Raw genomic sequence first — 72089 nt, 5'->3', positions numbered from 1 at the left:
CTAGAGAGGTTTAGATCCAATTTGGGAGGCAGGACTTGTTAACCTTGGTTGCTCTGAGGCCCTCTCTGCACCACAGTCGTATGGTGTTCCACAGGGTTAAATTTTGGGGCCCCTGCTGTTTTTTTTGTTTTGTTTTTTTGTTATTTTATGTATGTCCCACTAAGCTAAAATACACTTTTTCCTTATGGTCACTTTTGTCCTGTCTGGAAAATATCAAAGACTGGATGGCACTGAACTTCTTGAATTTAAATGAAAAGACAGCAGAAGTTATGATATTTGGTCACAGTGGCCCTTGTATAACCCACCCTGATGACTTGGGCCCCCTGGCGCCTTATCTATTACCTTCCATATGCTATCCCACTAAATCTTGACTGTAAAAAGATTTCTTTAACCCATTAAGACGAGGTGCGTGCGAAGGCGTTTCTATTGTTAAAGCCGGGAGCACTCCTGCACTCTTCTCCCTTTAAAGCTGGGAGAGCGAATAAATCATTTTGTTTTGTTTTGACCAATTCTTGGCCTCTTAGCCGATGAAATGCATCAGAATATACACGAGAAGGTGATGTGGGCCTCGTAGCATGTCCTGGAATTTATTCGAGCATTTATGGCTGACGCAGATTCGTGGCAGTTATGAAATAAATGACGCGTTTGACGACGGTGCGGGAGATATTTGAATCAGTGTAACCAGTCGACAGTGGCATATTGTTAAGAAATATGTTTGTTGACAACGAGGATATTGAAAATGTCAACGGCTTTGTAAAGGAATGGACGACGAATAATTACCACTCGATTCCCGAGGTTATTACAACTATGCGCTCCAGTGTTGAAGGTAAACATACCCGCAGATGCGACATTTGTTTGCTGATTTAAAAAAAATAATTACGGTTTATGCTGAGGTTTTCTTTGGGAGTGACCAGGATGGATAGAATCAGGAATGAGTACATCAGAGGGACATCATATGTTTGAGGCTTTGAAGATAAAGTCAGAGAGGCCAGACTGAGATGGTTTGGACATGTCCAGAGGAGAGACAGTGAGTATATTGGCAGAACGATGCTGAGTTTCCAAATGCCAGAGGAAGACCAAAGAGGAGGTTTATGGATGTAGTTAAAGAGGACATGAAGGTAGTTGGTATGAGAGCAGAGGACAGGGTTAGATGGAGGCAACTGATTTGCTGTGGCGACCCCTGAAGGGAAAAGCCGAAAGGAAAAGAAGAAGAAGATTTTAAAGTCACTCATAGGTTTTAGAGACATGTTTTGCCAGGCGCTTTAGGTCTTAATGGGTTAATACGTGTTGCATAGTAAGTGGAACAGCACGTAGTGGATACTTATGAGCAAAATTCACTTATTTTTTTAAACATCTAACCAATTTTGACTTGGCAAGTAAACGTTAAAACAGACACGCCATTAGCCTTATATCTCTTTCGAAACAATCTACCTCGGTGTTGAAGCGGCCGTCATCAGCCACTGAGTTGTTCCTCTCAACCTATCATCGGCTGCCATTAATGTGCTGATAGACCACTGCTCTTACTCAAACATGCACATACTGCAAGCACTTCTTCAAGGTTAGGTATTAATGTTTAAAAATGTCCACAAAGTTCCTTTCATACACTGAACAGGTATATTGTAATTACTTTTTTGTGTTTGTGTTACAGAGACAGCCAACCTTTACCCGAAACCTAAAGCACACACCCAAATTGATTGCTATTTGTCATTGACCATGACCGGCCATTAGACGCATACAAATGTACCTCTCTGATATGGTATCTTCTCAAAAGGCGTTTGATGTAGACTGGAGGCTAATAAAGCCATCAGAGTATGGCGCGACAGCAAGACTTTTTGCTAGAATTCTATCTCATTCACACTAAACACACACATCCATCTGGCCATTGGTTTGACTTTGACAGCGACCTGGCCTGTTTTTTTTTGTTGGTTTTTTTAACTGGCGACGTTTTCAACTCAACTTTATGTTGAAGGTTGCTTTGAAAGTGTACCTTTCAAAGAAGATTATTATTGATGTCAATTGATCTCCAAATTGAGTTTATTTGTATTTTGGATCAAAATATACAGCATGTAATTTTTCTTGAAAAATAGAACTTACTGTATGTAGTATAGGTCAACAGTATATCATATATAAAAATTATATCAGCTTAGCTTTGTCAACTTGACACTGCTCTATTCGCTATTGACATCAATGACAAAAGCAGATATTCCAATGAACTATTTTTCCAATTAACTATTTTGGCCTTTCGCCACACGTCCTAAGTGAATAAAGGAGACCCTCTTACTACTGATGCACAAAATATGGTTCTCATAGTTTCCGTCTGTTCTATTATAAAGTTTAAAAAAAAAAGTGAGACATGCATACATTAATTAAATCAGCTTTTTGGCAACTCAAGATGATGTGAAAGACTCTCACAACCTCTGATGTTGTTGTGTGAATGTGTTGCTGTTTGCCTTGGGAGAAACCTGTAAAAGTATTCTGAGCCTTCAATGAAATCAAGCAGCTGGCTGTGAACTGACTAACTGTGTGGTGTTAGTGCCTAGTAAACACATGTCCACACATCAGTGATGAACTTGTACGTTCCAAGTGCAGCCCAGAGGTTAATTACAGGCGTGTACGAGTGCATATGTGCACTGTGTACATTGTACATGGGTGCTAACCCCTGAGCTTATCTGTCAATCTGTCGATGAGTCAAGGCAGCACAGGTTGAACGTTGTGCGATGCATTTGCTATCGGAAACTGTTAATTTGTTGACTTGTCCCTCAACATCAACAGAGGTGCGAGCAGCAGGTCGACGGGTCGATAAAAAGGAGGAAAGGAAGGTGAGGAATGTCGAGGCAATACTGCCTTGCATGGATGTCCATGCTAAAATGTGATTCTGTTCAGCCAAGTTTACATTCCACGTGTGATCTGGAACTTATTAGGCCAGCAAACCTTTTCTTGGTAGGCCCAGTAAATCCTCCAAACAAGCGTATCAAGATTTAAACAAGAATCGGACTCCATACAGCCTCCACCAACGATGGACCTTCCGTTTGGAAGCAAACAATTCCTTTCCTTTTGTATGGTTTGCAATCCAACTCAAATGTGCATTGCTACCAAGAACAGGACTTTCAACACTACTCAGTGTTTACCAGTGTAGATTTTTAACACTATACAATGTTGGCGTAACACTGGCTAAGTGTGAAAAAGTAACACAAGTATAAGATTTACACTCATTGGTGAGGACACATGTAAACACTTTTCTGGGTTTAGATTTAACACTCTCAGTGTTAATCTAACACTGGTGACTTTGCTGTGTATCCAGGTAATGGACCCCTTCTCTTCACTAAGGGTTTGATTTTCTAAAATCCTTGATAGTCTTTGCATGCTGTTTGTGGGCTTGTTGTGCGTAATCTACTAAGATTGTGAATTTGCGATCTTTTACAAACATCCCAAATAGCAGGCGGCAGGGCACTAAATTCACTCTATGAGATTGCACACACTGTAGACAACAGGCGTAAAAGAGGTGGCGACTGCTGTATGTGAAAATGATTTTTGCACTGGATGTTGCTCTGATTGTTTTCACCAAGCATTTAGAATAAACACACACAGAAATAAAGTTCAGACTGATGGAATCGGAAGTGTTAGTAGAAGACAAAAAAGCAATTACTGAGAGGAAATCTATTGCCTCGATAATTTAAAGGGATCCAGCAACCGCATAACAAAACTGCACTATGAGTGGCAGTAGCAGTCTTGAGCAAACGAACCAGTGAGTCGAGCTAATTATCTGGTGAGTGCTAAAGTCTGGGAGCATTTTTTCCAGGCTTGGTCCCCTGGGTAGTGCCAATGACACACGCAGGAAGGACAGCTCATCCGAGGCTTTTGTTTGTCGACATTAGCAGAGATTTGCCGGTCAATGGACAGGCCGGAGAGCATTGACAGTAAGGCAGTTGATTGTGTCAACTTCCAGGAAGAAGGACACATGGACAATACAGAGGAACAACTAATGATGCCATGTAGAGCTTCCTCATTCAGATTCATTGGACAAGTATGTACTTTTTGTCTAAACTTTGCCAACTACGTGATGTTGGCCTACAGGATTCCTTGAGGACAACATCAACAACAAGTGATTAAGAAAAATAAATAAAAATCAGTTTTTTAAGATACAGTTCTTTTTGCCAGCAGAATTGATTGAGCAGAATTGGTCATAGGCTGCCAAAATCATTCCAAAAAAAGGCACCAAATGATGGCTTCTTTATTATAAGATGGCGTTGACAGGTTGCTAGCTTGAGGCTCCGTGGAGACTGGCGAGAAACCAACTCTTTCAGGTACTAAAGGTCAGTATCATTGCACATTTCATCATTAGCCCCTCACACTGACGACAACGTGATGACTGCTTCTCTTCTCAAGAGTGACTATGAGCTAGATTAAGAACGGGCTTTAGCTGCAGGACTGTATATGTTTTGCAAGTCAGTGATTAGCATGCCAGATACATTTTAACACTACTTGTTTGTTTGCACCTGCTTGGATATCAAACATTTAGCGCCTCAGTAGCTTTTCCTGTGCTGCATTGGAATGCTACATCATGTTTAATCTGGATTTAGGCATTTACATGACTTTTTGTGTCAAATCGGCTTAACACGTTACATGCTTCTTTGTTTTTTTTTAGTTATGTAAAAAACAGAGGGAGGAAAGTTGACTTTTGTGTAAATTATGCAAGATGGTGGATTATTGCTTTCTTTGACTTTAATAACATAGCCTAATTAACATATTCCTAAAGTAATGCAAGTTTGTCACATGTCCCATTGTATTTTCTTCAGTCTGACTGGAACACCAAATGAATTAAGTCAATCCAAAAGCGCAATGACTTCAGTGATTTGATGGATCTACTATGAGTGTTTTTAGCAGCACATGCATCTATTTTATCAGTTTAATTTGCTGCATCTCAACCTTGTGAGTGACATTAGGGCGTTTCCCAAATTGTTAATAAAATAAATGGGAATTTGTGTGCTGTTATTGGCATTTCTGTTTGTTAAACTTCTCACATGCATCCAATGAAGTCAACGATGACATCTTCCAGGATGTTCTGCCTTCTGTCTATCATCCTTTAATCTACGATCCCTGCAAAAAGAGACACATATGCAGTCATGCATAGATAAACAAATGACAGCACCGATCAAGAAAAGAATAATAAATAAATAAAAATCCTTGGGGAAAGGGCAAAGAAAAGGTTGAGCGTATGTGGATAGAAAACGGATCTGACCAGAATGATTTGTGCTTGTCTTGGCCAGAAACCCAGATGGGAGAAAGACTAAATCTATTCCTTTCATCCACAATGGTTCAAAAATGCTTGCAAAATCATGTAAGGTCAGAATTTAATGTTTTACATCTGGCTCCATTTTGAAAGGTGAAGTTATTCTGCTATAATGACTGACATGTCAGACAGTCTAATGATTGCACGAGCTTGACACAAGCTGCAGTTACACTTTAGGCCAGAGGCGGCAGTCACGAGTAAAAAGTACCACAATGACAAGTACGTAATGACAAGACAAGTACCACAATGCACCTTTAAGTGTCTTGTTTGCATTTGTCAGGTTTTCAGGTTACACATACGCATATTGTACTCTACCAGAGGTGGGCATCGAGGGCCGGAGACCTGCAGGTTTTGCATGTTGCCCTTCTCCAACACAGCTGATATATGATCAGCTCATCAATAAGCTCTGCATAAACCTGATAATGATCCTGTTGATTAGAATCAGCTTATGTTGGAAGTGAGAAACCTCCAAAACCTGCAGGACTCCTGCCCTCGAGGACCGAGATTGCCCACCTCTGTACTATACAGAACAGTTGAATGGAATCTATACATGGTCCAGTTCAACCACAACGACCTGATCACATCACACGTTTTCGTATAAATTTCCATTGTGTTTTTCACTGACTTTCCATTTGTAAGAATATGCAGCTTGAGTATCATGAACTCCCTGATGATTTTCAAATCCCGCCACACTATTTTTAGATCCCAAAAAGTGGACGTGTCCAGGCAAATCTGGACGTCTGTTCACCCTGCTGTAATATAAAGCAGAATCATCGCTCCAACTTTGCAAAAGTTGGATCCACAACTGTTTGGCACTAGCTGTAATACATGTTGCAGATTTGTTTTCTTTTCAGCAGAATTGCTTGTTTTTGGAATTGTTGTTGTGTATGTGTTCCACTTAAAAAAAACAATAATCTACTGTACAGTATATCATGTGTTGCAAGATGCTTTAATTCTACTTAAACACCTGTTATTGCTCTCTGTCTCTGCAGTCAGTTTGTTGATTTCAATTTTGACATCCCGGGGGTGGCTCAACCTGACCCAGACCACACAGTCCTAACATCCCATGTTACAAAGCAAGACACGTTTTATGATTAAAGCTACCTCCAGTGAAAAAGACTTGGCCAAGATCGCAGCTATGCCAAACATGTGCTGCTTTTTTTTCAAACGTTGGATCGTGTATGACCATAAACAGTCCAAGCGGGATAAAGCGATCCAAAAGATTGCTGCTTGGACCCGGTCCTGGTATGGGGTTATTGTTTCGGGCAGCGGGAGAAAGTACAGACTGTTTTTTTGGTTGGTGAGTGATACGATGATTAATAGGATTGACGTTTTGCTGTCCATATTGGCACCAAGTACAAAGTCACCAGGGAGCAATAAGGGTCGAGATGCAAATGTGTGATAATTTATTGCTAAATGTGTTGCTTTCTTTCCAATATGTCATCAAATTTCATGCATCACTTTTACATCAATCATGTTTTCTGGCCAAATAACTAAACTCTAATCACCCCCATTGTTGCAGCAGCCACCTGGAAGGAGATATTGGAGTCCTGCAGTTGTAAAAGAGACGTGTTGCGTTATTTCAGTGGCTTTGTGCAATGGATGTCATGGGAGTTTGCACGTGCAAAGTTTAGCAGATGTTTGAGTATCAAGCAAAAAAGGAGTTAGTGATGATCAAACTGAAAGAAAAACTTTTATTGTAAAATAAAGGGTAAGAAAACAAATCATGCATTGCAGCTGGCCATCAAGAGTGTAGAAAAGGATTAAGACTTAAAAATGTGTTACTCAAGAGCCACTGGGGATTACACGGGTTTAAGGAGACGACTTGTTAAAAACTGACTTATAAAGATAATTACAATGAAAGTAATGGTGTGATTCAATGCCGCGTGTACAGTGCTGCAACAAGTAGGCTACTGCACTGCTTGAGTAAATTTGTTGAGTAATCTTGTGGGGATGCTGGATATTTTCAATGTCATTCCATTCAACAAGCAACTAATAAGTCCAATATTAGACTTATTAATATTATTACTCTGGGGAACAATTTGAAAACAATTATTTGTTGTTAGATTTTTTTATTTTGATTAAAAATAAAATTGGCATGCTGATTCCAAAATAGCAAACTTTTTTTTCTAGCACACTAAGTTTTTTCCCCCCTCCAAAGCTTACCCTACAGATAAGCAAAATTTCACTGATTAGCTGTAGTAAGACTGGAGTAAGAAGAGCTGATTATGATGGCACTCATCTCCAGCTCCGTGGCAACTTGTCTGTGCAATCACAATTGAGAGATGAGAGATATGTGTAGCTCCTAATAGGTTGGTACCATCAATATATGTAAACAGAGAGCTAGCATAGTAGGAATTAGTGCTAGCTTTTCTCTTAACCTTGTAACCATCGGCATACCATTGTACAAGATTAAGTTCTATTTTATTTTATGCTGTTTTTTGTTGCTTTCAAAGCTTGTAACTATTCCATCATAGAGAGTTTTATTTAGATGCATACACATTTATTCTGTATTTTTTAAGAAAACGGGGAACCTCTAGGTCAACATCATGTCAACATAGAGAAAAATTTAGATCAGTTTTGGATACTGCACCCAAAAATGTGTTCAAAACAGATGTCAGATTTAAAAAAACAAAACAACAACTGCTCCACAGTTTTATGCATACATGGTCTTGCGCACTTTGCAAAAGAAAAATGGCCTTCAAGAACATTCTCAAGCATATTTTAGTGCACACTTAATTCTCCCCCCCCTTATCGATTTTGAAATTAGGTCACAAAATGTTTTTGTTTTTTTTCCCCAGGAAAATATAGCCAAATACTTCTGGTTACCCTAACAACATCTTATCATAGCAAACAAAAATATAAGTGCACAGGCAGAGAAGAACCCTTCACAAATACTGAATTACTAGTAAATGTCAAGAATGAAAAAAAAAATTCCCAAGGCCAGAGGTTAGTAAATGAGCATGTTTCAGCAGCCTCGTTGCCTGCCTGACCTTCACCTTTGCAAAGGCGTATGTGTGACAAGGAAACAGATTTATTCATTGACCGATGCTTGTGTTTCCATCTTTGTACATCTGTCACAAACAAGAAACGCTTCTTTCCTCTTCTTTGCTCGTTGAGACCAGTTGTTTGTCATCGCATCCTGGCATGCGAATGAATGTTGTGGTGTTTCATTTCATAATGATGTGCAGCAGCAGCGTCTGTGTGTTTTCCATGCCGCTATAAATCTCCACACTGACATGTTGGTTCAGTGGGGAAACTGCAGGTTTGGGACTCACTGATGGCCTCCACAGATGCTTGCAGGACCCTTCCCATGGGATTCCCCTTACGCCATCTATTAATTTATCCATTTTCCACTGCAGACACACAGAGGCCAGTGTGATTGCTTCCGAAACTTCTGGTCCTAGGAGGGCAGCCTGGGTTTTTTTCTTGTCTTCTGTTGTCCCATTTCAGTCTTTCTCTTCTTCAGTGGTGGGACTCGGTATATGGTATGCTTCTGTTTGCCAAACCTCATCCTCCGATTGATGAGAAAAGACTATCACTCTGTCGTCATGTTTTAGTGGACTGATACAAACATGTGGACAAGTTGTCTAATAAGTTGTAATTGCGTACACAGTTTATACGGAGACAGTGGAGATTTTGTATTGATGAAATAATATTTCATTTTGGCTATTTAATTCTAAGAAGCATCTAATTTTGATTAAATGAACTTCAATGCTCGATGCAATAGTAATAAACACGTTGTTAAATGGGTATCACACTGATAGTACATTACTTTTGCATTGCTTCACACATATTGTATTTATCCACGTATTGATGTCATTAAAAATGAGTTTGTCACTAGGGAAAAAATGGCACTAGTGTGACTTTCTTAAAGATCTCTCAATTATGAACAGAGAATGTAAGTGGCTCACAGAGTGAGCCCAGACGTACCCCATCATTACAAGAGATAGACAAATACAGTGACCCCAATTTCATCATACCTTAGAGGAATGGCAGGATTATTATGATCGCAAACAGGTGCTGGAAAAAATGATGCATCACATCAAAAGATTCTCAGTAGGATTTAAAAAATAAAGACAAATGGTGTTGGACCTCTTTGAAAGAAATCTTTAATGAAGTGTAAATTCCATCGTTGAAAAGTTACATAATGATCAGGTTTCGGTGTTTGTTTCAGTGTATACTTTCCTTCTAATTATGTCACATGGATCATGGATACGTTTTCTTGAGTTCAAATATCTGATAGCTGAGCTCTTGCGAAGAGCCTAGTTCTAGAACTGCCATGGAAGTGTGCTCAATAGGTATCAGAGACTTTGCCATGTTAAAACTGCTTGCAAGATTTGAATGTAGCCTCACTTCACTATAGTTTAATGGCGAATTTAGGCAACTGATAAGAAAGCGCATACATCGGGCAGACTAAGGTCAAAGAATTACAGTATGTCCTCTATCCAAAGTTTGCCATCAAAACAAAGTTAGTGCGATCGGTGTTATGAAACATAGTTTCTTTAGTTGTATATAATTTTTTTTGTAACAGAACATGTCGGACAACATGGTTAATATCTATGAAAAGTCCAAATCATTGGACAGTGTCTATATGTGAAATTCAGCAAAATTGTCATGAAATGTCTTGTTTTCATCCTGTTGACTAATATTAAATGCTTGCTGACATTACTTTAAAGCTAGAAACACGTACACCAAACAGCAAAACTCTTGAGTAAAGCTACTTTACTGTGTGCATACCACATGTGGAAGTTAGTGTTGACTGCAGCATTTGAGAATGATTTCTCGACTACTTGTAAATATTGGCACTTACCTAATATACAGACACGACAATGTGTGACAGTATTTTGTCCATACAAGGCCACACTTCTTTTCCACACCAGACCTTCATGCAGACGAGGTGGTCCAGTGAACACAAACCATGCTGGCATACTGTCTAAATCACTTTTAAGGCTTCTCTGCTACGTTTGAGGAACATTGAAAGTAATAGTAATTATTTTGTCTTGGGAATGCCTCCTTCACATGAATCTTGGGTTTCATCCCCCCCAAAAAGGCACAGTTGCATCAATGAGTCATGAGTACATAGATGTACACACGAGTGTAATGTACGATTTTATTATACATTACTGTATGTGTGGCAGTTAAGATTAATGCATGCCAGTTTGCACAAAATGACAGCCAGACAGAAGACCTTTATTCGACTGTACTTATCTGCACACTGCAATAAAAACAGACAATGTGCTCTTTCTTCTGTTTGCAACATGGGTTCATATATACGATATATATAGGTTTGTGTGCGCTTTATATTTATATGAGCGCATACAGTATGCATTACAGTAGGCATGTGTGTGTAGACGTCACTCAGAAGTAGATTCACGTACCACAAAGCGGCTTCACGAGAGTTGGGTTACATAGGAAAATCCAAACCGTGTGTGTGTGCGCATGTGCGTGTGTTTGTGTGTGTGTGAGGTTGCTCTTCGACAGTATTTTTCTAACATTACACTTTGTTTATTTTATCAAATTAACATCTGTTTGAGTTAAAGTCTCACAGGTGGGAGGATTTATATCACATCATTGGGACAATTTTCTGGGTTTTTAGTATCATTGTGGGGACCAGGTGTCATTGTGGGGACAGTTTAGTGGTCCCCCTGAGTCCAAACCTCTTTTTGAGGGTCAAAACTTGGTTTTAGAGTTTAGGTCTGAATTGGGTTTCGGTTTCGGTTAGGGTAAGGGTTGGGGCAAGGCAGTCAGTTGTGATGGTTAAGGTTACGGTCTAGGAAATGCATTATGTCAATGAGATGTTCCCACTAGAAATGTAAACTCAACATGTGTGTGTGTGTGTGCGCGCGCATCAACTTTGTGTTGTCTCATTTATCTCGCCTTTTTTCTACCACCTGAGCTTCATTTAATCTTTTCTGCCCAGCTGCTGTTTTACCGATAGAGAACACTTTTATACAAAACAATTTTCAATTACTACTCATTGCTTATCATTGATCACTATTTGTGTTGTCAATCAATTTTGCAGGCTATGAAAAATCCTGTAAAGGTAGTGTTAGGTTTTGCTGTAACTTCTATTAGTTTGTATTGTACGAGAAACATTCAACCAGATGATATAATAAGTTTCCGCCAGCTGTAAAATTGAAGCTACTTTGCCTAGCAAAGCCTCCGGTGGCTAGCATGTGAGCTAACAGGCATCTGAGCTCCTGTGAGCCAGCAGATCGGTGGATCGGGCTGATGCATCAACCCACTTTAAATAACGACACCAAGCTGTTCTATAAATTGCATCATCCAGAAAATATGTATTTTCAGGGTGTATAAGCATACAGTAGCTAGCTAGCTAACCGCAAGCTGCATTGGTAGAAACAAGCCTCGTAATAACAATTAACTCGCAACTATGCTGGATAACCACTGATGCCAAAAAAAAGGGTGCTCAAGTTCTTAAATAGCGGAGGAGTGAGGACTAGTCACCTAAGCACATCACTGGGTGTCCATTCTAGTCGCACCTGAAAAGGAACTACCGCATAGTTCTGTCTTTTTATGTTTTCAGCTATTATCTTAAAAAACATGTGATGCTTTTAGAAACAAATCCTTGAATTCATTTTACAGATTCTCTAACTGTGATACAAATGTTTTCAATATTCTTCACAAGTGTAAAAATAAGTTAAATGCAATGAAAACAAATGTCTAAACACAACTGACTTTGCTGTTTGTCTTATTGTTGCTTTTGCCATATTAACTGAGCAGCAATCATCACTTGTGTATTTGTGCTACTATGTTTTTGTAATAAATTCAAGTTCAACACTTACATTTTCAGCCACTCAACACAGAAAAGCCAAAGAAACCGTATTATTGATATTGACTTAATCCTTCATATATTGGCTGATCTGAAGTTTCATTTTATGAGATCATCTAGAAGCACAAAACCCGAATTATCAGTGAAATAAAAACACCACATTAACAGTACATGTTCTTTAAAAAATTTCAAATATACTTTATTCATTTACATTTTGCAAAACAAAGGTGTATTTCAGTAACAGAACTACTTACAGGTTAATTGATTAAAAAAATATATTGGCATGGTTAAATTGAATGTTTTATTGTGACAAGAACAGTAAATTTAGACACTATGTTTGTTTGTAATATGTGTATAAATTTTGCTATCATACCACAAAAAATTGAAACACTTGAAGTACAAAAAACATTTGAGGAAAAAATCCCCCCCCCCCCCCCAAAAAAAAATTAAAAAAAAATAAAAAATAAAAAATAAAAGAACAATGAATACCAGTGACATAGTTGGCTCTGTCCAGAGTCTCTTTACTTGGCTTCTTCTAAGGAACTTTCTTTTCTTTCTTCCATTTCATAAAGGTGGAAGTTTCCATCTTTCAGGCCACATAGTCAATGGCAGGATCCTCCAGTCACTTTATCTCTCAGCGCGTCATCTTACTCCGTCCCTCGTCTTAATCCCCATTGGGGAGTAATGCTTTCCTAATCATCTATGCATGGCCTAATTCACACATAATTCAAATCATCAATGTGGGCTGTCTATATTTCTTCTTGCTAGCTTTGTGAGGCACAGTCCACATTTAGCAAATCACTCCTCTTCAATTAAAAAAAAAAGAAGCAACAAACTCCCTCATTCTCTCGATAGGCATTACATAACCAAACATGATTTCAGCTGGAATTCAGAATATCCCGGCTCCTATTTCCATGTCTACTGTCTAATTGCATAAACTGCTGTCAGATATTGTACATGTGATTGACTCGAATTGGCGTGTTCTCATGATGACTAAGTAAGAAGGAGCACAAAAATGCACTTAAATCAATGTAAAACCCCGCAGCAATGCATCACACAAAACGGTACTGGCAACAACAACAAAACACTTTAACTATGCTTGGTGAAAATCTATAACTGTAATAATAATAATAATAATAATAATAATAATAATAATAATAATAATAATAATAATAATAATAATAATAATAATAATAATAATAATGATTGCAGTGCATTACTTTTTGCGCAAAATCCTAATCAATTGTCATGAGAAGAGCCTCCTGAATTACTTGCCACAAAAAACAAAACAAAAAAATATGTAACTCCATTCCCATTTTATGTTAACATTGGGGAAATAAAAGCTTTACCCCACTATAAACATTATTTGGACCACATTTTCTGGGGTTGTGGAATCAAGGGTGGATTATGGAGAAGTAAATCAAGAGCATGTGGAGTTGTGTTGGACTCTGCGGGCGGGACGGCAAGTTGGTCATTGGAAGACGGTGTGGTAGGTCGGACACTGATGGGACTTCATGTACTTGATGGCGAACTTGAGCTCCTTGCTCTTCTTGTCCCATTTGTGGATGGACATGAGAAGCAGTTGCTGGTCCACTTTGCGGCCCATAATGAGGAAGTTGGTGCCCAGGCTGTCGAGCTGCGAGCACGGGCAGTTGGCCCCGTTCTTGATATACAAGACCAGCTTTTTCAGGTCCTTTTTCCGCAGCACGCCCTGCTTCAGCACTTTCTTCTTCTTCTGGGCTGCAATCAGCTTCTTGTCGCCTTTCTCCTTTTTCACCTCCTTGATTTTCATCTTGAGGACTGGGGAAAAATAACATGGAGATCACATTTTGGTGATCGCAGTTGGACAGTTGTGCACGAAATCAAAATCATCGCTAGCGTAACTAAGACCAGTGTTACCTTGCTATCGAAGAGTTGCTGTGCTTTCACCTGCTGTCAAGCTAATAGTATAGCATTTTAGCACGCATTCTATATTTAGACATGTTATCAAATTAAAGGGGAAGTCAAATTTAAACATTTCTTGACAGTAATATGTTATATGTGACCTCACTAAACATGACATTCTGACTAAAATTACATTTGTGGAATATGAGTTTTGAAGCAAAATCCAGCCATTGTTATCCATCTTAGCCATTTTGCCACTTGCTGTCAACTGAAGATGACATCAATGTTGCTCAGAGCTCAGGCAACGACCAATCACAGCTTACCTGTTTTCTGGTTTTCTGGTTTTTAACTAATCACAGCGCCTGACGTGGATAAAAAACAGCTGGATTTTGCTGCTTAACTCATTCCGCTAATGCAATATTAACAAGAATGCCATATTTAGACCAGTGGGGCTGCATAGAACATATTGTCATTTATTTTTTATTTATTTTTTTGGCAGGGGGTGACTTCCCCTTTAACAAGACAATATACGTCATGTAAAGTGGGGGATCCATTATATTTATGTAAATGTTACTACAAATAAAAATTCTACTCTCTTCACATTTTAATATGCTATGCCAGTGTCTATCAGCACCCAACTATGTTTTTGCATGTTGAAGGCCAAAGCATGAAGAATTTGGGTTACGTTTTGGTGACATTTGTATGCAGGTTAGAGTTTGAAAAGTAGAGTGGAATACTCTGGTCGCACTGTTTAAATAACAGAATGTAATGTCAAGTGCAGTTATGACAGATTCTCTGAGGGCAACGTTGGCCCACAATGAAAACCAGTTCCATACCACTCATTAGAGGATAAAAATAAAAAAAATCAGTGGGTAAATGTGCTACGAACTGGAAGAAGAAAATCGGAAGGAGGTTTTTGAGAGCCTTTGTACAAGGGAGGATTTGGAGCAGTTTTGCATTGCAAGTGTTCCACTGACTAAAACTGAAATATTGTATGTTGCTTGTTTGCAGGAGAGTATTATATTTGACTGGTCTCTTTGCATAGTTTTTCCATCTACAATTCCCTTTTAGGGCCTAATCTTTTCAAATCTGATCTAGATTTATTGTAAGTTTATCTTTTTATGCTTACAGTTATGCCTTTTGATGGAAAAATGCTTGCGCTAAGAATGCACAGGTCGGACCGAGGAGACTTGGCTCTATCGATCTAATGAAGTACTGACTGGTACTGACTGATGTTTAGAAGTGCAGAGCCCTACTTAAGAGAGACCAAAATGAAGCTGCCAACCACTCCAGACAGGAATCCTCTGGGCTCGCAGTCTGACAGCTGAAATTAATCACGGGCCGGGCAGAGGCACAGGCTCGGGGGTCGTTGAGAGGCATCACTGAGGATTGCTTGGAAGACGGCCATTTCACTCCTCGTCTGCCTGTCTACTGTTCCATAAACATTTCCTGATATGTGCGCACTGCATGTGAGGAGATAGCGTGTTACGAGGTGGAATGTGTGTGCTTGTGTGGCCTCATATGCGCAGTCTGACTCCCATCGTTTGCGTGCCTACAAGTCTGAGTGTCTCGGTATGTATGAAAGAATACATTCAGGTGTACAGTATCTCACAAAAGTGAGCACATCCCTCACATTTAGATATTTAACTACATCTTTTCAGTTGACAACACTTAAATGATACTTTGACATAATGAAAAGTAATGTACAGCATATATAACATGCAGAATATAGTACAGCCTTTAATAGCTAAGCACCTGTCAACAAAAGTGAGCACACCCCTAAGTGAAAATTTCCAAATTGAGTACAATTATGATGTAATGGAGTTTGCATCCTAGTGCATCCTAGTGATAAGCTGTGCCCTGTTTTTAGTCTTTGTAAGGGACAAATGATCAATTATGCGATATGACTGTTTAATTCCCACCAGCAGTGACAACTAAATGCGGTATATATGACAAATTGGTTGAAATAGATGGGAGAGGAACTCTTTTGGTGCCAGTACTTTTTTTTCAGCAAAGAATGTGGAGAAAGATATCAGATGAGAAAATTGTAACATGAACCAGACTTGACATGACTTCAAGGCACACAAGAGCAATATTGATCATGTGCGAGATCAAACCACAATCAGCTATTACAATAGCATCACAGAATCATCCTTGCCTTCATCTCGCTGCATGTACTCGTGGAATTCTCGCCTCATTTGTCAAACATGAATAGCCAGAGGAATGTCTTGCTCATGTTTCATTTAAATGGCCAAGAAGAATCCCTGCGATGCTTTCTGATCTTCAGTTGGACAGTGATTTGTAGCACTGCTTTCAATCAGCCAAACCATTTTTATTAGAGTGGATAGAGTCATGACGAAGACGCACTTTGTGGTGCTTGTTTGGATGTGTACAAATATGATTTACAGTGTGATGGCTCTTATTACCATTTTATAGGTGCGTGCGCTGTTGCCAGATGACATACTGGGGAACTTATTCAAATAGCCTTGTGAAAATGTGGTTTTCATCGCTGATCCGCTCACATTCTAATTACAGATTGTCCTTCAAAAAGTTTGATCATTTATGAGCCTCAATTTTAAGTATAGTGCTAAGACGCTTGGACTAGGGGCTGCAAAAGCAGAGATCAAGTATGAAATCTACTGCTGTGCATCAACAACTATAAACCTCAGTGAGGCGGAATAATGGATTTATTATTCGTTGGCTTCATGTGTAGGTCATTACAGTGAATATGTAAATGCAGTGATAAAAGTTTGGAAAATGGTGCTATGAGTGAGCCTTGGCGACTTTCATTGATACATCAGTTAGTAAGAAAGTTAGTTGAAACACAATTGCTTCAAATTGAAGTATAAACTCAACTTCTGGTGTGTTTATAGTTGCTTTAACAGTAGACTGTTTTGGATATTTGTGTTTAAGCCAACCATAGTTTAAAACACCTTATTGATGATTTTTTTTAAATTCCTTAAATATCTTGTTATTGTGTTTTGGATTGGGCCCTTGTGATGCTCTCAGTTGCTATGGTCCTGTATTTGTGCCTTATCAGTAGCTATGTAGTTGCTGTGGTCCTGTATTAGTCACCCTTATTTTGTCATATATGGCCCTGTATTTGTCCCTTATGATGTTTTCAGTTGCTAATGTCCTGTAGTAGCCCTTCTTATATTGTCTTTATGGGCCATGGTCAACCTTAGTTTGTCATGTTGGCTTTTATCCTGTCATATAGGACTGTGCATTGCACTATAGCTGCAGTTGCTCAGTGATACAGTTGTCAGTGTGTCAAAGTTTATTCGTCAAGTGTTTTCTTCACGGCCATCTGAATCCATCCCTGCTCTCTGTTGTTACTTTTTATTTTTGTCTTTGAAGACCTGTTTTTCAACTACTGTGTCTTGGGTGCTTTTGGGTCAAAATTCTGCGCCTCACGTAACGAAATATGTGTTTAACAGTATTTGGATTAACAAATAATGGAATAAAATGGAAAACATATCTTAAAAACAATTAAAACAATACATATATTTATCCTTTAAGTTTTGTTTGTAAATGTATGCCATCAGTCCATCGATGACCATTAACCAATTCTCAATTTTAAACATAGCTTCTGAATAACATAACAGATCACATATAACCTTGAAATTAGGGCAAAATCTACGGTTTCATTTTGTGACCACTATTACTGTTGAAATGATGTGAATTTCCACAATGTGGGACTATTAAAGTTTATCATCTTATCTTATCTCTTATCTTATCATGTCTGGCAAGATAATACATATAGGTAATATATAAGACACATAAGACAATCCATTCACAAACCCACTTCTTTTTTTTTAACTTTTGTTTTTTATGATTATGACTGTTGAGTAACGCTTGCTCCATATGTTTGACTTGTGCTGTGTTTTACTGACATGTTATTAGCACCACAAAGACAATAAAGGCCCTGCTTCTCTCTCTCTTTTTTGGCAGTGTGCCTGCTTCTGAATACAGAAGACAAAAATAAGCATTTTTCTTCCACTTTTGTTAACGGTGGCACTATGGCTGAGGTCTGTTGCTATTACTTACCAAAGTCGCTGGCACAGTAGTGCTCCATGATGTTGTCTGCTTTCAGCTCATTGTCACACGGGGGACACACCTTTGACACTGAGGGAAAAGAATGAAAAGCGATGCGTTAATGACTATTCCAGAGAGCACAATTACACATTTCATTAGGCACTCTGAAGGTCAAAATAGCTCAAATCTAAAGGCTGCGTCTGTAAGAAATCATTAGGCCCTGAGCCCTTCGGAGCAACGCCCCCCCCCCCCCCCCCTCCTTCTCTGTCAAAAGCGATTTGCTGTGCAAGCCTTACACACTCCAGCAGACTGAAGGATGTTTGCTCTGAAATGACGCTGCAGAAAAGGGGTTTAATTTGGGACTGTGCATATTTTGGTGGCCAAGGTGTGGTCTTGAAGGTAAACATTGTGCAGCAGAAGCTCAACATGCATACTGTGAAACAACAAGTGGCCTAAAACAACAAATTAAGTTACTTAGTTCAAACATTCAAACATTTTTACATTTAATCTCACAGCTTTTTTTTTAATTTGATTGACTGTAATTACCAAGTACCAACAAAGGAGGAGATACTTTTATATTTCCAGTTATGTTACAACTACTAACGAATCTTTAATGAGTTCTTTCTTTTGAAATCCCCACTGTAATATCCCGCATATTTCCCTTTTCTCCACGTCCAAGTCTTCCTGTCACACGTTTACAGACGCACATGTAAACACACACCAAGCTAGCATAGTGGGGTTAAAAGTCACAGTTCAAAGGTTATCACCCCAGCGCAAACCTCAGTGTCTGGCCAGATAATGAGAGGGGTCAAAGTGTAGCATGCCTCGCTGCTCGGGTCGCGGCGAGGAGAACCCCTAACCATTACATTGGAGGGAGGCTTGAATCGACTAACTGCCACTTTCTCCCCCACCCAGCCCCTCCCTGTGTGAAAAGAACCACTAGGTCTTATGGGGGCTTAGGATGCTGGTCTCTAATTGTCCACATTAGAAAATAATTGTTGGGGTCCAAACCACTTAGCAAGCAAAACAGTCCAAAATTGAATCCCCACCAAAGTGGTACTGGAATTTACATGACACTTCTCCAGATACCTCAAAAATATGGAGGACAAAAAAAGCTGCCAAAATTACAAATAAATAAAAGACTAAATAAATGAATGACTAAAAGTAGAAATAAAAATGAATAGAAAAAAAATAATTCAAAAAAAATAAAAAAATTAATTACAAAAAATAAATAGAAATGGAAATAAAAATAACTATATATATATATATATATATATATATATATATATATATATATATATATATATATATATATATATATATATATATACAAGTAAAAAAAAATGAAAATACGAGATTCCAAAAATAAAAATAAAAGTTGAAAAAAAATATATATATATATATAAATATCATTAAATATCAATAAATAAATAAAAACGCTCTGCCAGGATGAAATATTATTCTAATGAGGGGGCGGTCCTAAGCGTATCTTGGGTTGGAGTCCGCCGTTGCAAACTGCCCTTCATTGGTCGATTGAGAGGCACGGCGAACAAGGAGGTCTTGCCGTATGGTGTGTTAAATCTAAAATACGAAAAGAGCTAAATGAAAGAGAAATCCAGTCACCACTGATTATAACTAATGATGGCGATGGGCAAAAAAAAAAAAGCATGGAAACTCACACATACACACACAAATCAAGAAAGTCAACTTGTGTCTGTTTGGAATGAAGCAGTTACATCTCATTCTGGCTCTGCAGTAATTCAGAGTTCCCTTGAGGTTGGCGTGTTGGCGGGAAGCCCACTTGTGTCAGTTAAAGAGTTTGGATGGAATAGAAACGTTTGGATGCCTCCAATGTGGCGTCTGTCTGAGGCATCATGTCAGTTGTGCTGTGCATTCATGTGCGTGCCAGTGATTTGTGTGCCCGTTCCATGCAGTTTGTCATCAGTTATGGACAACCTAGACTTGTCATGTGCATAACTATTCCCATGCATAGCAATGGATGGTGTTTATTTTGGTTGAAAACTGGGAATCAGACAACAGACATGGTTAGATACTCACCATGACCGAAGAGCAGTCTCTAACAAACAAGTTTTCACAAGTTGTCTGGCATTCACTTAACAAACAAAAAGACAAATAAACACCTCACTCAAATACAGTAGATGCCTCTATTTTTTTTATCCAAAGAAAATAACAGGTATTAGCTGTTATACATGTAGACTAATGGCGCTTGCTGGTCATTCAGATGAGGGGAAGCTCTCTCTTTTTTTTCTTTTTCTTTTACGGCACAGACAGATCATCCAATCATCACACAGTAGCAGAATGAGCGTCCGATGGGCGGGAAAAAGCCCAGCATTTATCCAATGACCATCCAGTTTTGCGCAGTGGAAAACCCACTCTACGAAGCAGTGTCAGACTGTGTAATTAAATAAATAAAAGTGTCCTCACTTTATTTTTTTTTAGAGGGAAGGACATTTAGAAAGCTGAGCTTCCCTTGCAGTCTTGGAGCAATCGCCACTGATGTAGACACTGTCACCCATTAAAGCATAGGTGTCTAACTCTGGTCCTCAAAGGCCGGAGTCCTGCAGGTTTTGAATGTTTCCCTTCTCCAACACAGCTGATATATGATCAGCTCATCAGCAAACTCTGCATAAGCCTGATAATGATCCTGCTGAATGGAATCAACTTGTGTTGGAAGAAGGAAACCTCCAAAACATGCAGGACTGCGGCCCTCGAGGACCAGAGTTTGACACCTATGATGATTAAAGAGTTAATTGCATTTGAACTTGTTGCTAACCAAAACAGAAGCTGTCTCTCAGATGGATTTAACTGTGGAGTCATACCACATGTTGTAAATGACTTCCCTACATAATGCATTATAATGGGACGGAACTTCTAATGATGAATAGCGTTCCAGTAAACTGAGATGTGGTCTCACCGCGGTCTTGTGATTCTTACTATGCTGCATATCTCCATAATAATCCTTTTATTTTATTTACAACTATAGATTTACTTGGCATCAGTTATACTACTAAATACTAAAGTGGATGCACTCAATGTTTGTCATTTTGTAGATTGATTGCAAGTTTGATTGGTTCCACAAAATAGCCGTCATGATAAGTTTAGCGCAGTTGTGGTTTAAGTCCAAACTTCTATCGTTGTTTCATGAAAGCTGATAGATTACAATTACTTGAACATGCAGATGCACAGCCAAGATAATTAAATAAATAAATAAATAAAAGTGCAATAATGGACTGCCCACTATGTGTTATTTAAAAGGTATCTCTCTCTCATTTATATTCATTCTATTTATTTTCTATTCATTTCTTAAAGCTAAGGTCAAGTCACATTTTTTTTTACAACTACGTTCTGTTTTCTGAGTTTGGGCATATCACATTCGCAAGCCGAGCCATGATTAATCGGCTAAACATACCTCATCTTCTACTGCATCATCTAAGCCTCTTATTTGTTATCAAAACATAACAGAAATAGTATATAACATGCACTTCCATTGACCTTCCTCACTGAAGCTCAAACAAAAGATGAGCAGATCTCAAAACGTTGTCATAGAATCCCTTGACATGCCTTTTACCTCATCCCCTTGAGCCTGAGCCTCACATGATCTTTTCTGATCCATTGAAAATATTTGTGGCGCACTACCTCATTGGGACTCTTCAAGTTATGAGCAGCAATGCTTATGACATAAAAACGGAGCTGTAACGCAGTGTGTGATTTAAGTTGGAAGGCCTAACATCTGCTTAAATGTAGCATGCAAACAGACAGAACGGGGGGTGGAAGGGACTCCAATGTAGGCCCCCGGGGGAAGGCCCCTAAAACGCAGCACGCTTCTTGCATCTGCAGGAATTCTATACAGAGAGAGAAAATACATTTTCAAAAGGTGGTTTTCCAAGGATGGCGCGTTGGATCACATTTTCCCATTCAAAGCGCTGCGGCCAGGGCCACATGAGTAGCGTCCATTGTGCTGCCAGGGAACTGACAGTCTTACTCCAGCACGGTTGTAATTTATACTCGCCACATCACTGACAGGGCAGACAATATCTTTGACACCTTTGACACCAGGTTTGACTGGACAATGTGTGCACTGTCATTACTCTGCAGCACAGTTATGTATTCAAGCAGAACTTATACAGTACCTGTTGAATAGCTGATGTTGAACCACACCATGAATACTTTTATGTGACATTTTTTTTACATTATAAAATATTAAGGCAATATCTCTCTCAATTTAAATTAGAAGTCAACCTTAAACATTTCTTGACAATAATGTTGTATGTGACTTCACTAGTCTAAACATGACATTCTGATTAATATTACATTTGTGGAATATGAGTTATGAAGCAAAATCCAGCCGTTTTTATCCAGCTCAGGGGCAGCCATTTTGCCACTTGCTGTCGACTGAAGATGACATCACAGTTGCTCAGGCAAAGACCAATCACAGCCTGTTTTCTGAAGCTGTTCTGTGATTGGTTGTTACCTGAGACCTAAGCAACAATGATGTAATCTTCAGTCGACGGCAGGTAGACAAAAATGGCTGGATTTTGCTACTTAACTCATATTCCACAAATGGAATATTAATCAGAATGTCATGTTGAGACTAGTCAGGTCACAAATAACAAATGGCTTGTCTTCTGTATTCAGCAGCAGGCACACTGCCAATCTAAGCAATCCTAAAAATTTATTTAATAATCTTAAATTTGCCTTCCTCAAACTTGCAATTGACATATGTTGTATACATAATTATGATTATTTATTATGATTTTGTATGTATCCAAAATATAGAGCTGCAACAGTGATCATTGAAATCTGTCAGTATGATGCACTGCAGCTGCTCAACACTGTAAGCAACTGCAACCACAATAATAAACACATCGTTAAATGAATACCTCTCGGACAGCATCTGTTTTGTTTTCAGTCAAATGTAGCCATAATGCAATAGTGCCGAATTTGACTTGATGTTGTGTCATATGCTGGCGGACCACTAGGGGCAGTAGCACTGTTTAAACCACAAAGAGGTGTATTTAAAGTTGTAATATGTCACTTTTTTTCCAAAAATAACTTTACAATAAGCTTTTTATTTGACCATTTATGACTGAAATGCCTTCTAATTAGTAGATTAACACCTTAGCTGTTCACAAGGGCTACTCCTGCAAACCTCTGGCCAATAGTTTTCAGACTGGATTGGGTTAGAATTTCCTGCGCCCTGTCTGCGGATGTGACATAATATGCGTGGTGTGTATGTGAAGAACGGTATGTGCAGTTTCATTTTTGGTCAGCAGGTGTCAGTAGCGATTTGAAATGGAATATTCTACATTCAGTAGCTTTTAGAAGGAAGAAGAAGAACTCCAGGAAGTGGTTATGAAGAAGTACTTATGATTGTTGTTAAAAATAAAAATTAAAAAGATTGTTGTTTTGTACTTGATTGTGTTCATTTAAGAGATAACTCCTTAACTGTCGGTCAGAAGTGAGCATTATCTGGTGAAGGCAGAATGTTTGCTACAACTCTTGTATTGGATGCTATTAGATTGTGGGGAAGTGTACCTAATGAAGTGTCTGGTGAGTGGTAAGACTATGATTCGCTATGAGGATGGAACCACTCTTGACGTCCCACTTTATTTTTCTTTCTGAGAACAATTTGGTGAGAAAAAATCTTAGATGAGATCCTTTTACCGTCTTGACGTGTGTGTGTGTCCTGGGGATGGTCTCACATGCTCATCTAAGAATTTGTGTTTCTTCTCAAAGTGTCCCCTGAGCCTTCGGGCAGAAAGTGATATGGATTCAATCTGTTCCAAACACACGCACACACACACACACACACACACACACACACATCAAATAATTGTGATGCTAATATACAGTATGTACTATAGTTGTTTAACCATACAAGCCAATTTTGTGGTCGATATGATCTTTGCACATATTTGCACTGCCTCCTCCCAGTAATAGAGCACTGCACCTCTGATTGTTATTCAAGTAAAAGTCCTGGCTTGTTTTGTTTTTGGGGAACGTGGTAGAAAAAGGTTCCTCTGTGTTATAAGAATGGCTTACAACAGCCTCAAAGACATCATGTCACATAGTTGATTCCCATCCTATAAAAACAGCGTGACCATTTTCCCCTAATGGAATAAGTCAGCGCTGCATAAATTCACCGCAAAATCTTTTCCCACTGTTATTATGTGGGATTGCTGTCACTTGGCTGTGAACACTTTTGATTAAAAGCCAAGATAAGTCACACACAGTTGATTGACAGGACTAAAAATGACGTTTTGGCATTACTGGCTCTCATTTGCTGAATCCCTGAGCGTAGCGTAAAAGCTAATTTTACAGCTGTGTGAAAATCTCATGAACTTTAAACAGAGGCTTTTGTTCGTTTAAATAGAATCAACATAATGGAGGTGCACTAATTTAGCATAAAGCAGAAAGGAGATGCTAATAGGCACTTGAAGTCAATAAATGGAATGAGAACAATGAAACATTTGCCATGAGTGTGTCCTTATTTAAAACACTTTTTCCTCCTCTTCCGCTTCCTCCTCGACCTCTCTTTTACTCTCAGTCTCTTCGCCCGGACAATCGCTCTAATTCCCATGTTTCCCTTATCCCATCTTGTCGACTAATTACTGGGAGTGCAGTAATTGCCCCCCCACCAACACTGCTAATTGGCCTGCTGGCTGCCGGTCCGACAACGGCACAGTGGACTGAAACAAAGAGGAGGGGGGGGGACTCCCCAACTCCCCAACTCCTTCACTGTTGACAGACTCCCATCAGCTCCTTCACTCCCCCTCTCAGCACTCATCACTATTGTCAACAGGCTGCCCAAGTAGCCCGCTACACACACTCCATTGTATGTTTAGTTTCCTCTTTCTCAAAGGGTTTTTTCTCTGTTAGATTTATTACCTCTTTCAGGAGACTTTATCAATTTTTTTCTTACAAGAAAATCCTTCACCAATTTCCAAGGAATGTTGATACATGGGATAATTAAAACCCCCATTTAATGTAGGTATGATAAAGGCGTGGACATGGAAATGTTTTTACTAGTGATCTGCATAATAATCAATTTATGATTTTTTTTTATGTCCAATTGATTGTTATTCTGAGAGAATATAGTGAAAATATAGTGGACCCCGATTCCATTATTTGCAGGGAGAGGGACCGGGCCGGCTCACAAATAGCAAAAATCCACATGTAATTGACCCATTGAAATGCAGTGAGAAAAATATATATATTTATACAGGTATATGTATAAAAAAAAAATCACCCCTTATATATATATATATATATATACATATATATATATATATAGAGAGAGAGAGAGAGAGAGAGAGAGAGAGAGAGAGAGAGAATTGAAAAAAAAAATCTAATTCCACGGGTACCGAAATGTGTGTATGTGTTATTAAATATTTTCATAGTGAAAACAGATTACTGAGCCTGATGAGCATTTTGGGTTCCAGAGTCAATCACAGCATTAAACTATTTTATATATAGATTCAATTTTAGGTCAATTTAAATTTACAGATAAAAGTACATAGCCTACCATGAGTGTTCATTTTTGACAAATTCAAATGCCGTTGCGGACAACCGCATATCCATTTGACTGGGTTGGTTTAGAACCCTTCAACCTCACTTTTCTTTTTAACTTCTGTTTAAAAGAGCAAACATGCACTCAAAATGTTAAATCGTATGATGTATTACTGAATCTCTGTACCATGCTGCACTGTGATTACACAAAGCTCAAGCTGATACTAGCAGGGGCCATTCTGGTACTGGTACACAATGGTTCTGAAGGACCCAATACCAAATGGGTGAACTCACTGCCACATCCTTCTATCAGGTCAACTTTTAATGACCCAAAAATGGTCTGGTAACAACAGAAAGGTACACTACTCCATTCTTAAAGACAACAATTCAACTTTGATCAGATCTAACTGGCAAATGGGAAAAATTGCCAAACCAAACGGAGTTTATCAATAGTTCATCTACTGATTGCGACCCAGATAATGCAAAGTACAAGTGTGAACAGAACCTTTACAGTCTTCTACCATGGGTTGACATGAGGGGATCCTGTGATTGGCGCGACATTCTCTCCATCCCTTCACCTGTTGGCGTAATGGATTGCCTCTTGATGGACGACGACTGATAAAGCTGTGTCACCTTTTTAGTGAAGCTGTTCAACACAACAGTCCATTCGTCTTAACTCACTGATCAATCCGGCAGCTGGAGTCTTTCAGTCTGCGGCCCCACGTCTCAGTCTGTCTCAGTCCCGGCCTGAGGCATGTAGTGATCGTGGGGAGTCCGTCTTGAACACTTTTACGTAAGAACGCTGTCCTTGTAACCTTTCCCCGCTCCTGTCTTTCTCACTGACCTCCTCTGGATTTTCTCTCACTTAAAATGTCATCTGTCATCAATGGAGAGCAGGAAGCCAAAGCATTGCATTTTCAGAAATTATGCTTATTTATATTACTACTGTAAACTATAAAAAATTAAGAATGATATAACAGTAAGTACTTTACGTTAAAAAAAAATTATGCAAAATTCAACAATGAAAGCTACAAGTAGAGCTTTGACCTTCTCCGAGGCCAAACAATCTTGATTTGGATCAGCATCAAATTGAAGATCTTTGTAAACAAACTCATGTATCTATTCTGTGTTATGATTTATAATCCATATTTCCAACCAAATGTAACCGTTTCCTCCATCTCTCTACAAAGTTTTGGGAATAACAGTTAAGAGGTTTTTGTCTCCTTGGCGTAATAAGAAACATAGAATAGTTTTGCAGGTCAACTTTTACTGAAGATTTATGCACATTTGTCAAAATAAATATTAAAATAAATATTGGAGGGGCGGGAGGCTGCGAATTTTGAGTGAAAAATCCACATTTACTCAAAACGTAGAATGTTTCTTCTTTAGCTCATGCTATATTCCACAAAGAAAAATATCTTTACAAGGCACAAATTCTACATTTACTAATGTGCTGTTGTTTACTGATTTTACACCTTTATGTAGACTCAACAACAATAATGCACATTTTCAAAGTTTTAGATGGAATGTTATTAGAAAATTAATACAAAGTTCCTCATCTGACCCAAATTCTGACTTTCTGTAATTTTGAGTAAATACATTAAAAACATTTTTTTTAAATATTTCATTACAACAAGAAGTGATGTGAATCCAAAACATTAAAACTGAAGCAGCAACGTTAGACAAGATTTGAGTCACTGCCAAAACTTATCACAAATATACTTAATTTTGTCACTTTTCCCTCATACCATTAAAGTTGAGCAATTCCTTTATTAATAACCATTATTTATTCATTCTATTGCTGCTGAAGTACCATACTGAGGTATGCAGTCAATTTTTAATGTCCACTTAAGTTGTTCTACACCCTAAAAACAGATTGGTCAAATTGACCAAAAAAATTTTGACCAATCTAGCCGGTAGTTATGTGTCCGACAGATCATTTGGTTAAAACAACCACTCTGGAGTGGTAGGAGTTTTCAACCAATATATATTGGTGATTGGGCCAACTGATTCTGACCAAGATATTGGTTAATTTGTGTTAGAGACTGACAAAGGTAGGCTACCATGGATTGTCACAACTAAGCGGGGTGAAATTCATTTTCTGCATTTGACCCATCCTCTGAGCAGTGAGCAACAGCTCAGGAATCATTTGGTGATCAACCCTCCCAATTCCAAATCATATTGCTGAGTGTCAGGCAGGCAGGCAAATGGGTCCCATTTTTATAGTCTTTGGAATGAGGGATTGAACCCACAACCACTAAGTCTCAGGGTAGACACTCTACCACTAGGCCAATGAGCTAGCTGGTCATGTCTAGTGATCTATCTAGACACACATTTCCATTTTTAAACACTGTATTGTAATAATTAATGAATACATTTAGAATACAATAAATTGATACAATAAATATATTTCCAAGTGCTCTATGTAGACTTACTTTCTATTGTTACCAATTTCATTGGTTGTTTGGCTAACCAATAAAATTGGTATGACTGTAACCACCCGGAATGGTCAATGTCTGACCAATCTCTTGGTTAATCAAGCCAATATGAGCTTTTTTTAGTAGGTTTTTTTAACCAATCTATTTTTAGAGTGGACCTGGTGAAGGGTTAAAATGCACATTCTTCAAAATGCTTGAGATCAACTTTTCTCACTTTTCTAACTGTTGTGAGTAAACGCATCAATTGTACTTTTGACGTTTGTGTACCTGGCGGCTGGGTTGCATGGTTGGCGGTGAACTGCATGGGGATGCAGAGGTCGTTGTCAATGGGGAACTTATCGCAGGTCAGCATCTCCGGCCAGGGGAAGCCGTAGGTCTCCATGACTGGAGCGCAGCTGTCCCTCACGGCCTCGCACAGCGACCGGCACGGGTAGATGGGCCGGTCCAGGCAGACGGGCGCGAACAGCGAGCACAGGAAGACCTGGGTGTCGGCGTGGCAGCGCTTGGCCAGGAGGGGCACCCAGCTGCCCGCCTGCTGCTTGACCTCGGGCATGGTCTCGTGGTCCAGCAGGTTGGGCAGCCTCATCTTCTTGTAGCCCACGTTGTGGCACAGCCGCAGGTCGGCCGGGATGTCCACGCACTGCGGCTGCTTGGTGTAGAAGCGGCCGTTGTGGAAGTTGTCCGCCTGCCAGCTGTAGTAGTCGTACTCGTCTGCGGCCGACACGCTGAGGAGGAGGTGGAGGAGGGAGAGCAGCCACAGGCCCAGTGCCATATGGAAGGGGCGATGGGGTAATGCCAACCTGGAGCTATTTTGTCCCTGTGCCATACCTTTCTTTCTGAGCTTTGACCAACAACTCAGGAAGTTTGTATCCACAGTGTCCAGAAATTAATCCAAAAAGTTTGAATTCCTTCTCCGCTGCTAGAGAGTCAGCCTTACAAGCACACAGATGCACCTCTCTGTCAGTGTGAGTGTGTGTGACAGTTAACAAGTCAAGGGAGGGTGAGCGCACGCAGCTTCCTTGATAAGTTCTCCTGGTGCAACCGTCACTCTGTTCTCTCAGTATCACTCTGTGCTTCTAATGAAGAGTCCCAAGGCTTTAAGTCCTTAGGCGGCCAGCCCCCACCCCAAGCAGCCTTGCAGTCCACTCACCTTCTCACTGGCCTCCCCAGGTCTCACTCACACCCAGCCCAACCAATCACAGAACAGGAGGAGGTCCCCACTGGTTTTGGGAACGGCCCTCCTGACCCTGGTCCACAAGCAAACCCCTCCTCTAAAACAAGAGTGAGAACAAACCCTTTGCAAGATGCCCCAGTTGTGTTTCTGTTTTGAAATGCATTCCTCCAATAAGGGCATTCATTACACACACTTTCAACCTCTTAGTTTGAGTAGGTCTGTCATACATCTGCACCATTCCTGCTGTCATGCTATGTTTTTGTCAGAGGCTTGCACACTGTGGCATGTCGCTGCGCACATAACAAATCTGCTCACTTCATCAGCGCTCAGGAGTCTGGCATTGAAGGCCTCTCATATGCACACACCAATGAAGCTAAATGCACTAGCAAGTGTATTTAGCACTTTTTGTATGCAGATACTTTTTTTTTTTGGCAAGTGGCAAGACTTCCCATAACTCTGTTGTCAGCATTTGAATTTTTTTGGGCACATGTCTTTTGTATGATTTCACACTCTATTCACTGCCATTTATTTGATCATACACTTAACTAGCATGTATTAAGCAGGGTAGAGCATAAAGGAGGACTTCTGCCACAACGGCAAGGCGCCTGTCATGACGTCAGACAAGCGCCTTCGATTGGAAAGAAGCTGGCGGAGGAAATGAGTGTTATTTTGGCATATTTATTTACAAGTGCATGATTAAACTCTCCAAGTTCCTGCCAAGCCATTAGTTTTTCTCTGATGCTCGTGTCCTCCTCCTTCTTTTTAAAATGAGCAAAGTCTGGGCTTTCTTTTGCAACAATGACATTAACATCTTGTTGAGGTGGCATCTAAATCTCTCTTTTTACTTCCTGGTAGGTGGTTAATTATGTCAGCACTTCTGGGCACGCTGGCAACTGATCATTTCGCCTTGCCACACGACTGTCACATTGAGTGAGTGCAGTGCGAAATGGGTTTTATTATCAATCCGCTTCTCATTTGACTTTTGTCATATTGCCTAAAGTATCATTAACAGAACTAGAGTTGCCAAAGTTAATCGATTATTCGACAAGTAATCGATTATCAAACTGACGAGTATTTTAATAATCAAGTAATTATTTGGAGCCATTTTTTTATTTACATTTTGATAATAACAGTAATTGTTCACTGATTTATGTAGTCCTTCATGAAAGAAGACTGAGGGGGCTATCGGTGCCGGGGCACATGGCCTTTTGACACTGGTGCAGAAAAATAATAAAAGGCATTTGCTCTTACCTGAATCAAGCTAAATGTAATGTAAGACATTTTTTATGCTACTTGCACTATAGGAAAATTGTGTTATTTAATATGTAAACTTCATGTACATTTTACATAATTGTTTTTATTCATGTAAATTTGTTGTTCATAAATGATTCTTCATACACAAATGTCAAAAAGTTTTTATGGTTTTACGCACACACATATTTACATAGACACCCTCTAACAATTTGGATTAATCCCGATACAAATCTATAAATTGATTATTGCAAAAATATATATATATATTTTACTCAAATTTAGAAAAAACTAATCAGTAAACTTGTACATACACAACGTAAGATTTGTATGAAAATGTATTTATCTGAAACTTCAGGCTTATAAGCCACTGTATTTAACAGGTTGCAGTCTGTTTCATGTTTGAACAGCACTGAAATAAAATATTAAGGCTTAATGTTCCATTAATATAACATTCTTCCATGCTTAAAGTGTGAACCCTAACCCAAAGTAAGACAGTTTGTTAAATATTTCCATCAAAAAGTGATGTTTAAAAATCGATTCGGCCGCATATTGAATCGATTTGAGAATTGCGCACTGTAATATTGCGATATATTGCCGAATATTTTTTTTTTAACACTCCTAGTGAATAGTGCAGGCACGTTATGTGCCCCCCTTTTTTTTTTTTGGCTTTGAGCACCTGCCCCTCTAAAGGTCACTGCACGCCCCTGCTGGGCCATGTTGCAAGAAGCTGTTTTCACCACAGTTTTAAGCAGATTTGTGAATAATGTTGAAACTTAGTTATATTCTAATGCTAATTGCTGCAAAACGGAAACAGATAGAAATATGTTTTTTTTCCTGATACAAGAAAATACTCTAACCTTTATTTTGTTAGATTCCATGTTTTTATAGCAATACAACATTATATTCTGTGGGCCTTGCAAAATCAGTCAAACTCCAGTAAAACAGCTGGGAGCAAAGGGCGTTAAGAGCCAATTTTTGTCATTTAAAAAAATGTATTTTATAAAAGTTAATATCTGGGATAATTCCACTTTACTCGTAGGCCAAAGGTAAGGATGTCGTAAATTATGAAACCGCCGCTTGGTGACATTTCCCCAAGAAAGCATATTGTGAATTTGCCATCTGGGTCAAACTACTGCTGGAAATGAAACTAAATGGTTCTGCTGTAATGAGCCAGAATCAACACAAAGACCAAGGGGAGCATGTGTGAGCAAACACTTGGAGTTTGGATGAACTGATCTGAGCACATGATCAGGTGTTCATGTTGTTCTTTGCCCGTCGTGTAGGAGATAAAATGACTCCAAAGGAAAACAGCCAGTCCGTAGACTTTAATTCAATAAACTGTAGTGCAACACACCAAAACGTGAGAGAGTTCCTCATTCCAGTTGTATCTTTTATCATATCTTAAACAGACTTTCCTCAAATAATAGCCATCCTTCTAATACATGTCAGGCCTCAATTAGTCCCTTTCATTGGTTTAAGACAAATAAACACCGCCCTTTTCCCGTTAAGGCCCATTTGAACACGCTTGCTGACCAAAACAGCAGCACTGAAGCATGCAAGCATTCTGAGAGGTATTAATGGATGGAGGCTTAGCATATTGCCTCATTTTGTCAGCCTGTTTAATAACATTCCAAACACGAGTTATGTGAAGGTCTCCCCTGTCTGCAGTTGAGTAAATAAACCCCACTGCACTATTTGCAGAAGTACGGCATTCCCAAATTGATCATTGTTGAACAAGCTCATCCCGCCACGTCAGATCCCTTTCCTGATCACCACAGCACCCACAATCCGCCCCCCTCCTGTTGGAAATCAAACCTCCTATTCAGAGCGCTTCTCATAAGCTGCGCCGTGGAAAGACGATACAGTGAAGTCACCCCCGAGTGTCGTCACTATTAATGAAAGCATCGCTCTTTGCATATGAAAGTTGGCTTTAGATAAGTTCAGCCTAATTACACATGAGCCCCCACACCGTCCGGCCCAACCTTTTGCCTCCATCTTCATGTTCCCGCAAGACTGCTCTGTTAACCTTTGAACCACAACTAATCAATACTACTCACGGCTAATAATCTGTGGACCCTTGTCTCCCGTGAGGTGGTGGGATTGTCTCGTCACACGCCTCACTATCTCAGCCAAATATCTTTTTCTTTTTCCTTTTTGAATGGGAGGTGACCTATTTTGCGATTGCTCAAGCGTTTCCTCTTGATACAGGCACAGTGCAGCACTAACAAAAGTTTCTTTCATGGTTATCAATCAACAATGGCTGTCTTGGCCAATCAATTCCACTCTTCACTTTCCTGCTCTCTGATTGGATGAGGGCTTTAAGATGAGGTCTATTCTGTATTGTTGAGCCTAGAGGTTTAGCATGCTTTCAAAAGAGGGACTCTGCAATTGTTTGTGTGTGTGTGTGCATGTGTGTGTGTGTGTGTGTCATTCAGAAATGCCCTCCTCAAAAAAAACAATGTAAACCACACAAGAAGATGGAGGGTTTAATGCCTTTTTATTTAAACGGATTTTTACCAACAACTGTGCTTAATGTTTTCTTAACCCTAACCCTGTGACAATGACAATAAATATTCAAATATGAAAGTGTGCAGGCAAATCACATTTTAATCGCAATACAAAGAGAAGTTTATTTACCGGTAGGTTTATAAAAGTATGATCAAACAACAGTAAAATAAAACAACTATTTGTATTTTGTGGTCGCATGGTCATTTCCTAGCTTGTCGTTAGCCCTTTTGCTTTCAGCTATATTATTTATGTTTACCTCGGCCTGGTCAAATAATTTGTGTATTTAATTGATTAATCAAATGAATGGATTTAGCTATCACTTTCCTCATACTGTACTAAGCACCCAGACGTTGTCACTGTAAGTTCTATTTCTCGTTCTTTGGCCATCATCAATAAAGGTTCTTGGTCACATGAAAGCTGCCATTTACATCTGTTATTATTATTATTATTATTATTATTATTATTATTATTATTATTATTATTATTATTATTATTATTATTATTATTATTAGTGGTGGTAGTGGTAGTAGTTTCGAGGAGGTACATTTCAATGGTGGCATCACAAAATAGCCAAAGAAAAAGGAACACCTTAGTTAATTGTTCGCAGATGTGAGCCCGTCAATGATTTTTCAGCGTCCGTCATTCCTCACTCGACAACAGTCAAGCCACACTTCTGCCATCATCAATCCGTCAATGTGTCGAGCCGAACCAAATTGTGATCGTCAATCCATCATTTGTTATTCCTCAGCAAAATGTCCGTAAGTCAATGTTTCCGTCATTCATCAGCATCGACTCCACCTGACCGCGTTGCGATTTAAAATCTTTCTAACACACACGCACACAAACAACAGACACACGTGTACAGGGAACTTTCCGATTCTTCACCCTTGGTTAGAATCATGAGCATAACACACACATGCGTGTGGAAATACGATGAAATGATGTCGGAGGACTTTAACACCACACAGTCAGAAAGCGCTGAGACCATTGATGCCTGTCACAGTGCGCATCGGTGAGGAGATGTGCTGACAACTGTTTGCTTTCACTCGATGAGGATTTGTCAGCCGTTTGCCCCTTTTTGCTTTCGCAGACATCAGGGGTCACACTCATTTACAATTCCAACACGCCTTTTCTCCTCGTTCTCCTCTGCCATACGCGCACACGCACACTTCCCATCACAACAAGCCTTCCAAATGGCTTCAGCTCGCCTTTTCTAAAGGGTCTTTGAACACATCACCGTCATGGAAGCCAATGCATGGAGACAGAGAGGAGAAAGGCGAAAGCAAATTGGGAGTAGGAGTTGTGTGCGTGCGTGCGTGTGTGTGTGTGTGTGCGTGTGGGGGTGCGTGTGTGACAATGTATCCAAATACACACACACACACTTGTAAACCGAAGCTACAGCAGCACACCTCCAACGGAATGTTATTGTCACAGTGCCATAGATGATGGTTGTCGTCAGCCTTTTTGACTAAAATGTGCTACCAATGTGCTAGAATTCACACAGTTGGTGCTTGTGTGTACAGATACAGATGCACTTGGCTATTACTTTATATTCAGGAATATGGCTTTCCTCCAGGTTTTCTAGCAGGTAGATTTTACTTACATTACACACTTACATTTTGTAAGTTTCATTAACAATTTATTGTTATTTTTCGAAATCTACTACAACTCCACTAATAATGAATCTTTATTTTCTATAAAAACTAGATGTGTCAGGCTATTAAAAATGTTAATCGCAATTAATTGCATGACTTCAACACTTAATTCACGAATCAATTCATCACAAATTTTATATCTGTTCTAAATGGACAATAAAATATTTTTTCTTAGTTTTCATACTCTTGTTAACATAAAAGTAGAAAAAAAATGTTTAACAGAAATATGGCTGGATCATTTCATAATCAGTTATAAAAATGAGTTTTGAAATAAATAAATAAATAAAGTACTGTACTGTAAAAAACGAGTGAGATATTGATTTGTGTTGATGTCATTATCTGCCACTAGATGGCATAATTGCATTTGTAAGACGTTGGTCACAGCTCTGTGCATTTTTCTTTTCATATACAGAGCTATCTAATCGTGAACATGAAGTCACTTGTAAAATTCTGCACATTTTTAAAATTGTAAAATACAACTTGACCCCATTCTCCACAAATATATATATTCAATTTATTACTGCTGAATGTTGACGTGGACGACGTGTCTGCTGCTTTGCGACTGAAATTCCCCCAGTACATGAATTTCAAGTAAGAGGCGGTCATTAATCAAGCGTTAAAAAATTTGTGGCAGTAAAGAACTTTGAATTAACTCAAAATAATAAAAAAAAAAAGGTGGGGTGATGTGTTAACAGACGCTATTCATTAATAGAGTACTTGAACTATACAAATGCAATGTGGTTTAAAGCCTGGATGACCACTGACGACATAAAACAAATCTGATTACCATTTCTCATTAATTGCGTTTGTAATATACTGTTTGCAATAAGAAAGAGACTTTAGTGATCACCCTGTATAATAAATACAATAAATAAATATTATTATTAATATTTGGTTAATTTTAAGTAGAGGATGATCCTTAATTGACCTCGAACATTTTTCTATTGACTGTGGTTGACTCTCAGTGAACTTCCAAGTCAGTCATGTGAAGCCAAGGCTGAATGAGTTGTGCGGGATGATGTTTCGGTGATTTATGATCTGTACACTTCATTGTTAAGTCAACTTATCTGTGTGACGGACGAGCGCGTTGAGCAAGCCGCCTCATCGTCTCTTTGGGGATCATTCCAAATATGCCAATCAGGATAGGACAGCTATCTCTGAATCTTTATCCTGTGTGGATATCTATTTGTGTGTGTGAGTGTCCTTATGCCCTCACCGCTCGTTTCTGTAATGACCAAGGTCATCAGTTAAGTCACCTCTATTGAGAAAAAAAAGAGAGAGATAGGAGTGTTTTTCCCGTATCTCTGTGAAAGATTGTGAGATAACATTTTTGTCTAATGGGAGAAAAAGGTCCTGGCATTGAGGTCTTTACAAGTCATTATTTCAAATCTTTTACGAGGCGTTTGATCATTCTCAAGCTCACTAGTGCCAAACACTACATAGCTGCATGTCATAAAAATATATTTGGGGATTATCAGAATACCTTTATTCTACAAGAATGCTCAAAAGGGTTGAAAACATCATGTGACCGCTTTTGATAAGACAAATCTCACTTAAGAAAGTCAACATGCTTCCCTAAAGTAAGGTAGACTAACTTATTAAATGTGATTTAAATCGTTATGTGGGGAATGATGTCAATAATGCCAAAATAATCTTAAAAATATCGTTGTTTTTTTGTTTTGTTTTGATTTTTTTCAACTATTTCTTGTAATCACTACTGATTCAAAAATAATCACAAAAAAAGTTCTCTATGGATTGGGGCAGTTGATTATATATTAAGTTGTTGTTTTGTGTTAATTTGTCTGTGTTGTTATTGTACATCACACTGTTTACACTGTTTACAAAAAAAGAAAATATAAACAAAATATATAATCGGGAAAAAAAAAGAAGTTCTCTATGCTTTGTGAAAATTAAAATGCCTCATTACTAATACTTGTTGACCGATAAACAAGCAAACTGCTAATTTATGTAATGGCTGGTAGCCTACATACTGTATGTTGACCAACCATTGTCTTTATAGAGTTTAAATGTCCAGATACTGAACAAGAAGACAGGACCTAAAGATATAATCTCAGTGCAGACTGCAAAAAAAAAAAAAAAAAAGCTTCAGGTGCTATTGAACGTTTCATTTTAATTTCTAGAATATACAATATTTTCAGTGTGGTCCTTTAGACTACTTAAAAAAGTAGACTTAATAAAATCAAAATTAAAATAACTTTATTCATGGTGACATTGCAATGAAAATCATGTATGTAGTTTGCCCATGCAGTTTCTACTTCTCGTGCAGGATGTCAATTACATGAAGTTGAAAAAAAAAACATTTGCATATGCGGGATTCTACTGCTCAAATTGAGTTTGTTTGAGGTACTCTTTGACTAGGATGTGTATAGACATACAAGTCCAAGGCACACCATTTAAATTACTCTGGCATGGCTATAATAAAAATACTGAGGGAAAATGTTGCTTTCTTGGCATGTAGCCTTCATCAGAGCTTGAAATAAGATTTACTTGGAAGGGAAAAAGTGAGGTGGTTTCCAACAACTTTCAACCACGGCATTTTTATCTCTTGATCAAAATTTAATGTTTAAATATTTTATTTATGTCTGTAAAACTTCATTTCACCCCCGGCATGCATGCCTGCTTAAAATCAACTTCTTACATAATCAATAGTTTTGTCTCATGTATGATTTATGACCACTTGTCTTTTCATGTTATTTTTTAACCTGTGTCCCTGTGTACAACCTTAATGAGATTTAATACCAATGCTGTTATTAGAAAGAGCTCTGAAATTCTTGTAAATTGTCTGTTTCAAAACAAAACTATATATATATATATATACATATATTATTAAACATGATGATTCCTGAGGGCCTTCACACCACCTGATATTGAGTCCTAAACTGACTACCGGTAAATGTACAGCATTATTTTTTATAAAATAGAATTATGTGATCTGTTGTGATGGGTTGCTATAAACAAACTGGTTATATAACTTAATTAGGATATTTATGTAACAATGGTACATCGGAGTTTGAACGAAATTCATTCCGGTAAAGTGCTCAAAGTCCGATTTGTTCAACCTCTAAAATATGTTTTCCCATAGCAAATAATGTAAATTCAATGAATCTGTTCCCAAGCTCCAAAAACAGAACATTTCTATTTTAATTCATTTCTAAATTAATTTCTATTTATGTAAAATAGAAAATAAAATAGAATATAAATAAATTGAAAATAAAATGTTAATATTTGCTTTAGTTCAGTGTTATGTTCGTGTATTTTACATTGGGCATATTGCTAGACTACTAAGGGGTCCTTGCGTGCTGAGGGGTGGGGGATGTCCTCGCACCAGTATTTATTTATTGTGGTTCCTTCTATTTTTCTTTGCTGCCACTAGCAATAGTCAGGTTTCCATCCAATTGTTTACAAAAAAATGCGCAAAACGGACATGTGACTTATGCCTGTTTCCATCTGTTCTTCTTTTGCAAATATTAAGAGGAGACTCCGCCGCTGTAAGTGGCGGTATACACCATAAAGACGTGATCCATCAGTAATTTAAAAGAAGAAGAAGACCAGGAAGCGACTGCGCCATGCGATGACTTCGTATGAGTTTGCTTTTGTAATTCTTGATAAACGTAGCGTTTCTTTGTTGTTTTCCATCTAAAATAGCATTAATATTCGCTTCTTTAATTATTTCCAAAAATATTTTTTTCGTCATCCCCCCAAACATACCTCACTTTATCGTCCAACATTGCTATGGGACTACACTCGTACGTGTAATATGATATGATATCAAAATGTGAGACGTGTATCCGGTCTCGCCAGCGGTTATTCACAAAACCTGTTTCCACAGCCAAAATTGGCATTTTATGTTTTTCAATACGCTTAAAAATCCACCCCCTCCAAGCGTTAAAACGTTTTTGCGGATTTTGGGCCTTTTTTCGAATTTCTAGTCTTTCCATTCAGTTTTATTTTTGCATTTCTTGAAAATTCGAATAAAAATGGGTGGATGGAAATCCACTGATTGTTTTCTTTTTTTGGGCCATGGCGAAGAAAATTTTCGTGGAAAAATCAAAATGCACTTACGAATGTCAGAGCACCTTTGGGAGTGTTCACGCTCTGAATCGAAATGAGCTGCGCCTCGTCTAGGCTACTGTGATGTGTGCATTCAGCATTAGGTTAAACCCCGAGACATTTTTTTCTCAGATTTTTTTGGTCAAAGTCCGATTTGTACAAGTTTCGAGACATTTGAACTCCGAGGTTCCACTATATACTGTATACGGTCCACAATCTATTAGAAGAAGAAGAAATGACTTTCAGTTATTATTAAATATATTCAATGAGTGCCTTCATAAAGGGTTCAGATGTTATACTTGACTAAAATGATTCTCATAAATGTTCCGCCTGCTGAACAAACCACTACATAAAGTACAATTCAGACTAAGTCAATGGTTAAGTACAATGGTGCTTTTCACCATTCCAGTGGTCAGACGCGCTACTGTACAATGTTGGCAAAAGAAGAAGAGAGCTCTGACATTGGCGGCGACGTTGCTGCGTTCCAAACCAACCTTTGCTACTATTGGACAACACCGACCTGGGAATGAGCAAGTCATAATAATTCTCTCGTCCTTCTCACTTTCTGCATGTCTGCCACACAGATGAAAACTGTCAAGCGCAAGACCGCCTGGCTTGTGCATGCCTCGTCTGAGGAAAATCTTCCCAGTCTTCATCAATGAGGTGCAGTGTGCTGAGGGTATGCGCACCCACTCACATATCGCAGTCATTAGTCAGGTATGTGTTTGGCAGGCTCTGAACTTTCATTTAGGGTAATCCACACCAACACGACCAATCTTACAGGTGTAAATCGTGTAACAAGGAGAAGCTGAAACATTATTGTGTTATTCAGATGATCCTTGGTTGGGTTTAAGAGTGTGGAAAGGTATTTTGTGTTGAGTACGCATTATGAAACTCATCAAAGACTCCTTTCACCCATGCATGCATCCACTCTTGCCCTGACTGCACCTGGCCGAATCGTCTGGTATCTACTTACCTCTAACTAATTTACACATTATCATCATGGAGTGCTAGTCTAATGGGCCTCCTCACTTACAGTAGCACCTTGGCAGGCTTCTTGATGGACCTGCAAAGGAGTTCTGTGGCTCCGTTAGTCTTTCTGTAGACCTCCCGCGCAGTCCCACCTACATGGTTGACCTCCACGTGGTTCTGTCCATCTGTTCCGCCTCCTGTCACCCTGCTCAACAGATGATTCGTCTACAGGATAAGCTCACTGGTTGTCCTCCTGTTTCACTCACTCTGGACAACAGAGGTTTCAAGGAGGGCCCAGGTCCATTCCCGACAAGGCCATTATACCTCTTTTTTTGTTCCCTGAAGAATTGTGGTCTTTTCCCCTTAATTTCACCCAGAACACAAGAGAAATTGATTAAAATGCAAGCTGATGTAAACATCCAAATCCTAGTGTGCTGTGTGTGTGGTCTAGATTTACTTGTTCAACAAACCATCAACTATTTGCTTTGACATGGAGGTTGGATTGTTAGCATTTTCCAGACAACAGTATCGGCATTCATGTCAATGACGGTGTAGAGGTTTACTCGCATGACTTCCGTTCAGGCAGTGTGGGTTAAATTCCCATTCAGTGACTGTGAGTGACTGTGATTGGTTGACTGTCTCTCTATGTGCCCTGTGATTGGCTGGTGACCAGTCCAGGCTGTAGTTTGCCTTTAAAGCAACACTTTTGGTTTATGTTGATTATGGTGGCAGAGCTGAAGGAAGACCACATTTCTATGAAGACAAGTGCATTGCGTCGTTTTTTAGCTCACGCCTACCAGTGAAAGCCTGGCTAATGTTGATCCTTGACTGTTCCTTAATCTGGGTAGCTTCCCTTTTCTTTTTAGTCAAAAAATTTCAGTTGTTTTGCAGCTTCTGCCAGGAAAGCAGTAATCGTGGGTCGACATTCAAATTGACTTCCGTCTTTGTTACGAATGAGGAAAGGGAGAAGTGACGTATGCCATAAAGCTGTCAGTAGATTTGTAGTTTTTTTGTGTGGCAGTGTTCCTACCATCCTCCCAAAAAGTTGCTTAGTGCCAGTAAAAATGATACAGACCCCCTCAAGCCATGGCAAAAGTGCCATTCAACTAATTTTAAGTTGATGTTTCATCAGAAGAGTTATGAAAATATTTTATTAAGGTTGAAAAGTTCCTCAGTGCTACTTTAAACTAAAATCAGCGAGAATACTGCTCCAACTCCCCATGGCCCTGAACAAGATACTTGGTATAGAAAACCGAAAGATGGATGGAAGTTTCAAAATTCCGATCATACAGTGCGGGCTGCAAAAAGGGCAAAGGGGGCACATGATGCAGTTCATCTAAGGTAGTATATCTGACTTCCTGTTTCTGAAAGCCCTGTGTTCAGGGGGCAACACTGTTATCACCTAAACATTCAAATAGTTTAATGCGTGCTTTCCCTTAGTTCATGTGGATTGTTTATTCAGGTAGAATGCATAAGGCTCAGGTTTCCAAGTCTCCAGCCACTGCTTTGAGTCATTTCCAGGCCAAGATAATCCCTTGTCTGCTCCAAGGCCTCTTACCAGTTAGACATAAAGTAAGGGGACTACCGTAATACAGTAGATGCCCAAGCCGCATGTGCAGGCAATATGGGCAAAAAATAAAATCTATGTTTTTTTCTTCATTTTATTATTATGATTTATTTTAATCTAACAAACCCAAAACACAAGTATAACCCATAGCATAATTGCCATGGATATTATTTGTAATGTACAGTCAGAGGTGGGATTTGAACCTGCGACCTTCTGGTTACTGGACAATGCATTCCAAAGACATGCATGGCAGGTTAATTGAAAACTCCAAATGTGGATGGTTGTTTGTCTGTGTGTGCCCTGGGATTGGCTGGCAACCAGTTCAGGATGTGCCCCGCCTACTGCTCGAAGCCAGCTAGGATAGGCTCCAGCGCCTCCCGCGACCCTTGTGAGGACCAGCGGTTAAGAAAATTGATGGATGGATGGATGGAAACCCATTCTGCTTCGCTAATGGGTAAGACCCCAAGATAATTGAACTCCCCTACCAGAGGTAGGAAATTCATCACTCGCAACCCGGAAGTCTCAAATTCACACTTCTCCGACTAAGAACCATTGGCCTCCAATTTAGATGGGATTTTTGTGAACCATCCCAGCAGATGACTTTTATTTTTTTTATAATTTCAAATTGCATTAATGAATTATTCCTTCGGAAGAGTTACACTTTGACATGTTATCCTCTCTGGTAGCAGAGTTTAATCAAACTCCACAATCCAGCTGTTCACCTTCCTCTCTCTATTCAAAAGTAAATTGTAGGTTTTCTTTCCGTCTTTTATCTGCTGTTAAAAACACTCCTCAATTGCCATTAATCTATTTGCCATGTGTTGGTTATAACTGCACCAAAAATGTATCTCCCATTCCTTCATTCCTGTACCAGTTGCTGACATTCCGCACAAATGGGAAGAACTAGTTGTTCCCAACATGCAGCTTTGAATACACACAATCTCGAGGGTCTTTAAAATTTCAGCAAGTTTGGAACAAATTTACCAATGTACAAATTCCAGTACAGCCTGCACCTGGAAATTTGGGTCAATGTTCGTGTTTGACACATGCTCAGGTTTTGACGAGTGTCTGGAACACTTCATCAATGCAGATGAATCATTACTGCTGGAAGCGGATCCGTAGTAATTTGAAGAGAATCTTGGCAGAGTGTGGCGCATCGCTGCAGGATCTCTTTCAATAATCTTTTCATACTCCCCCTCAAATGTTTGTGTCTTCTTCCAAGAGGTAACCTTGCCAGCAAAATGAATTCTCGCGGTATTTGTGAGTTCGTAAACTCCGGAGAATACATCTTGTACCGCTCCCGCTGAAATGTTTGCAGCCGAACTTTTTTCGATTGGACCAATCAGGCGTTGTTTAGGCAGGACAAAACCGATAAGCGCCGATGGCGTGGGGAAACAAACAAACCTAAAAGATAAATGGATGCTGCAATTAATTATGTTCTCGCAGAATTACTCACCGTTTCCTTGTTGAATTTGAACAGCGAGAAGAGTTTTGTGCATTTTTATCTGGTAAAGACGTTCGTGATGAGTCAGAGAACAAGCAAAGGTGCAATTACCTGAGTTGAAGACCCAGGTGGGCTCTAAAAATAAGCGAGTCTCACACATTAACTTTGGAAAATAGCCGATTGAAGGTTAGCCAGGCCAAGAAGTTTTCTGACCTGGTCTACATTCACCCTGCGTAGCTCAGTGGCAGACTAAGGTGCTGGCGCGGGATCGGTGGATGGATCAAAATAAGAGAAACACCACACAAAAAGATCTCCAATGTTGTTATGCAAGGAATACACCTGAACAATCTGAAGAAATCCAAAACAATTAGTTGGATAAAAAAAAGTAAATAAAGATTAAAAAATGCTAATGTTAAAGTGCATGTTTGTCTCTCCCGGTCCCATTCAACAACATGCAAGAGACACTGGAGTGAAGACGCGTGCTGATAAAAATAAAGATTTGTGTGTGTTTCCAAGCAGTTACAACAATACACACTGTAAGGTGATGTCCAGTTGTGTGAGATTTGCCCGGAATTCACCATTGGAGGGCGATAGCATCAGCTGAATGTTCATTATGTTTTTATCATCAAAGATGATAATCATAATATGCTATAATCGGGGTTTATATTTACTTCCTGTGTCTTCTCAGGAGGAGGTGACCCAGACATTATACCAAACATTAAGCTGCCAATTACACACTTGTACATAAGTACTTTGATATACTTAAATGCATGTTATGACTGTTAAACATCTATGCTGTGGTGAAAACATCAAATTTATCGTGTGATTTCAACAGATGGTTGTAATGCAATAATCAAAAACAAAACAAGCCAAGTAGATATCTCAAATTCCTTCTGCCATTTGCCAAGATCAACAAAAAACAGAGAAAGAATTACAGATCCCATAATAACCCTGGGATTTGATTTATTTCCAAATAAAATAATTTCAAGCAAATACTCAACCCACCAAGGTCTAAATATTAGTGATGCCACGATTAGATAAAGCCCTTCTAATTGTGGCTGTCCACTAGAGCGCGCTATAGACATCTTTGCCTTTAGGATGTTGACCTGTACTGGTCTATCCATCCTTCTTTGTGAAAATGACCCTGATAGCACCTAATTTGACTCAGCTCATGAGTATTAAAATGATACCACTCAGGAAGAAGCATGTAACTATTACTGGTAAGTGATGCGGAAAGGGAGCACTGTATACCAACGGAGGGTCGGATTACAGCATACTGCAGCGTGGACCCACAGGACTTCACCATCTGTTGTGACATCTGAAGGCAGGCAGGAAGCTGCCCTGCTTTGTCTTACCATCTCTGTCGGTTCTACCAGTTCTGCGCATTTGTCACAAATAGAAATCTGATTCTGTACGGTCTTGTCACCATGGTCGTATTTAGACTATATGGGGGGCTACTCAACCTCAACCACCCCCAAATTACCAATAGTAATGTTAGTCAACATGTTTCTTTAACCTGGCCAGCTTGTATATAAAACACACATAAGTCAGGTTTCCATCCAATTGTTTAGAATTTTTTAAGCGAATTTACTGAAAATTTGCAAAACGGACATGCGACTTATGCCCGTTTCCATCTGTTCTTCTTTTGAGAACATTGAAAGGAGACTCTTTCGCATTAGGTGGTGGTATACACCATAAAGATCCACCAATAATTTAAAAGAAGAAAAAGACCAGGAAGCGAATGCGCCGCGCGATGACGTTGTATGAGTTTACTTTTGTAATTCTTGATAAACCGTAGCGTTTCTTTGATGTTTTCCATCTAAAATAGCATTAATGTTCGCTTCTTTAATTAATTCCCCCAAAAAATCAGTTTTGTCGTCCCCCCAAACATACCTTACTTTATCATCCGACATTGCTATGGAACTACAAATGTACGTGTGACGTAATATCTGGTCAAAACGTGTGACATGTATCCGATCTTGCCAACGGTTATTTGCAAAACCTTTCCATAGCCAAAATTAGCATTTTCCTTTTTCTGATACAATTCAAAATTCACCCCCTCTAAGTGTAAACATGTTTTTTTGCTAATTTTAGGCCCGTTTTTGAATTTCTAACGTTTCATTCAGTTTTATTTTCGCATTTCTTGAAAATTCGAGAGAAAAATGGGTGGATGGAAACCCAACTATAGATAATACTGCAAGTTCCACAATGCTTGGGAGGTAGGGACCGATCTAAAAAATAAATAAATAAAAGTTTATTAATTACCACGAACTATCATTCCAAAACACTTGGGAAAGTGCTCCATTTTGAGCGTCTCATTAATTGGATACGCTGATATTTGCCATCAAGGTGAATAGTTGCAGTCTGAGACTTGGTACAACCCAGGTCAGTGGCGTAGTGGTAGAGTGTCCCACCTGAGACTGGGAGGTCGTGGGTTTAATCCCCGGCTGGGTCATGCCAAAGACTATGAAAGTGGGACCCATTTGCCTCCCTGCTTGACACTCAGCATTATGGGTTGGCATTGGGGGGTTAGATCACCAAAATGATCCCCGAGCGTAAGTCCCACCGCTCCCTCAGTGTATGGGTCAAATGCAGAAACAAATTTCACCCCACTTAGATGGCTGTGACAATCAGTGGTCCTTTAACCTAATTATAAATTCCGTTTAGATGTGAGCATCGGTGACACACAATCATACTTTAACCACCTTGTAAGCATGATTTGTTGCACCAAAATACATTACTGAAGTGTTTTATGTGACGTTAATTGTTGCTAAATAATCTACTTCTGCTGTTGGAAGTTGTGCGCTTTTGTCTTTCAGAATAAGAGCATAATACAGGAAGTGCCATGTTTACTGTGTAATTGTTGCTGATTTAACAGCATTTTTAATAGATATCATTTTGTAAGTGCACTCATTTAATTATGGTTACTAGTTATTAGGGCTGTGACGATCTACTTCTGTCACGATCCAATCCGGATCCCAATACCTTGGTGGCAATCCGATAGGTATTGTGATACTTTTTTTTGGGGGGGGGGACTATTTTTTGGGTAGGGTGGGGCTACTTAAATATTAAAGTTATTAACCTTAAAATGTGTATTTAAAAAAGGGATCATCCTGCCAGGATGGCCTATTTTTCACTCAAACTTATTGTTTGTTTGTTTTTTATTCAGGATAGTAATATTAGCATGCATTTTCAATTTCATCTGCAGCCATGCTTTATACATTGTTTTTTTTTTTTTTTTTTTGTAACTGCACCTACTTTGTGTGGGGCATTCCAGGGAATCACATATTACAGGGGGTGGGAGGGAATCAGTTTGTGTTTTTGATTTTCGTTGTGTTTGTTGTCTTTCTTTCTTTATTTTATGTGAAGCACCTTGTGTTGCTTTCAAAGTATGAAAGGTGCTATAGAAATAACGATTTGATTGATTGATTGATTGATTGATTGATTGATTGATTGATTGATTGATTGATTGATTGATTGATTGATTGATTGATTGATTGATTCATTGATTCATTGATTCATTGATTCATTGATTCATTGATTCATTGATTCAGCTGTTTTGGAAATTCAGGGGGGGGGGGGATAAATGTGAATGGCATTACACTTTAATTATCGACATTTGGAAGTTGTAACACACCTGTCTTGTTTTGAGCCTCGCTTTCCCATTGATCGAGAGCGGGGCGCCCCGCCGTTGGGCGCCAGCCCCCCGCAGTTGGGGCTGTCGCAGCCCGCTTTGACCTCCTTTCCTCCAAACGCAGAACGAGCGCTGGCTCGGCCCGTCCAGCACCCATCGGATGCCGGTGGACAGGACCCGTTCCCACGCGTGCAGCCCGCGTCGCGTCTGCTGAGGCGGCCACCTCGAAGCCTCCCGCACTGAGTTTAAACATATAACTAAAAAGCGGGGAGCCAGTGGAGGACGATATATTCCCCGCGCATAGCCTGCAGACCAAGTCGCAGCCGCCGGGCTTGGCCGAAGGGGCCACCTTGAAACCTGGACGAGGAGGCAGCGGATCTCTGACCTCTGACCTGAGATCAGATGAGACGACCTGCTGAAAGCACATTACTAAAAGGAGATGAAAATAAACTAACCGGTAGCGGCGAGTGAAGAGGGTAAATGCCGTTTGTCTTTGGTTGTTCCTGGTCCAAGGCGAACATTTTAGCTAATAACTAGTAGGCTACACTCTTGCTCATCTCTTTTTCTTTTTTTTTTTGTTGCCTCTAAACTGCGGTGGCGCAATACTACTCCCCCACTGGGATTGGCAGATTAACATATGGCTGGCTACTTGTAATGCAGCCGGCGATGCACGGCGGGCGCTCTGCACGGCAATGTAAGGTATCAATTAAGTATCGCGATACCACTTAATGGATCGATAGTGCGGATCATGTGAACAAGTATCGCGATGTATTGCCAACCGATATTTTGTCCCAGCCCTACTATTTATCCTGTTTGTGTCAATTAGAAATCTGTCTTTATTTATTATTTTTCTCTCTTAGAAAAAAAGCATGCATACACACATGCACACGTGCACAGGCACATGCTCAAACTGTGAAGCACCAATATGTATTTTCTTCTTCCTTATGGTTCTTTGTGTTTAAAATAATAATAATAATAATAATAATAATAATAATAATAATAATAATAATAATAATAATAATAATAATAATAATAATAATAATAATAATAATAATAATAATAATTAGCTCCCTCCTTATATATTTGTTTTTTTATTCATGGTAAGGGTTTATAATTTGGTTACAAATTATGTCATATGTTTTGTTGTTTTGAATATACTATGTATACTATTTGAACTGAGATATTTTCGGACAATTCTTTGCATCCAGATTTGTGGGAACAGTTTGGGGGAACCTCTACTCTAGTGCACAAAGCAAGGTCAGTGAAGTTGTGCTTGGATGGGGTAGGTGTGAAAGAAGCCCATCAAATATCTATGAGATGAACTAGAACAAATATGATGAGCCAGACCATTTTTAGGCTGCACAGTCTACAGCCAAAATGAACTTCCAACATTCGAGGAAGGGGATTTTCTTCCACTCCATCTTTTAGTCTTGACAGGCTCATTTTTCCTCTCTTTCCGTTGGGAGAACACTGCTGGTGGTATCCTAATATCCACACAGGGATCAGTATAGCAGCTTGTGATGTTGTCAGGATAGGACTTTGCAAAAGCTATGAAGCTCATAAAAGTCCACTTTTCATACTGAATGTCACACAGGACTCTGAAATCATAAAGTGCTTATGGGCCAGAAAAAATACTGTTGTTTTACTACTGGTGTCTCCTGTTTTCAAAGATGGAAAGGACACAAGAGCCTCATCAGTCCAATCCACTTTTTTAACTTCGCTGGGAATTGGGTATAATGTGCGTTTGTGTGCCAGGTATTCATACATGTGTTTATCTTCCATAACATGAATCTGTCACATGTGGAGTCACCACCCGCAATGCAATGGAAAGGTAGGCCCCATCTGGTGTTAAAACTTAAATTTGCTTTAAAGTCGGCATAGTTATAATAATAACTAACAAACAAAAACGGCTATGTTTATGTTAAGATTGTTAAATGCTATACAAGGGTAAAAAGTGTGCACAACACTCATCACAGAACACCACTGAACTCCAAAAATGTTGAACGTCAGGGATTTTGTTTTTATTCCCAAAAACACGCAAAATTGGGAGTTGTTCAGACTTTATTTCCCCTTTTTGTGGTGCCATTTGAAATAAAAAATACAGAAAAAACAACAAAACAGATCAGCTCACTGAAGTGCAAGGATCCAGTGAAAAAGGTCAGCTCCAATAACCCAAAAATCTGGACTCAAAGCTGCTTTCATATTGCCCTGTGAGTCGCAAGTGTTGCCACACGTTCTCCGATGGCCATGTTCACCTAACTGGCTATGGTTGAAAAGTGTTGAGTTGAAGCCAATCTTGATCTGGCTGTCTCTTGAAAAAAAAAAAAGAGAGAGAGAGAAAAAATAAAAAATAAAGTTCTGCGCTAACAAACAGTGCCGGCTGGTGCACTTTCACCACTAAATGGCTTCTTCTGAGCAGGGTGTGAAAACTTTTACATTAAAACCAATCTAAAGTAGGCCAAAGTACAAAGTACATTAGGCAGCTAAATGTATGCATGTTCTTCATTCAACTTTTTCAATGTAGGCCAAATGTAGGACATTTTTCATCTCATTTTTAGAGTATGCCACAGCTCAATAAAAACAAAACAAACAAGCTGTGGTAGCAAATAGCAATGTATGAATTAAGACGTGCCTCTAGACCCCTGAACATATAATTTATTTATTTATTTTAATAACAAGAAACAATTTTGGCACACGTTTACAATCTGTGAGCTGCATTTTGGTATAAGACTTACAAAATATTATTCTTAAAATATAAGACAACCAAATTTTTGTTCATTTAAATTCTATTTAAAGACAGTTTAAAATGTTAGATTTAGATTTGTTTTGTAATATTAGGAAAATATTGTTAATTTATTGATTCCTCCTAGGGAAATTCAGCCGGGGAAACCCCTCAAACTTGAAATTGTCTGCACTTTTTATATATTTTGGAGAGAGCAAAAATAGTGTGAAACCATGGCAACAAAGCAAACATATACACAACACAGACAAGTGGGGTCTTTTCGCAAAACTACAGGGGCTGAGCATGTCAACTATTTGGAGCTATTTTCTGGATAAAGCTCTGCGGTCGAATAAATAACTCCTAATCTGTGCACTGAGACCAAAGTGGGCATGAAATTGGGGCCTAAAAAAAGACTGGAGCCTGTGGAATTTGGGGTTTTACTGTACTGTGTGTCTGCTTTACAATCATCACCATCATCATCATTTTGTAAAGTTTAAAGAATACCACTAGATCCACATTAACACTGGATAACACTGGCTGTACTGTGCATGTGTTTGTATTTGCGAGCCCCTTTAAATCGTTCTCATCTCTTCCTTCTTGCAAAGGATAAACTGGATATGTATTCTAAACATCACGGTGTTACCTTGAAGTTCAAAGGTCCGAAATTGCCGTCATTGCTTTTTCTGCAAGCCTGTTGCGCCATATTAGTTAACATGGAATAAACTCGAACCATGTCTCTTAAAGAAGATATTGTTTTCTTGGAAGCTTTTTCTGTCTCACTATTTGGCTGTTTTTCTTCTCAAAGAAGCTCCATAAAGATGTTTGTTTGTTTCTTTTGCATCCATCCACAGCCCAGTAGTTGAGGACCCCTGATGTAAGGTAAGGTGATGTTTAGCACGCTTACCTGTTTGACTTGCTAGTACTCTCAGGTGGAGATGACGTGAAGCAGCCTTTAGGGAATAAAATACTTAGTTTTTAATATTCTATGACTGGTGGTGTGCATTTTTTATGCTGTTTGACACAAAGGAGCACTACATGAACTTTAACAGGGGTTCAACTGGATTTTTTTAAGATGCAAAAAGAAGCATTGTTTAAGTCGGGTGCAGTCATTCTATTGGAGCTCATTTGTCATTTCTGTGTCAGTGTCGGGTAGAAAAGATGCTGCAGTGCAGTGATGCAAACACACAGCATAAAATAGGATTTTTTTTTTCTTGACAAATAAATGGAGATGCCATTTTCACTGCTTTTCCATTTATTTCTACATTATTAACATAATGTCACTGTCTCCTGAAGCCTACAAACCGGTTGGGGGATTTCATGTGTTGTGTTTTTATATCGTCCTTGACACAAAATTTGCAATATTGTTGCCCGCTATAGGGATTGCAAGCAGGGAAATCACATTCTTGCTGCTCTTCTGCATTTTTGCCTGTTCAACCCTTTTCTTCTTCCCCCCACTGGAGCTAAATCCATCTGATATCGCTTCCTTGATCTGAAGCGTACTGAGAGAAAATCTGTTTTTGCCTCCAGCGTGTCACTCCAGCTGTCTTATTCAATTGTATTGTTCTATTTTTAGCTACAATGCTTTGTTATTGATGTTTTCATGTATATTTCAATGGGTTTGTTTGTGTGTGCCTATGGGTCATGTGTAGGGGAGACCGAACTAGTTGTATCACTTTTTATACTTGTATCTATTTCTTGGAATAAATATCTCACAAACAAACAAAATGTACACCAGATGAAAGACCAAAATCTTAACTCTTAAGTATACTTTTTTTGGAGTTATAAGCCATCAAATAGTGGGAGTGAACATGTGACATGTTGCCCCACCAATGGGTAAGTTGTCACACTATATGGGGTAAGATGTCACACTGGATTTTGCAACTAATAAAACAAGAACAAAGTTATCCTTGTTCTCCTATTTATTGTTTGCCTTATTGATCTTGAAAATTTACTCTAGTTAGTCAGTAAGCGAACTTTAACCTAAAATATTTTCCTTAGGGACTCCTAGCATGTAGGTCATAGCTCTCAGCCTCAAATGCCTGTTTTGCTTCCCTTAAACTGGAAATTTGAGATTAAATTGGATTTCCAAAAAATAAAGCACTTCGGTAATGTATGGTTAATCATGAAACTTAAACCAATCCTGACATGTGGGCATACTGTAGTTCCAACAACAACTGGAAAATATATTTTTAAATAATGAAACAAAACCTAGCAAACTAATTGTGTCACTCTTCAGACTCAATTCTGCCATACGTAAACCGAGTTGCCAGAGGTGCATTTTTGATAGCCCATTCTTTGCATATGTGACAACACACCCCAAAATGACTTAGACAAGTTGCCCCAAACTACCATGTTGGCTAAAACTTGCTCTAGTTTAAAGTTAGCTTAAAACAGAGCAGTGACTGAGGCATGACAAGATGCCTGAATATCTCCTCTAACGAGTCCACACGATTTGTTGCTAGAATTTGTCTATGTACGACACCTGTTTCAAAATATATGAAGTCGAAAAATTTTACGTTGGGTAATGTAAAACAGATAACTGGCACTCATCTCAGCTCACAATATCCTATTTATCTTCTCGAACTATACACAACCCCTGACCATTTATATGAAGAAAGTTCGCAATTTGGATTTTCATCAACATTTTTACGGAAAATGTATAGATGAATCTGTGGTTAAGTAATTACACTCCCTCTACAGTATATGTTCCACTTTCTTTCAATGATTTAATCATCAGGTTCCACTTGTGTGCAGCTAGAAGTATATAGTCGGACTCTATTCATACTCAAGTGCTACTTGCTTCTATTCAGACTGTCCCCCTCCTACCATTGCTTTGTTTCTGTCTTGCAGCTTACCTTGTCGCTTTCATTGCTCATCATCAAACACATGTAGCCCTGTAACCTGCAGGACACTGTAAAAGGCTTGCCATATGAGGTATGTGCTCAAAAGTATTGGGACAGCTGGTCAAAACAGCTACAAGAAGGAAGGAAAGAAAAATGTTGAGTTAGTCACACATTTGTTACTATGTCGCGCAATAAAAAATTGATATTTTAATGGATTTATAAAAAAACAAAAAAAAACAAAGGATGACCAGACAGGATGTAAAAAGTGTCGGTCACCTACTCTATATTAGCGTTCTGTCTACTTCACAGTTCTGAGTTACTATGTTTCTAATCTCTGCTCTGGCCTTTTCAGTGCCGAATAAGGACTATACAAAATGGATGGACATGCTTTGCTTTGAAAACTGACCAAACAATCAGCATCATGGAACAAATCATGGTCGAGGCACCACTGTACTAGAATGTTGACTCCACATTTTTTGCACATAGCCTTATAGCTAGTATGTGTCTGTTGTGTGCAGATAAAGTGTCCTTACGCTGCTAATTAAGCAGCCTGACGGGCTGACAGTGATAAATGCTTATAGTGAAGCTGCATTGACTGTCTTCAAACTGAGCCAAAAATCCAATTTTCCCAGCCATCGCTGATATCAGAACATGAGAACATCTGCTGGTTCTGAAATCCCAAAAATGTTCAAGTCATGTAAGATTTGCCAGCAGGAAGGACAAATCAACATTTCCCACAGAAGTCACGACAAGGGAGTCATTTGTGTGTTGAAATGTAGAAGCAGACTGCCAATCATGCAGCTTGTACTTGCGTAGGATGGAACGTGTTTAAGTGTTCAAAGTGAAGCTTCACCGGAGTCCAGTTTATTTTGACTTGACTTGTCCAAGCATTTTAGTAGATGTTTATTAGCTTTGAACGCTTCCAAGTTAATATGTTTTTTTGGTTTGTGAGTTCTCATTTCCTGTCACGCCGGGACGTCTTTTGGATGTGCTCCACTGTCAGAATGTGTGTATTTGTGCACGGGAGACAAATCCACAACTTGTGGTTAAGTCAATAGGAGGACTGTTTGCTGTGGCACGAGGCCCAGAAGACTTGCAAACATGCAGTAAGTGAGGCTCCAACAGACTGCGCTGTCTTGTGCATGTCTGCTCTTACAGTACTGTATGCTCAGGTTGGACTGAATACGGACACACATGTAAACCGACAATCACTAAACAAGCAAACCACTAAACACAGGAGGACAATGAACTCAACATGGCTCAGGTAGGCATAAAACTTTCCAAAAAGGAGTAAAGACAACAAAAAAGGCAACTCAAGTTGGTAAATATATATTTTAGTGACTGAAGTAGCAGTCCATAAAGTTTTAACTATTAACACTTATTTATTTATTTATTTGCTACTTATTAATTACCTTTATTGTGAAAACGCACAAAAAAAAAGTTTATTCTTGGTGCAACATCGGATTTTGTCATTAAAACACAACAATTAATCAATATAAACAACGAGCCTTGCAAATTGGAGTGTTCAGCAGTTTCTGTGATCAACGTCATATGTCACAAAAATGTGGTAGTAAGAGGAAATGAATGGCCTTATTTTTTTTTGCTGATTTAGTCCAGCGTCAAATTGTAATTTCAGTCCAAACAACAAGCCTAACGTAGTTTATTACTCAGATTAATGAGGATGATATAAGATCACGGGACCATGATTTTTTTTTCTGGCGCAAACAGAACACTTTAAAAAAAAAAGACTTATTTATATTTGTATTAAATCACAAAATCAGTTTCTGTAATCATTAGCGTGCGCTCTGACATGAACAAGGTAGTAGGACGCAAGATCTGGCACTGGTGCTAGACGTTTTGTCAAGAGGGTTCAAATAGTCCGTTTCAGTCACAACATACTGTGACAGTGCGAGTAATTTGACAGTTTAACACAATACTTACCACAAAACCTTTAAGGACGTGTTGCAAGTTTGAAGACGTGCAAACCGAGCTCCTTTTTTTCCCTCGCCGTCATTTTACAGCACACACATCTAATAGAAGGTGTCGGTTTGGAGTGAGGAGGAAACCAAGATTGTTTTACTGGAATATAAATCACGTAGAGTATGAAACATGAACAACTATTGGCCTCTTGTGCACTGTTATAATACTTGAAGGCTGCAGTAAAGCTCTTATTTTCTGCTGAGGTGCAATTTCAGACGCGCCAATTGTAAATACATCAAAACTGTGAACATGCTTATATTTCTCCCAAAAACAACAACATTGTAATATCAAGTTTATGCCAGGAAAAAAAATTATGTCGAAGCAATTCTATGACTCTATGGGAGTTAAAAAAAATAAGGTTGTGCATGGAACTTCTTTTTTGGTGCCTTGCAACAATAAATGAATTATAGGCAGACTATTTAACTATTTTACAGTACTTTGTCCTCTAATATGTTACAAACAAACTATAATTACAGTGAAAATGTTCTTTTTTTTTTTTTTTAACCTAATACAATATAGCAAACACACTTCTAAAAACAATTAAAACCAACTGAATTTGAAAGACAAATGTCAAAACAAACTTAAACTAAAGCTCATTTAAAAAAAATCCAGAACTATTATAACCTATCCATAATGCAGAGTGTATGAATTATTTCCTGCACAAGTAGTATTTCTCTATGGGTGGGCTATAATTTTTTTTCTCCACACTCTTGTGATCTGCTCTCACAAATAGTCGGCAGGCTCTGCTCCCCGGTCATCATGGTAACTAAATCCCGACTTGCCATTCGCTCAGTGGTATACAGTTGCTCGCTTACATGAAACAAAAAATGGGTTTTGTAGTGTGACCTATAATTCTTGATTATTTATTTAATTTAAATTGTGTATTAAAAAAAAAGGGGGAAAAAAGCATATGATTACTTTAAAGGCAAATGTGTTTCCATGCTGCTTCCTCTGAGGAATATGTGCATGTATGTAATTGGCATCTTTCCTAGCAAAATGGAGTAAGGAGAAGGATTCTGGCTCTTCCATCCTTTTCGTCTTCTGTTTTCATTCATTCATGACTTGTGCTGTATTTGTGGATATGTGAGTGCGTTTGTGTGCAACTCAAACAGTGTCTTTGCCAAGAATGTGATTTAGCATATCCTCGGGAGAGTGGGAGGAAATGCAGAGCTAGATAGCGAGAGCATCTAATTTCACTCCCTGTCATGAGTCATGATGTTAAACAAGTGCAGAAAAATGCAGTTTCACCTAAAAATAGCCCTAACAATGTGAAATCACTCTCAATCTTCTAAAACCTTCTTATCTTACCTACAATACTTTCCAGTCAAATAAAAGAGATTTATTGTCAGTGGTGGACCTTGCGGTTCATTAACTTAAAGGAAGTTGCTTCCTGTGAAAGTAGACCAAATGGTGCCCAGATGAATGTTTAATGGGATGACTTCCTAACGGCACAGTAAATAGTGGATGCGGGCTCGTGCAGCACTGCCGCATGAGCGCCACATGAAAGCACGATGCCATTCAGTCAATAAGAAGCCTGCCGTCCAAGCTACAAAATGTACTTTTAAGTGCAGCAAATACCGAATAATCAATCCTGCCGTACTGTGCTTTTACTCAACATCGCACAGTGGTGCCTTGATATATTCCATGTGTTTAATTTATTCTGTGACCACCTTCATAAATCACAACAATCATATCTCAAATCAACTTTCCCCATTGAAATGAATGGAAAGGCCATTAATCCGTTCCAGCCTACCCAAAAAGTCCCCAAACATATTTGTCATGTGTGCTTTTTTAACTAAGGAAAAAAGCTCTATATAATTTTGACTTCATATATTAACAACATAGTTAAATAGAGTGTAAAGAATGTAATGTGTTTGTGCATCAAGATTCATTTGTTGCCATTATTTCTGGTGTGTACAACTTGGTCTTGAAGACACAATGTTTCACAAAAATTTAAATTAATTCAGTAGAGTGCAGTAATATTACTTGTTTTTCACAGCAGACAAATACAATCAACCTGTAAATATTCTTACATTTTCAGTGTACATGTATGTGGTAATGATGTGTGTGCTCAAGTAACCATTGTTTAAAGGGTTGTAGCACCATGACTATCGATGCTAATCCTTATCGTTTTAGATTCTAGTTTAGCACTAAGATAGCAGAAGCAAAACATGTGGTTGCTTTAAGTAGACAATGTGTTTTCCCTTTGTTTTAAGTTTAATTCGACAATAAACTTCAACTGGGACTAGCACGTGACAATTTGTGCCATCCAAGTGATGTAGTTTAACGTCCCATAGGACTTCTGTCGACAGCAAACTAGTTGCGGTTGAATCAACAGCGCCTCTGCTGGTAGCAGCCAAGTAGTGCACTCCATGTTGCCTCAATCACGCAAGATGGCATTAGGCTATACAAAATTGATTGATCATAACAATCAGTTCATTGGTTAATCGATTGCATTATTAGCATATTAATGTGAGTGTGAAAGAAATAGAAACAAATAACCTACCTAATAGAGTAAGCGTAGAATGCATAAAATGTTCATATAAATCTTAATTTTATGACTGAAACTGTGGAATGCAAACACACACACACACACACACACACAAATATCCCCACACGCGCATCCCCACACACGCACACACACTCTCGTGCCTGCTGTATTCTCGCCAGCCTGCATGAGAGCGTCGTTGTAGCGCGCAACAACACAGACGCGTGCCATCCACTTCCACGCGGGAAACATCCGTCCACATCCACGCGTACTGCACATTGCTACAACATGGCGACAGAGGTTAGACATGTTTTTTCTTCTCCCCCTCCTCCTGCTCGTGGTGCCTTGAGCCCAGGTTGATAAATGTCAGTCTTCGTCTTACTGATGCATGTTGAAATAATCGTGCCTTTATTTTCCTTATTTGAATGTATTTTCACCTGCAGCTATAACTGTTTATTTTTGCTTTAGTTAAACTGTTAGGATCTAATTAAGATCACTGATGAGGCAAGGACTGTCAGCACCATGGACAGGGGTGGACTTGTTGTTCTCCCCTATTAAACATTAATGGCCCACATTGAAACACTTTGTTGTCATGTGTTCTTCATTGAATGAATTCCCATGCGTCACTATGCGTATGCAGATTGCACATGACAGAGTGGCTGTACTATATGCTCACTCGGCACAACATTAGGTACACCTACACAATGCAAGAAAAGAAACATCCTTTACATAAGATTAACAATTATTATTAATATATTAGTATTGCTAATGTTGTGGCTCTCTCGTGTGAATAAATAGGATTAAAGTAAAGCATTACCCCAATAATAAATATGACATGAAAAACGTTCTTACCTAAAACTGTATTGCGAACATGTACCTAATATATTGATTGTCCTGTGAGCGTATAACGCATGGGTTTTCACACGTTTTCCATACGGGCTGAGGGCCATTTGCATTCCGCTTTCCACTTTGCAGCATTCCACAACATATACTCAAAATAACATTTGGCCTGGCCTGCATCACTATTTTATTTTATTTTATTTTATTGTATTTATTTATTTATTTATTTATTTATTTATTTATGTATTTATGTATTTATGTATTTATGTATTTATGTATTTATGTATTTATTTATTTATTTATTTATTTATTTATTTATTTAAAACTAAAATAGTGACAACATTTCTCTTCATTATATCAATAGTCTAAAATGTTGTCCACCGCTTTCTGCTCCCTGTCTAGTTCCAATTAATTATCCTAAAAAATATATATTTACGACAGCTTTCTCTTGTTTTGGCCCTCATTTTGGAGATCAACCTAATCCAGGGGCGGATCTTTTCTCTTTGGTCACAGGGCTGCTGACCACCCCAAAATGTGCTTGTCACCTCTTAACAAAAAGCTGGGATGTAGTTGTTTTCTTTTAATAGCTACAATTTATAAATAATGTGAAATTGCTTGGATGATTGGTTTTACCATTTAAAAAAAAAATGGCTCTTACATCCTTCTATTTTTCTGTATGCAGCCCTTGGAGGAATACGTTTGGACACTCCTGGTATGGAGCATCACCAGTGCTTTAAGCCAATGTGCATCCAACCCATATGTGTCCTTGATGATGTCACTTTTAAGCTGAAAGCGTAGCCGCTTCAGTTATCATCATAATGACTTCACCGGGGGAGGCATGTGGTTAGTTGGGGCATAATTTCACCTTGAAGCTCCCTTCTACTGTTAGTAGGTTGTAATGTAGATAGCGGCAAGTTGTACACTGAGCATGCTAAATGAGCAATGCAGTGAATGTGATACAAAGGTATGCTGCTGCTTGCCAAATATGGGGACTTCCATGGCTCAATCCAACACTTGCATAGAAATGCACATCGATGTGGAAGCAGCTTGGAATGGAAATGCTTTAACCTATGAATTATCCATGGCAGACTGCAGCTGTTCATGTCCGTCAGTGATCAGGGCTCCTGTCAACCACTTTACTTCCTGTCCATCATTGTCTTTGCCACTTATTCTTCTCCTATTTTACCTACATCATAAATATTACATCTCCACTCTTGCCTAAGACTGTGCTACAGTCCGCCATTCAGATAATCACCCAAATACCCAAAAATGTTTGCTTTCAATGTATGAATCAAGTTTTCATTCTTGAAATAAAAGTAACATTTTAATATATTTTTAAACGTGCATATAGTTAACAATCATACACATACTATTCGTAATCAAAGGATTAGGAGGGATTGAGTTAATTTAACTGTCTTTCACTCGTTTGATACATTTGTCAAAATGTCGTACAAAAAAACTGCTGAATGAGCTCGACTGTTTTTTTTCCAGTGATAAATGATGCCAATGTTTGCCACTGTGTTGTTAATTTTGTCTATTAATAGACCAATTTGCTCATTATGACGAGCAGCAGGCTTAGTAGTGTACAGGCAGGAGGGGGGTGATATAAAGGATATTTAAAGCACAGTGCAGACAGAGCAATCTCATGGCTGTGTTTTTGGGCTGTGAAGAAGACTAAAATAGCGGTGTGGATGTTTTTCCTGGTTGTCAGTGAAACAACACATTTTCCAGTCTTCTTGGCCTTCTTATATACTCTGTGAATGGCTCCACACAGTTATCATACCTACTGTACAGACAGTACAAAATTAGTTTTATGTATGTAAAATGTTGCTATCTTTGGATGTAAATGAGCCGCTGAGATCTGGAGTGGTCAAACTCCATTTTGTTTTTGTCATTTTGCATGGGAGTTTTAGGCTAACTAAAAGTTTAGTGCAAAAGTGGTCCAAAATCTGTCAGTATTTCCTTTTAGTCATAAAACATAAATGTGTAAATGTGGACTGAAACAAACACATCTTTTGATCATTTCAGGGTTGTTGTTTTTTTTTAAGTATGGTTGCTTTTTGTCTTTATCATGCATTTCCCATTAAATTACATTAGGCCTCTGTCAAAGTCCCAGTTAATTTTTTCTTCCGGCAGGTGTAACGGCAACGTGTCCAAATACTTTTGTTCATTTATGAATCACCCCTTTTTTTCCCACATCCCTCTCCACTTACTATCCTCTGGAGTGGAGTAATTGAGATCAACACAGAGTGAGTTTACAGTGTCCCACTTACTCGCTGTTGCCGATCCTCTCTGAGAAAACGTCAGTTTGGGTGTAAACCACTCAACATGCTTTTAAAGCGAAGTAGCAGCAATTGGGCCAAGTGATGCGCTGAGAGGGTTGACGATGTATCTCTGACTCAAAACTGACGGGCAACAAGATGTAACGCGGCCCTGAGTTTATCTTGTCGTGTGCAGTTTCACAGCCTCCAGGAGATGAGGCGCAGTGCTTCCCTGGTGATGAAGGTGTTCGTACAGAGGGACTACAGCGAGGGGACCATCTGCCGCTTCCAGACCAAATTTCCCCCCGAATTGGACAACAGGGTCAGTAGCTGACATCTGTGAGGACATAATATCGCCAACATTAGGGTTAACTCTTTTGCTCGGATTAGCTACAACAGCAGTTTTTTTTTAATTACCTAACTTTTTCTCTGACCATCTGTTACAATTATAAGAGTATTACAGCCCTGCCAAGTACAGTAATTATCATTGGGAGAACATCCCACCTTCACACTATAGTAAACATCTGCATCACTTCACATAAACGTACTCTGGCAGATGCTCACAGGCTTTTTTTCATATTGCGTACAGAGGAGGACTTCTAATTTGCTGCTGAGTTGCTCTTGAGTCCAAGCAACACTTTTTGACTGTGATGACATGTGCATATTTGTGCTTCGCAAGTAGATTGAGCGGAACTTGCTGGAGGAAACAGTGAAGACCCTGAACTCGTACTACATGGAAGCTGAAAAAATCGGAGGCCAGTCGTACCTGGAAGGATGTCTGGCTTGCGCGACGGCCTACATCATCTTCCTCTGCATGGAGACGCGCTACGAAAAGGTAAATGAGAGCGCCACAAACCAATCAGGTGATACAGGCTGAAAGAAGGTGTGTGATAGTCTATAGATTATCATTCCATTGTAATTGGTGTCAAAATGTAGAAAGGATGATGCAGCACATTCCAAAGTTCCGCAGGACTCTCAAGTTCATCCACAGCAAACTCGTGGATGAGGTTGCCAGATCCCCTCTATAGTTGATTAAAAAAAAATAATTTGCTACAGTATACTGTATGAAGAAATACAATCTGGCCAAAAAACGAAATGAAAAAAATAACAATAAAATTCAAAAAACAATTTTGTTAACAAAATAAAATAAAAATGAAAATAATATTTAAATAAAAAACTGAAACTACATTTTATGTTTACAAAACTAACTATAATTATAGTGAAAATATCCTTCGTTTTAGTTTTTGATAATTAATTTAATACATGAGTCTTTGGGGAATAAGGATGTTTGAAAGTGTGTCATACAGAATTGACGTCATCTAGCAGCGACCAATAGAAAAGCACCTTCAGATGATGTCGCTCCTCGGCGACAATTTTGCGTGTTTGACTTTTTGCTCCATTGGCTCAGCTCACCTGCTTTATCATTTAACTCAGCCGAAATGCAACAATAGGTAAGAAATTAGTTACTTTTTTTCATTTTACCATGGTGTTTATTAAATATGGCACACAAGTAATACACTTTTTTCAACAACAAAAAACTAATACTGAAACTAAAACTATGCATTTTTTTTAATAACTAAAACGAATTAAAAACTAACAGAACCACCCTGAAAACTAAATAAAACAAATATTTTAACGAAATAAATAACTAAAATGAAAATTCCAAAACTATAACCCTGGTATGGCCTATGATGTTTCTGCTGTGTATTTATAAAATATGGAGACATCAACCAGTCCTCAATGAGTCACAGGTGACTTTGGGTGAGAGGCAGGGTATACCTTGGTTTGGATGAAGTGAAGTGGTATTGCTTCACAGTATCGGAGCATTTTTATGGTTTTGACTACATTTACAGTACCGGCATAGAATGTACATTCTTCTTATTATTTTTTTTAGCATTGTTGTTACATTTTTAATCAATAATAATGATGATAATGATAATAATGGTGGCTCAATTTATTTAAAAAAATGGTTTGGTAACAAAAACTCATTGCAATCTCACAAGGTTATTAAAAGGAAACTTGAAATAGATGCACGGTATTTACTCTTGCGGGCCACATAAAATAATGAGCGGGCCTCCAATTTGACACCCATTGAATTTGATTAATAGATCAATTTCCTATTACTTTTGTCTTCATTGGGGTCATAGGTGAGCTGCAGCTTAGTGGGGTACAACCTGAACTGACTTGACATTCTTCAATGAACCTAATGTGGACCGAATTTCAGTACAGTCACTGACCGGCCACAGACCGAATTGAGTGCAACAGTTCCTCTTTTCACTGAATTGCGTGCTTGAATGCACTCCCGCACATTGAGGTCCCAGTTGTTTGCACCCGCATGAGCCAAAGACACAGCAGATACAATCTGATCACGCAATAGCTTAATAGACCTCGCACACACCTGCGTGCAGGTGGGCGAAGCACGGCATGGCACGCCACTCGTACAGTTTGTATCACAAACGTCCGTCCTGACAAAGGCCGGGTGATGATAGCATAGTTGCACACGCAGTCTTTGATCACCTGCTGCTCTTATTGGGTCAAACTGGAGCTGCACAAAGTCCCAGCATGCCTCGGTGGGCTGATCTCTTTCACCAGCATCAATCACCTCCCTGGTTTTGTCACTTTTTCTAAACATTTCCTTATCAACAGAAGGCACTGGGCGCTCCACAATGTTGTTTATAGCTGAGTTGAAGCCATGCAGAAAAGGTCTACTCCAACCTCCTTTCATGTCTTTTGTCTGCTGGTGAAGCAAAACCTATCGGCCTGACTGGAGAGTGACTTTATTGACTCATTTGACAAAATGATGCCGGTTGAACGATGATGACAAGTGTAGCCACCCAAGTGGATCTTTTGATAAGAGGCCACACGCACCAGAGGGAGCGTGTGCAGAATCAGCAGAGCACCCAAAAGCCCGGATGCTTGCGGCGCACCCTCTCAATGGGCGCTGATTGCTCCAAGCATGTTGAGATGTGCGCTCATCCATTCATATACAAATAATGTCTATTCAGTGTTTTATTTTGCTTATTTAATATTTTATCTTGGGCCACATGGCTGGTTTGATAGTATGTATCTAGAGCCCAATGTTATGAGTAACATTATAAGATTTTTTTGTGTCATAAAAGTAGAAAGAGTTGTTGACCCAAGGAAAAGTTCTACTCGAAGGGCCACATTTTTTTTAAACAAATAGCAGATGTACGGAAGCGTATTGCATTCACTTGGAAAAAAAAAAAACCTCCTGTTTTTCTGACTAATTTTTTGGGTTTGCTTTGTTTTTTTGAGTATTTTTTATTTTATTTTCTGTTTTCATGAATTTTTTTTTTCAGTTTTACAGATTTTTTTTTTCTGTCAAAAAATATTTTTAAAAAAATTATAAAACAGGGGAAAATTACTCAGAAAAACAGAAAAAAAATATTCCGAAAAACAAGGAAAAAAAATATTTTTAAAAACAACGCTCCCCCAAAAAAATTGTCAGAAAAACAGGACTTTTTTTTTTCAAGTAAATGCAATACGCTTCCGTACAGATGAGATAAAAATAAATAAATAAATCATGAAGTTTTTAAAATGTATAAATAAATGAATAACATTTCAGTTTTATTTAATAGTAACATTTTTAATTAATTTAAATTAGTCAGCCAATCATTTAATAATACAAATAAATATCTAAACAAAATTAGATGTGATTTTTTTTTTGTGAGCATTTTTTTATTGCAATGATTACAGTAAATATAAGAAGGTTCTCAAACTTTTTATACCTATAGTACCAATTGAAAAAAAATACTTGGCTCCCAAAGTACCATAAAAATGTATTGCACATGAAAATTATATCAACATTGTACGTGTTTGGGGGTGGGGGGTGGGGTGGGGGTGGGGCTGTATTCTAAAAGACTAAATGTAAATGATTTGAACTTCAAGGTTGAAAACAACTGACTCTACTATGCAAACGTACTGTACTGGATTAAAAACAAAAAAAAGTTCATAGTCAGCTATTATAACATGACATGACATACACATTTTGAACATTTAAGTCAGTTATTAATTTGTGTACCACCAACGTAGTGCTTCTCAATTATTATTTTTTTTACATCCTCCCAGGAGGAAGAAAATATTTTGTGCCCCGCCTCCCCCCAGCTCTCCACCGCAACTATAAATAGTATAATTTTTCTATTAAAATGCTAAAGTACATTTCTACGAAGGATAATACTCCTTGCAAACTCTTTGATAGTAAACACTCCACTGCCACCTACTGTAGTGCATGTGCAATTACATGTTATTATAGTACGGCGAAAAAAATAAAAATAATAATAATCCTTGTGTCACATACACCAACCACTGTGCCCCTAGGCAAAATGTTTGTTTTTTTAAATGAACATTAAAAAAATAGGAAAAAAGCATTAATGTAACAATTGCTATAATACATTTTGTTGCAATAATTGCAAATGTAACACCTTCCTGCTTTGGTCGCCGCTGAAGTCTCACGAGAAATAGTGCACATGATGACAGTTTTGAGCCCCAATTTTTGTTTTTTGTTTGACTTCTAGGGAATATTTCGAATTTTATTCGAACTAAAAAGGTACATGCTTCCTCTGATGTTGTGGAACATTTTTCTATCTTCCCCCTGGGTTTCCACGAAGTGTTGCAAGTTAACACACAGGAGAGAAAAAAAGCGTTTACGTTTTATGGCTAAGGAGTGTGATTTGTCCATTTCAGGATCATTTTCCTGTCTTTTCCCTCTGCCAAATACAGAAAGAAGCGTTTACGACTATGTGGTTTTGTCTTCACGTTGGGTTTGCGGGGTCACTACGTCGACAACTTTGCCTGCAGCTGTGGAAGGCCTTTGCCATCTCCGAGGAGCCTTTGTCAGTATTGCAGCAAAGCCTCTGTGGCTTTAATCTCTTTTGGCGCAACACTGGAACGACCTTTAGTTAACTCAAAGAGGCAATGTTTACGTGTGTGCTTCGATAAACCAGCGACTGTACAATAGACAGCAAATACAAGACTTTCGCTTTAAATCAGACATATTGTGGTAAATTGACTTTTTGATGGCTTGTATACAAAATATTGGGCAGAAGGGGACCTTATGGAGCAAAAAAACAGCTGTACATATTTATTGTCCCTCGGTACACAGATGTGCAAATGATCGCGCTTTTGCCTTTTCAGCAGCACTGACAGCTTTCTTTGTGACGGCAAGGCACAGTAGAGTGCGCTTCAGCTGTCAGACACGCTTTGGCTGCTTCTAGGGGATGCATGGCATATCAGCATTGATATTGTCCACAGAGGCACATAGCCCGTGCTCAATAAGCTGCCCTAATTATGCCACTTAAATCTAATAGCTGTCCTTTCAGCATGACTGGCCATCAGTCTGCACAAATCCTGTGGACATGTCGCAAGATTTGTGCTGCTCTGCTGTCCAGAGCAAACCCGTTATAGTCTGTGTGATGTAAGAAGGATTTAGATGAACTTTCTCTGTCAGTAAAGTAAATGGGACATTTTGAAATTTTAGTGGTTTCACTTGTCCTATTTGCGCACATATATTAGTATAGCTGTGTGATATACAGAAATGAGAGGCAACGAAAGAGCATTTAAAAAGAAAATCATTTATGACTATTTATTATAACCATTTATTTATTTAATTACTCTGTACCCTTATATTTTGGTTACTTTCTTGATCTTCATGAGAGGCAGGATATTAGAACCAGACAAGCAGTTTTAATATGGTACAGAACTCTTACACCAAAATATAGTAATTGTTAAAATGTCACAGTCTTATAATGAGGGATGGACAAATACCAATATCAGTTATCGGTCTCAGGCCAATACCAGAATTGGCCGCACTCTTGTGTCCATTTTATGATTATGAGCTAGAAATTAGAAGAATAGAAATTTGTTATTAATTTCATGCAATTTTAAGAAAAAATACTATATTAGGATTATTGAGATATACACTACTTACAAAAAGTTAGGGATATTTGGCTTTTGGGTAAAATTTCAGTACGAGCCTAAAATGCATTCAAACCTTTACAGGTGAACTTAATGTGACCTTCTCGAAGCTTTTTAATGGACCAACTGTTATATGTTTCAGTACTTTTGTCACAAGTTGCGGTTCTCTAACGAGGAGTTTAAAGCGATACAAGACTTATAACTCTTTTTCCAGTATTGGATTAGGCATTGTGTAAAAAGAATAAAAGTGCAATTATCTCTGGCATCTTATTACCTGAATTTTCTTTTAAACTGATTAAGTATCAAAATAAGAACATACCGTGGTGAGCAACATTATCCTGGTCACGTGATCGTGATGACGTATCCGGTGCGTTAACGACAGCTGCCTTCATTCATTTCAATGGGAGTTTGCTGACGTAATGGGCAAGAAAAAGGCCGTCTTCTATCCTAATTACTGTGCCAATTCTGATCAGAGTAAAATCCTCAGCATCTCAGGTTTCATGTCATTCCGGGTGGGGGTGGGGCGGTAAGGAGGTGGCCTCTGCTAATGTGGGCTAAAGCGTGCTTAGCACACAACATGTAGTTTAAACAGTCGTCCTTATCATGCTGTTCACAGTTTGACATCATGAGACCAAGACACCTAACAATGGATCAACAGTACCTTGCCATTGTAATGCTTCAAACAGGACGTTCTCAGACGGAAGTGGCCACCGAGCTTAGAGTGTCACAGAGTGACATCAGCAGGTTGCTACAGAGATACTGAGAGACTGGAAGAGTCACAGAAAGAAGTAGAAGTGGACGTCTTTTGGCCACATACCTCAATTGTACCCACCATTGTTGTTCACTTTTCTTTCCTGCACTTTTCTCCAGACCTGAATCCTATTGCATCAATCAAACAAACTTTATTTATAGACCTATATAGCAATTTTTAATAGCCTACATTAAAATGCAACTCAAGGTTCTAAAACATCATTAATCCAGTGATTGTGCCCCTACATGAACAACACGGGTCTAATTTCATCTTCATGGACAACAATGCTCCAGCTCATGGAGGTGGCATCATCAGGGAACGGCTGTTGGAGACTGGTGTACCTCAAATGGAATGGCCTGCACTTTCTCCAGATCTGAATCCTATTGAAAAGCTGTGGGATCAGTGGAGTCGCCATGTAGAGGCTGGAATCTCTGTACCCCAAAACCTCAATGACCTGAATCCTATCTCCAAGAAGAGTGGGATGCCATTCCTCAGCAGACAATGAGTCGATTTGAGAACAGCATGAGACGCTGTTGTTAAGCTGTAATTGATGCTCAAGGGCACATGACGAATAATTGAGACGTTGACATTTTTGGTTGCAGTGTTCCCACCATTGTTGTTAACTTTTCTTTCAATGGATTGTTTGAGTTGAGGAAATCACCAGCGCATCCTTCGACTTAAATGTCCTGCTTTCATGATATGATATCATTGTAGCGTGAACTTTTGACATTATATATATATATATATATATATATATATATATTATTTATATGTCTTTCTTTAAAAGTACTCGTACTTGTATCAGTCTGAAAAAAAGTGATATTGAACATCCCTACTTATAGTATATGTATGTTATAATATATATGTATTTTGATGCACCGTATAAGAAAAATGTATAATTGTTGTACATATTTTTCAATTAAATTGTCTGAGCATAGTCTATGCAAATACATAACAAAAATATAATTGAGTATATATTTGTTTATTGTATTATGAATGTTTTAGCACCTTGAGTTGCATTTTAATGCAGCTAATAAAAATTGCTATTATAGGCCTATAAATAATGTTTGTTTGATTGATGCTATAATGTTCATCAATTATAATGCTTGTAATATCAAGGGACCTAATCACTGATAATATTTTAATGGGGAGGTATCATATACATGAAAATTATTCAGAATTGTAGGTTTTGATGGAGTTTTCCTTTAAAAAAAAATAGCACTGAATTTAATTTTAAAATAGATTTAACTGCTTGGGGTGACGTTTGAACTGAAATTACATAAAATATTGACCATATCATTCAAAAAAAATTATAATATTAATGTTTTATGTTGAATTTCAGGTTTTGAGGAAGATAACAAGCTACATCCAGGATCAGAATGAGAAAATCTATGCTCCGCGAGGGCTGCTGATCACCGACCCCATCGAAAGAGGAATGCGAGTTGTATCCTTCAGAGAGGCACCTGCTGCCTCCTTTTCCTACTGACACTCAAACAGCACGAGTGCACAAAAGTGCATGGTAAGGCCACAGCCCTATTAGAGCAGTGATAACAGATAAGAGGCGGCAGCGGTTTAGAGGTCACGGAAGCCATTGTAGTTCGAGTCCTTGAAAATTCCACACAAGCATCTGGGTTGGGCGGGAAAATGCGAAACACCTTCTTCTCCTCTTGAATGGCCACGAGGCTGCCCTTGGAATGGCACTTACAGTCAACTCCATCAGGGAGGATGTTCAATAGCTGACTGTCATGAATCTGAAATAAGGTTGTGGGAAAAAAGCACCAAGTCAGCAGTTCAGTGTGCGTGTGCGTTTGAGGCATCTTGCATTGCATTAATAGAAAAGTGTCAACTGAAGTGTGTCAACACTTTAGTAGAATTCCCTCCTTAACCTCCCGCTCATAGCTGGAGATCAGCGTGTTCGAGGACCGAGGCTCGGGCAGCTCCAGCCCCAGCAGCAGCGCGGCATCGACGGGGGGCAGTGCTCGATGACTGGAGGGCCAGCGCCAGGCTTACGGGTACCACCACGGGGGAAGCGGGACGCTCACCAACATCCGCATGCTGAAACATGAGAGCACCCGCTTTTGACACCTGCAACGCACCGCCTCGGTAACAGGAGGAACGCTTACTGAGTAAGATAAATTGCAGCTAATGTTTACAGTCAGTTGTCAACAGCAGTCCGACCCCAAAGTGGGATACTTTTCTTTTTACAACTCACCATTTATCTTAGTCTCACGATTTATTTGATTTCACATGAGTCCATTTTTTATTTATTGCTAAGTCAGCAGGCTTAGACTAGACTATGTTCCATTCAGTTGTCTAAAAGGTAGCAGAGTGTGAAGTCACTTGCGACTACCAGAGCAGTCCAGTTGCAATCAATTTAATACCCTATGAAAGTAAATGGCAGTCGTTACTTTTTGGGTAAACAAGCCAATGCTAATGAAATTTGACAATGAACATTGTAGGATGTAAAGCAGATAATTTTCAATAATAGCAAAATTATTGATGCATGCAAATTTGTGAGTAAATTTGCCATGTCTATGAATTTTGGCTGAATTCAATGTCAAATGTAAATGGAAGTTTTTACTTAGTTTTAACAAACCGGTGGAAACAACAACCTTCGGAAATGCTGATAATTAAATATAAATGACATTTACTGTAAATAACCCAACGTGGACAGCCTGAGGAGGTACAGTGCTTGACAATAAAGATAGATTGATTGATCCATGAAGTCAAAATTTGTTGAGAAAGTTCACATTAAATTATTAATTCTGTTAAATTCTATGTAAGAACAATACATTTGTTACAACATGATTTGTATCCACGCGTACCTTTAGTGTGCTATTGTTACATGCTAAAATTAGTAAAAACAATGTGGAGAAATGTCTACTCAAACATTAAATATACAACATACAGTGATGAAATTACACCTCTAATGCTTAAAGTGGAAGACAACCTTAATAATTTATTTATAATATGTTATTTGTGACCTCACTAGTTTAAACATGACATTCTGATTAATATTACTTTTGTGGAATATGAGTTAAGCAGCAAAACCCAGCCGTTTTTATCAATGTCATGGGGCGGCCATTTTGCTACTTGCTGTCGACTGAAAGTTACATCAATGTTGCTCAGGGCTCAGACAACGACCAATCACAGCTCACCTGTTTTCAGAAGCTGAGCTGTGGTTGGTTGTTACCTGAGACCTGAGCAACTGTGATGTCATCTTCAGTCGACAGCAAGTAGCAAAATGGCCGCCCCATGACATTGATAAAAACGGCTGGCTTTTGCTGCTTAACTCATATTCCAGTAACGCAATATTAACCAGAATACTGTATTTAGACAAGTGGGTCTGCATAGAACACTATTGTCACGAACATTTTTGAGGGGGTTGACTTCCCCTTTAATCTATTCTATGTACTGCTCAGCTGCCTGAATCATTGGTGTATTTTTGCATATTGAATTTTATTTGTTGGCTAATGCCATAATATCGGAACTTAAGATACTTTGCAATTCCCACCTCCTCGTCGGCATGTCCACGCCAGTAACGCAGGTGCGACTCCCACGCAAAGCAAAAATATTCTAGATATTCTCCAAGATATCCACCGGAATAAAGACGTGCACGCTCAAGCGTGCATACAGCTGTGGAGACTGGCCATGCGTTCCTACACACGCTCGCACACGTACACACATTATTTGGCAGACATTTGTACCGGGCCTGGTCCACAGGCAGTATTCTCTGAGGTTCAATTTAGGCTCTATAAGACTGCTTGTTTGTTTAGTTGTGTAGACCTCCGTCCCAATCATTCAAATAAACACACTGGTTTAAAATTAGAAGTGGCAGTCAGATGTTGACATAGCTAATCTAAAATGTTAAAATAAAATCATATACTGTAAGTGGTCAATGACTTGCTTGTTGGTTGATTTAAGGGGCAGTGACTAGATGAGAGTGTCAATTTCTTTTTGTCCTGTAATGCACAGTTCTAGCGCCCTCTAGGGTAAAACTGGTGCCACTGTTAACTCATTCATTCCCTCTTTTCTGTTCTCTTCACCCCTTTTCCATGTGTTCTTTGAGCTCATCTTCTTGTACAGCCTTTTGCTATGGCTGCAGGTCTTTAAACGGCAATTTATTCAAATGGAAATAGAACACGAGTTGTGCACGTGTGCATCCTCCTGAGCTTTTAATGCCTTCATGTTTCTTCATCCCGGTGGATGGTACCCCAACCTGGTGCTGATGGACTTGAGACATTTCAAATGACTCTTCACTTCCAGTGAGCCACAAACAGGCTTAATAGACAATGTATATTTAAAAATAAATAAATGTTTGAGAGAACTATGCTGCACATGCTTGTTAATAATAATTTACGAGGTAGTAAAAAAGATATGCTTGGAAATGATGTAATTTGTACTATTGTAATGTACTTTCTTTAGCATAAAATGTTCATACACTTTGTCTACAGCTGCATAATGACAATCTTGTCACCATATTGACACCAAATAATGTGTCTGAGGTTATGAATCTTGTTTCTTTCACATAGTACCTCTAACATTTTCTATGATGCATATTTATTTAAAAAATATACTGTATTTTCTCATACAGTAGTTCTGATATTTATTCTATCACACGCTTACTATAATTTCAATGCAGTTGTTTGTTGTACTATAGATTGTGTGACCCTACTGTACACTCTAAAAATAGAAAACTACCAGTCTAGTAGGTTAAGCTCATATTGGCTTGATTAACCAATAGGTTGGTCATACATTGAGCATTCTGGGTGGTTACGGGCATACCAATTATATTGGTTAGCCCAAAAAAAACAATGAAATTGGTTACAATAGAGAGTAAATCTAGATAAATCCCTTTGAAATAAATTTATTGTATCAATTTATTGTCGTCTAAATGTATTTATTAATTACTATGTGATTACAATATATTGTCATATATATATATAATATTGTGTTTAAAATGGAAATGTGTGTCTGGATAGATCACTAGGCATGACCAGCTCAATGGCCTAGTGGTAGAGTGTCTTCCCTGAGACTGGGAGGTTGTGGGTTTAATCCCTGGCCGGGTCATTCCAAAGACTATAAAAATAGGACCTGCTTGACACTCAGCTTTATGGGTTGGAATCGGGTGGTTACATCACTAAATGATTCCCGAGCATGGCTGCTCACTGCTCCCTAAGGGGATGGGTCAAATGCGGAGAACGACTTTCACCCCACTTAGATGGGCGTGACAATCAGTGGTACTCTTTTTGTCAGCCTCTAATACAGATTAACCAATATATTGGTTAGAATGACCAATTTGTATCAGTTGGCCCAATCACCAATATATATTGGTTGAAAACACCTACTTTATTTACCTATTCTAGAGTGGTTGTTTTAACCAAAGGATCTGTCGGAAACATAACTACCAACTAGATTGGTCAAATTTACCTTTTTCATTTATTGGGGGGGGGGGGGCTGGTCATTTGACCAATCCGTTTTGTAAAGGTGTGATTAAAATATATTTTAAAAATGTATAGTAATACTAGAACTACTACTATTCGTAATACAGTATCATGTATAGTATCAATAAGGTGCTTAAAGAAAATAATGTATAGTCACTGCAATACTTGAGTGTTATTCTAAAGTGTCAGACATCTTTTGTTGTAAATTCTCATTATTGTATTGTTTAACAAAATATAAGGTGTGTAAAGTAACACAAACACATCATCAGCTCTTCATGTATCACTTTTATTTTTTGACATCTACTTGAAAAGCAAGTGTGAAAAAAAGCCACTTTTCTTTGAACACCTCAGGAGATATACTACGTGCTGATATGTGGCCAGTAGTTTTCAGCGCAGTGGCTTCTGATTAATGAAGACAAGCAAAGGGAGCGGAGATTCATTGGGACGTGAATGTGTTCTAATGCAGCAGAGAACTTCGCTTCGTCACACTCTCCATTAACCTCTGTACCAAAACAAGGAGAACGCCTGCGTGCCAAGTAATGATGTATAGTCCACTTATATGTACATTCCCACATAT

General features: G+C 38.7%; 2 protein-coding genes across 2 annotated transcripts; one reads left to right on the top strand and one right to left on the bottom strand.

The window, feature by feature from the left end:
- Nucleotides 1–12537: 12537 nt before the first annotated feature.
- sfrp5 (secreted frizzled-related protein 5) lies at nt 12538–29049 on the bottom strand. Its single transcript, XM_086093819.1, has 3 exons — nt 28238–29049; nt 18015–18092; nt 12538–13883 (listed from the first exon to the last, which is right to left on the bottom strand). The coding sequence occupies exons 1-3, from the start codon at nt 28794–28796 to the stop codon at nt 13555–13557; spliced, it is 966 nt and encodes a 321-aa protein (XP_085949945.1). The 5' UTR covers nt 28797–29049; the 3' UTR covers nt 12538–13554.
- Nucleotides 29050–56441: 27392 nt separating this feature from the next.
- On the top strand, nt 56442–69116 carry golga7bb (golgin A7 family, member Bb). The gene is made up of 5 exons (XM_086093169.1): nt 56442–56582; nt 59580–59705; nt 60066–60218; nt 67411–67512; nt 67968–69116. The coding sequence occupies exons 1-5, from the start codon at nt 56571–56573 to the stop codon at nt 68052–68054; spliced, it is 480 nt and encodes a 159-aa protein (XP_085949295.1). The 5' UTR covers nt 56442–56570; the 3' UTR covers nt 68055–69116.
- The last annotated feature ends 2973 nt before the right edge of the window (nt 69117–72089 follow it).

The sequence above is a fragment of the Leptonotus elevatus genome, chromosome 13 (genome assembly GCF_054856555.1).
Source record: "Leptonotus elevatus isolate MCC_2025b chromosome 13, RoL_Lele_1.0, whole genome shotgun sequence".
NCBI classification, from domain to species: Eukaryota; Metazoa; Chordata; class Actinopteri; order Syngnathiformes; family Syngnathidae; genus Leptonotus; species Leptonotus elevatus.
The sequence above is the reverse complement of the archived record's forward strand: the minus strand, read 5'-3'. Positions and strand labels throughout refer to the sequence as shown.

Bases quoted from the DNA above. Each gene is read 5' to 3' on its own strand.
- golga7bb (XM_086093169.1), top strand. The intron at 60,219-67,410 runs GTAAATGAGAGC...GTTGAATTTCAG, and splicing joins TGGAGACGCGCTACGAAAAG to GTTTTGAGGAAGATAACAAG. The intron at 67,513-67,967 runs GTATCCTTCAGA...TCCCGCTCATAG, and splicing joins TCGAAAGAGGAATGCGAGTT to CTGGAGATCAGCGTGTTCGA.
- sfrp5 (XM_086093819.1), bottom strand. From the start codon at position 28,796: ATGGCACAGGGACAAAATAGCTCCAGGTTGGCATTACCCCATCGCCCC. The intron at 18,093-28,237 runs GTACACAAACGT...CTTTTCCCTCAG, and splicing joins CCATGCAACCCAGCCGCCAG to TGTCAAAGGTGTGTCCCCCG. The intron at 13,884-18,014 runs GTAAGTAATAGC...ATTTTTCCCCAG, and splicing joins CTACTGTGCCAGCGACTTTG to TCCTCAAGATGAAAATCAAG.